This window comes from Lithobates pipiens, unplaced genomic scaffold (assembly GCF_037356315.1).
Source record: "Lithobates pipiens isolate NorthernLeopardFrog02 unplaced genomic scaffold, aLitPip1_a1.2 Scaffold_8, whole genome shotgun sequence".
NCBI lineage: Eukaryota > Metazoa > Chordata > Amphibia > Anura > Ranidae > Lithobates > Lithobates pipiens.
The window spans coordinates 476,675,593-476,747,681 of record NW_027507903.1 but is presented as its reverse complement, the minus strand read 5'-3'; positions in this window follow the sequence as shown (position 1 = coordinate 476,747,681).

Here is a 72,089-nt window from a genome sequence, read left to right as displayed (position 1 = left end):
TGTCCCCCATGCCACAGCTTGGAGACCCATGCTATAGACAGACAGGAAGCGAGGGGAAAGCCTCCGCTATTTTACTATTATCCCAGCACTCGCAATGTCTGTAGAGTGCCTCCTCCACTTCTCCTCTCGGCTAAATACAAATGGTCACATGAGGAAACGCTTCTTATTTTGGGAAATAAGTTACATAGTTAACAGGGTAAAAAATAAAAAAAGGTCCGATGTCCATTGCGCTCACCCTCACAAATTCTCACAGATGGTCTATAGAAAGGCAACTGTGTAAATGTTGCCAATTTTGCCTTGCAAAAGGGAAAAAAATCCTCCATGAGCCCCCAAGGTCATTTGGCTCAGTTCCTGGATCGGAATTTTTCTCTCTTAGTCCTTAGAAATTGTGACCCTGGATATTATTATATGCACAAAAATCATCCATTCTTTTTTTTTTTTATTCTAGTATTGCCTTTGCCATCACTCCCTCATTTGGTAAGGAATTCCATCCATGTTGAACTGGCATAATCTTTATTCTTCCATGTGCATCTGATGTCCCCTTGTCCTTTGTACCATATTTGGGATACGATTGAACATCTTCATTAACCACTTGAGCTCCGGAAGATTTTACCCCCTTCATGACCAGGCCATTTATTTCTATTTAGCACTGCGTACTTTAACTGGTGACTGCACAGTCATGCAACGCTGTACCCAAACAAAATGTATATCATTTTTTTTCACACTAATATTTTCTTTTGGTGGTATTTGATCACTGGAGGGTTTTTGTTTTTTTGTTTTTGTTTTTTGCAATATAAAAGAAAAATTACAGAAAATTTAGAAAAAAATATTTTTTTTACTTTTTACTACAAAACATATGCAGTAAAAAATGTTTTCATAACTTTTGCCAAAATTTATTCTGCTTAATGTCTTTGATAAAACAAAATTACAATAAGTTGGAATTGATTGGTTTGCATGAAAGTACAAACTGTGGGATATATACTGGAATTTTTGCTTTTTTTTTTTTAAACTACCAACGGCGGTGATCAGCGACTTATTATTATTATTATTATTATTATTATACAGGATTTATATAGCGCCAACAGTTTACACAGCGCTTTACAACGTGAGGGTAGACAGTTAAAATACAATACACTTTAATACAGTAGGAATCAGAGGGCCCTGCTTGTTAGAGGGACTGCGATAGTGCGGCGGACAATCTGACACTAACTGACGTTGGCGGGAACTGGCTGACTGCCACTGACATCCCCAATGACACTAATACAGTGATCAGTGATAATATTATACACTGTCATGGTACTAATAACACTGGCTGGGAAGGGGTTAACATCTAGGGTAATCAAGGGGTTAAATGTGTGCCTAATTATGTATAATATGTATAAAGTGTGCTTCTTTTACTAATAGATCTCTTTAGTTGCAAATCTTTGGTTTACAGGAATGAGAAGCAGAGAGATTGTTCTCTCTGTACAGAGCTCCGTGTTGATTGTCAACACAGAGCTCTGTGCTGTAATTGTGCAAAGTCGATCAGCAGGCTATGACTCATTGGCCGGGACTTACTGACAGGATCCCGTTGTGTTTAAAAAGCCAGAAGTAGGCAGCAATATACAGGTACGTTGCTTTGCCTGTACGAGCCACCTGTCCACTGTACTTTGTGGCTTAAAGCTGAAGCTTAAATAGAATCAATTTTAAAATAATATAAAAGAATAGATTAGAATAGAATAGAAAATAATAGAATAGTATAGAAAAGAACAACAGACTAGAATAGAATGAATAGAATCATCTTCCGAAGTTCAAATTTTGAATAGAAAAAGAAAATAATAGAATAGAATAGAAAGGAATAGGATATCATAAACAAATAGAAAAAGAATAGATTAAAAAAAAAAAACAACAATAGAATAGAAAGAATATAAGAATTTCCCAAAATTCAAATAGAATCAATTTAAATTCAAATAGAACAGAATAGAATAGAATAGGAAGATGGTTATATATTTTATTCTATTGTTTTTTTCTATACTATTCTGTTTTTTTCTATTCTATTATTTTCTATTGTATTTAAATTTGAATTGCTTCTATTTGAATTTTGTGAAATCGTTTTATTCATTCTATTCTTTTTTTAAATTCTATTCTTTAGTATTCTATTCTTTTCTATTTGAATTTCAGAAGATGGTTATATTCTATTTTAGTCTATTCTTTTTTATTCTATTCTATTCGTTTCTATTCTGTTTTTATGTTCTATTCTATTTTGTTCTGTTTTACTCAATTATATTCTATTCTTTTATTTTCTGTAATACTTTTTTCGATTCAATTATTTTTTTCGATTCTACTCCTTTATCTTCTTTTCTATTTTATTCTCTTTGGAAATGGAAAACAAATTAAAAACTATTCCAATTTGAAAACTTTTCATGTTTGAAAACTATTCGAATTTGGAGAATTCAAATACGAATATACTAAACAAATTCAGAAAACAAATTAAACAGATTAAACAAATTTAACAAAAAAATGTATGTAAATAATGAATCGAAACAAAAAACTATATTTTTTTCGTTCTACAGATGTCTACTAAGAACTGATAAGCTGCATTATGTTTGCGTTTTGGTTTAACACTGCTTTAATTTATTTCCTGCATTACGGTAAAAAAACAAAACACCCCACTAATTCTTCTACCCATCCCCCTCACTAAATACCCGACTCCTCTCACCTTTCCAGTGCTGTCTGGGATGCCTCTCGTGTTCTGTCCTCACAGAAGACACTGAGGGCATAGGCTCCTGCTTCCAATAGGAAAACATTATGATTGAGCTATATCATAAACTCTTCAGGTTTTTTCGATCAAGGGTCTATTTCTTCACGAGATAATAGGAGGATAATATTCAAGAATTACATATATATTCCATTAGTAGAAATCCATATTATAATTGTCAACAAAACAATTGACAAATGCATTATACATGTGATGTGTAGATTGATTTATATCAAGTACCTTTACATTTGCTATAAACATATTTGGAGTGTTGTCAAAGAGTAGAAAGTCTTATTGATCATGGTCCATATACTTTATTGCTTTTTGCTATATGTAATTAAATGTATTATTTAACTACCAAAATTATTTAGCAAGAAGCCTTTTATCCAACCACTAAATCAGGGGTTGGCAAGCCACCGTTCGGTCAACCGCAGGGGGCCTTCAGGTGAATGGTGACCATGGCTCTGCCTCCCCCTAGTCTCCGCTGCTCTCATGTTCTCTGGAGAGAGAGAGAGAGAGAGAGAGAGAGAATAGTGCTGGATGGCAGATGGGAGCTGCCTCAGTGATTGGTTTCTAGGCGGTCCTAGCAACCAATCACCAACTTGATATTATGAAATGTTAACTCCGGCAGATCCCGCTTCCGCCTTCCTCCCATCACTATGCTGTCTCATGATCTCCGCTCTGCTGTACACATACTGGCTGGTGGGGGGGGGGGGGGATTGATGAGAAATGGACAGAGGGCACTGCTTTGTGGGATAGGGAGGCAGAGGACACTGCTTTCAGGGGGCAGAGGAGCAACAGAAGGCAGAGGACACCATACATCAGAGTGTCGCCATCAGCAGCCCCTTGCATCAGAGTGTCCCCATCAGCAGCCCCTTACATCAGAGTGCCCCCATCAGCAGCCCCTTACATCAGAGTGTCCTCAGCAGCAGCCCCTTACATCAGAGTGTCCCCAGCAGCGTCCCCCGTACATCAGAGTGCCCCCATCAGCAGCCCCTTACATCAGAGTGTCCCCATCAGCACCCCCTTACATCAGAGTGTCCCCATCAGCACCCTCTTACTTCAGAGTGTCCCCATCAGCACCACCGTACATCAGAGTGTCGCCATCAGCAGCCCCTTACATCAGAGTGTCCCCATCAGCAGCCCCTAACACCAGAGTGCCCCCATCAGCACCACCTGACATCAGAGTGTCCCCAGCAGCGTCCCCCGTACATCAGAGTGTCCCCAGCAGCACCCCCTTACATCAGAGTGCCCCCATCAGCAGCCCCTTACATCAGAGTGTCCCCATCAGCACCCCCTTACATCAGAGTGTCCCCATCAGCACCCCCTTACATCAGAGTGTCCCCATCAGCACCCTCTTACATCAGAGTGTCCCCATCAGCACCACCTGACATCAGAGTGTCCACATCAGCACCACCTGACATCAGAGTGTCCCCATCAGCACCACTTGACATCAGAGTGTCCCCATCAGCACCCCCTTACATCAGAGTGTCCCCATCAGCACCCCCTTACATCAGAGTGTCCCTCCTCTCCCTCCCACAAGTGATAAGGGGAGAGAGGAAGGAAAGTCTGCTGGCTGTCTATCTGTCTCTGCAGGCTGGAGCGAGCAGAAAGCCTAATCCTCTCTCCAGCAAGTGTCGGCAGCTGGTCCTTGGTGAAATCACGATCACTCACTGTCAGTGAGGAGCAGCTCCAGGACTGTGCCTGACCAGTCTACTGAGCCATCGGCCCACCAGGAAACTCCAGGTAGTCCTGATGGCCAGAACATGTCTGGTAAAGGACATTATAGTGGGGGTGATGTGAAGGGGGCAGAGGACACAGTTTTGAGGGGTACAGGACACTACTGGTAGGGGGAAGGGGGCAGAGGACACTACAGTAAGGACAGGGGGTTGATGTGAAGTGGGCAGAGGACAGTGCAATGGGGAGGTACAGAACACTACTGAGGGGGGAGGAGGACAGAGGACACTGCTATGGGGCCAGAGGAAACTACGATGGGGGGGTGATGTGAAAGGGGCAGAGGACACCGCATTGGAGGGTACAGGACACCGCTGTGGGGGGAGGGGGCAGAACACACTGCTATGGGAGGGCCATGAGGACACTACGTGGGGGGGGGGTGATGTGAAAGGGGCAGAGGACACTGCTGTGGGGGGGGGGCAGAGGATACTACATTGTGGGGGAGGGATATAACGGCGGCAGAGAACATTGCGTTGGGAGGGTACAGAACACTACTGTGGGGGGAGGGGGCAGAGGACACTGCTATGGGGGGCAGAGGACACTACAGTGGGAGGGTGGTGTGAAGGGGGCTGAGGACACAGCTATGGGGGGGCAGAGAGGATGAGGACACTACAGTTGGAGGGTGATGTGAAGGGGGCAGAGGACACAACTGTGGGGGGTGATGTAAAGAGGGGCAGAGGACACTACTGTGGGGGGTGATGTGAAGAGGGGGTGATGTGAAGGGGGGCACAGGACACTACTGTGGGGGGAGATGTGAAGAGGGGCAGAGGACACTACTGTGGGGGGTATAGTGAAGGGGGGCAGAGGACACTATTCAGGGGGGTGATGTGAAGGGGGCAGGGGACACTACTGTGATACACTATGTATTCTTCATGAAGTGAGAGGAAATCCCTCCAAACTGAGGGAAATCCCTGATTGTAATCAGGGTCACCAAAGCTAGTGTCCCTATTGGAACATTAACCCTCTATTCCTGTTCTGGCGATAACCCCAACCTAAAAGGTGTTCTAATGCCTCTCCACTCTATCCAAAACTTTAATAGCTGTGCCTTTAGTTATAGTCTGAAGACTTTTTTGTTAAAAGATGATCCTCTTTCTCATACCAGAAAGTTGGGAGGTGTGTATCCTCAGATGAATTGCCCTTGAGATGAAGATTAGAGAAAATGGATAGGAAATTTTGAAGAGCTGAGCTGTAAAGGATTATTTTAAGAATTTTAATTTAAATGACTCTATTCTAGCACCCCCAAAGTCTTAAAGTGGTTGTAAACCACTGTTTCAGAGACAACTTTCAAAATCTGAACTTCCTTTTCTAAATGCGCTGCTACTGTCGAAAAGGGACAGTGAATCTCCCCAAGACACAGGCAGCAATTAAAACCTAATTGGAGAAAATTGTCAGTATGCCAGAAGTCCAGCATTTATACTTTATTAAGGTTCAGTTCAGTGAAGACCATGCTTTATCACATGTTTGGGATCTATTTATAAAAGCAATTATGACTTTTACCAAGTAGTGAACTATTCCACAAAAAAACAAATACCACAAATCAGTTGCTATGTTCTAGAGCCCTTCCATATTTTGTCAAAGAGCCATGTATGTACACATCCCTGATACACCAACTACCAGGAATAAGATCACATTGTTTATAGATACAAAATTTAAAAATTCTAAAATAAAAAAAATCTTGAATCAAAAAGTAACATGAGCCACAGCTATTCTGTATAATCCAAGCAGATAGTCCTTATGGGTAGCTTTACAAATATCTCTTTAGTAGTGTATTATAGCTCTCAGTTACCCATCTCCTAAGCAGCAAACCTGAACCTTGACTTCTGGTGTGTCGGCTATTCTCTACCAGTGGCAGCTCAAGCTCTATTTTTTTTGGGGGGGGAGGGGCTGCAAACAAACCACTGACCCCCCCCCCCAGTTGGTCAGTCAAACCCCCCGTCACTCAGTCAGCCGCTCAGTTGATCGGTCAAAGCCCCCACCCCTTCCCCCTATTGCTCACCCGTCCATCCATCAGCCATGCACTTACCCCATCCAGGTCCATCCAGCTTTGGCAGCTTCCCCTGTGCCTCCTTCTCGGTATCAACATGGTCCGTGCACACATCCCGATGAGCTACAGGTGTTAGACAAATTATTTACGTAGAACAGTAAAAACCTCAAAACGCATCCAAAACTAAAACAAAAAGTTGAGTAGCCATTCTCAACCAGGGTTCCATGTAACACTAGTGTTCCTCCAGTGATAAGTAAAAGGTTGGGCTGTGGTTGATTGACCCCTCATATAATGGTGCCCGCATGGTTCTGAAGCCAGCACAGCCAGCTGCATGACACAATTATTTTTTTTAGTTGTCTCACCATCACTGTGAAGAGGGGCATTCCTACCACTGGCCACCAATGGAAGGGACATTTTTCCTATTGAGGCCTAATTAATTGACTTAAACAGAGGTTCCCCGAGACCTGAAAACTTTTTTATGGATTCCTCTGAGGTAAAAAGTTTGAGAAAGTCAGGTCTGAAGCATTAAACATAACTTGGAGATCATGAGGATTTCATGATATAGGGATTGAAAAAAAAAACAGAATGGGTCCCTGCCCTGAAAATTTCCAGGAACAAGATTTTGAGTCCTGGGATTGTGAAGACAGCTAGCACCATGATGGTGTGTTTGGAGGCATGTTTACAACTGAGGTCAGAGATGAAGCCAGAGAGAAACTCCTGGATGGACTTTTAAACAAAGCGTATTAATTTTAATTTGTATCCGTCAATGTCTTCTCCTCTTTCTTTCTTGCAGGTAATTCATTCTGTAAATTGAAGGCAGCATTGAGGCATCAATATCTGCCAGAGAGATTCTGAGTAATCTCCATTAATCTCATCAATAACTGACACAAGCACTGCCATAAAATGACCTGCTGACTGGTTTAAGAGCCGGGAGTGGTAGCGGCAGGTCGGAGCGCGGGGGTTAATCTATACTCAGGGAAGACAACAGCAAAATACTGCTATTTTTTTTTTTCTTGGCTGGTGCTAACAAAGAGACATTGGGCCTGTTTTTTCTCCCAGTTATAGAGTTTCACTGCCAGAGAAAAATCGCACGCAGCCAAAATGCAGCCGTCGCTGGCACCACCACTTACGTTGACTTTCGACACCGTCAATATGCTGGGGCTAGGAAGAGGTGAGCAGCGGACTATCCAAAAGAAGAAGAAATATGACGATGAGGGAGAATAAAAGTAATTAACTCAATGCCATATGGAAGCAAAATGTTTTGATTACGATCGAGCCAAACGCAGTGCCAGGCTAAGCTTTTTGTCCAAAACCATATGTATAATTATCTGCGCTCACATGCATTTTAATTAGCATTTGATGAAGTAAAAAAAATAAAAAAGGTTTTTTTTAAAGGTTGGTACTTTCTATCATAATTTCCATTTGGAGGTGGGAAATTCTGCCTGGCGTAGGTTGCCAAGCACATGGTGATGGGATCCAAGATTTGCTTATTACAACAATACTGCGACGATATAGACGAGGAACAAAGTGTATCTGGGTGTCAGTTGGATCATATCCATCCCATATGCTGCATCTGAATATTCCTGGGCAAGTAAAAGACTCCACATACAGGTCAGTCTTCATTATGGGAGAGCAAAGATTTTTTTTTTTTCCCTTTAAAGCTGCTGCTTCCAAAGCTCTCAAGTCGTGAAGGGAACTTGAAGCCGTCATCCATATTCAGACTACTGCTTTGAAAATCATGACCTGATGGTGTCATTGATATCTATGCAGTTTTCAGACTCAGGAATTAGCTACCAAGATGCCACAGCAAATGCAGGGTCACAGCAGAGGCAAATGATTACTGTTCAGATCTCTGACCTGTCATAAATTGCATCGTGGAAAATTCACCCTTCATTGTTGAAATCGCATCATATGCACAAAGATCATGTTTTTTTATAGCATTTAATACAAAGTACAGCCAGCAGACCAGGGGCATTGCTGGAATTGTGAAAGGAACCAGGGACATCCAGGTGGGTACTCCACAGACAAGAATATTGCATATAGCTCTGTAGCGAACAGTGTGCCCCACTGCTCTGACAGTTAAAATGGCATAATAAAATAGAACTTGGACTACTCACTGTATGCACAACACAGACATATGCATGGGCGGACTGACCATTCGGGCACTCGGTCACTGCCCAAGGGCCCCATGCCACTAGGGGGCCCCATCAGGGTTGCCAGCCTCAATAAAACCAGGGACAGTATGTAAAAATCAGTGTTTTTAAAAAAAAATCCCAAGATTATAGCTGCCCAGCCTCTCTAGTACCTTTTCAGTGTGTGTATGTGTATTCTGTGTGTGTATACTGTGGGTGTATATTGTGTGTCTGTTTGTGTATACTGTATGTGTGTGTGTATATACTGTGTGGCCCCATAATCTCCTATTGCCTGGGGGGCCCATAATCTCCTATTGCCGGGGGGCCCATAATCTCCTATTGCCCGGGGCCCCATAATCTCCTATTGCCCGGGGGCCCCATGAGTTGTCAGTCTGCCCCTGGACATATGTCACAGTTCTTATACCTACAAAATATACTTTAATTACCCACCTTAAGTCCACATACTTTCACCCCTTCATGTCCAGGCCATTTTTCAGCACTGTCATACTTTGAATGACAATTACTCATGTAATGCAGCACTGTACACAAATTAAATGTTTTAACTTTTTTGAGACAGATTAAGCTTTCTTTTGGTGGCATTTAATCACCATTGGTTATTTTACTTTGTTGTTATATAAAAGAAAAAAGACCAAAAGTTTTGAAAAAACGAATTTCTGTTTAAACATTTTGCAAATACCTACTCTTTCTTCATAAAATAAATTAGGCAAAAATATTTTTTGCTACATTTCTTTGGTTAAAATAACCCAAATCAGGGTAAATAGTTTAGTCTGTGTGAAAGTTATGATTTACTAAAGGCAAATAGACTGTGCAGTTTTGCAAATGCAGTTGCACTCTGAAAGGGCAGTTGCTCCAGAGCTTATTATTAGTATTTAGTAAGAGGCAAGTGAGTTTTTTGAAGTTGTAATTTTTTTGTCCAAATCTTTTGGGAAATTAAGAAATTAAATAAATGAAATAAAACTTGTAATTTGAATTTCATTTTAAGTTATCTCACACACATCATTGGCATACTTACACCCAAAAACACTTTCTGCTATGCCTACCGAATATGGAGATACCATATGTGTGAAACTTTTCTTTAACCTAGATCAGTCCTCAAATTTTCCACTCACCCCCGAGTGGAAAATGATTGATGAGCGTCGAGCGTGGTCTGCCTCAGAGAGGGGGGGGGTGTGGCGACCACAGCCGGAGTAGGAGCGGGGTTGAATGGGAGCCGGTTTCCCAATTTTTTGCACCGGGGTAAGAGAGATCACAGAGCGGGGATTGCTCGCTCTAACAGCTTACATTAGGATTGCCTCCGCTTGCCGTCACACACAGCCCCGCCCAGGCATGTACTGGCCATTGGGACTACAGGGAGTTTCCCGGTGGGCCGATGGCTTAGTGGGCCACTCTGATGTAAGGGGGCTGCTGATGGGACACTCTGATGTAAAGGGGCTGCTGATGGGACACTCTGATGTAAGGGGGCTGCTGATGGGACACTCTGATGTAAGGGGGCTGGTGATGGGACACTCTGATGTAAGGGGGCTGCTGATGGGACACTCTGATGTAAGGGGGCTGCTGATGGGACACTCTGATGTAAGGGGGCTGCTGATGGGACACTCTGATGTAAGGGGGCTGCTGATGGGACACTCTGATGTAAGGGGGCTGCTGATGGGACACTCTGATGTAAGGAGGCTGGTGATGGGACACTCTGATGTAAGGAGGCTGGTGATGGGACACTCTGATGTAAGGGGGCTGCTGATGGGACACTCTGATGTAAGGGGGCTGCTGATGGGACACTCTGATGTAAGTGGGCCAGTCTGGATGAATTCCAGGGCCAAATTTCTGTCCCAGTCCAGCTCTGGCCCCGCCTCCTGACCCTGCGTCTGTGATAGACAGAACACATCCTAGCATTGGACCGGCGTTCTGTCTGTCACAGGCGCCAGGTCAGGAGGCGGGGCTGTGTGTGACCACGAGGCTGCAATAATGGGCACAGGTTACACTGCAATGATGGGCACAGTTCACACTGCAATTATAGACATAGGTGAGGCTGAAATTATAGGCACAGGTCACACTGCAATGGTGGGCACAGGTCACGCTGCAATGGTGTGAGAATGGGGAGGGGAAATACTGCGCTAAACCTAAAATAAAACAGATGTGTATACAAAAAGCAGCTGATATTCAAACAAACAAAGTTCAAAGTAATGTGCAAAGATAATGTACCAAAGTTTTAGTGCTTGTGAAAATATACATGTGAAAAAGACAAACAAGTTTAAAAAGTCTCCGTTCTGGGAGATGTCACGCTGGATGCAATGAAGGATGTACAGCTCCAAATCGTATAAGCGACAGGCAATAGACATCCTGCAGCCAATCCAGGAAGTAGAGGTGGGTAAGTAATCAACACAATCCAAAAATGGATGGAAAAATGGAAGAGGGCTCCATATGGTGCAGGTCAACCAGGGATTGTATAGTCAAATATAAAAAATCTTACAGTGATATGCAAGATACAGAATCAAAAAAAACATCTAAAAGCAATGTGGAAGACATAGGGGGAGGAAAATCCACTTTGCACTGCAGGTGCACTTGGAAGTAAAGTCGCTGTACATCCGAGGAGGACATGCAAGGAAAATAAAAAACAGCATTTTAGCTTTCACATGATTGGATGATAAAATCAGCAGAGTTTCCCCTCATTTCAGATCTACCCCTTAGATTTAGAGCGACTGCACTTCCAAGTGCACTTGCAGTGCAAAGTGGATTTGCCTTTCGTAAACATCCCAGCCCATTTAGGAATGGAGGACTAACATCTCTCTCCACTTCTTATAGACTTGGCTTCTTTGGACTGTGATCCAACACACCATTGTGTTGTACCCAGTACATTATGAATCACTTTCACAGATTTATTTTATTTTATTACTGTGTATTGATATTTTTCACAAGCACTAAAACTTTGGTATCCCCCTTAGTTTTTGATATTTATATTATTACATGCATATATGTTTCCTTCATTAGGTCACAACATTTAGCGCTACACATTATCCTTGCACATGCTGCAATGGTGGGCACAAGTGTGGATGAAGTGGTGGGCACAAGCCACGCTGCAATGATGTGTACAGGTAAGGCTGTATTGGTGGGCACAGGTCATGCTACAATGATCAATGATGGCCACTGATGAGGCTGCATTGATGGGCACAGGTGAGCCTGCATTGATGGGCACTGATATGTCTGTGCTGATGAGCACTGGTGAGGCTTAACTGATAAAGTTGTTGTTAATATTTATTTTTGTAACTTAATTCTGCATAAAACATTTAAGTGTAATTTCATGAGATAATTTATGAGGGCGTGTTGAGTGGCGGTGCAGGGTAGGGATTTGGTGGGGCATCTGGTGGCGAGTAACCCTTAAGTCTAGTAGCTCAGGACTTGAAATTTTGAGCCCTGAGCTAGATGTATAGAGGGACCCAAAATCCAAGGGCTTTAATTTATGCCTTCCATGGGCATAAATTATGCATCTAATTTCCTGACTACCTATCACACATTTTTGTTGCACAAAATTGTCAGTTAATAAGATTATTACTAACACACACATCATATGCATACTTAAAATTACAGCATAAAGAAAATAAAAATATATTTTTTACACAAAGTTGGCAATTTAATAAGATATTTCTCACACACAGCATGGGCATACTTAGAATTACACCCCAAAACACATTCTGCTACTCCTACTTTTTGGGATTTTATTTGGTGATAAATGTTAATGGATATTTCCTGATTTTGTTTTATTATAAAAAGAAAACTGCCTCAAAATAGTATAACATTTTTTTTTTAAACATTAGCTGTATTTTTATGAGATTAGCATGACACTCCACCAAAAAGCCGGCAAAATAAATGCCCCTACTCCTGACGATTGCGGCGATACCACAAGGGTATGTGTTATTTGTTCGTTGTACCCATAATTGGGCCAAAACACAATTGTATGCATTTTCTTTTTGAAAAAGTATTCATACCCCTTGATAGATAGACCAACAAAAGTGGCACATAATTGTGAAGTGGAAGGAAAATTATAAATGGTTTTCAACATTTATTTACAAATAAATATGTGAAAAGTGTGGGGTGGATTTGTATTCAGCCCCCCTGAGTCAATACTTTGTAGAACTACCTTTCCCTGCAATTATAGCTGTAAGTCTTTTTGGGTAAGTCTCTACCAGCTTTGCACATCTAGAGAGTGACATTTTTGCCCATTCTTCTTTTCCAAAAAGCTCAAGCTCCGTCAGAATGGATGGAGAGTGTCCGTGAACAACAATTTTCAAGCCTTGCGACAGATTCTCAATTGGATTTAGGTCTGGATTTTGACTGGGCCATTCTAACACATGAATATGCTTTGATCTAAACCATTCCATTGTAGCTCTGGCTGTATGTTTAGGGTAGTTGCCCTGCTTGAAGGTGAACCTCAACTCCCATCTCAAGTCTTTTGCAGACTCTTAGCCCTTGTACACACGGTCGGAGATTCCAACGGAATGTGTCCGATCGGACCGTTTTGTCGGATATTCCGACTGTGTGTGGTCTAAATCGGACTGTTTCCGACGGACCAAGTTTTCCAACTTGTTGGTAAAATTTTCAGACAAAATGCTCCGATTGGACATACTCCGATCATGTGTAGAGAATTCCGATCGGACAAAGTGCCACGCATGCTCAGATCAAATTCCTACACCAAAGCTATTGGCTACTAGCGTGAACGTAGTCCCATCGTAACGAAATAACCTCATCACGTTGGATTTTCCGACAACTTGTCCGACCGTGTGTATGCAACAGTTTCGGACAAAATCCGTTGGACAAAATCCGACGGATTTGGTTGTCGGAATCTCCGACCGTGTGTACAAGGGCTAACAGGTTTTATTCTAATATTGCCCTGTATTTGGCTCCATTCATCTTCCCATAAATTCTGACCAGCTTCCCTGTCCATGCTGAAGAAAAACATCCCCACAACATGATGCTGCCACCACCATGTTTCACGGTGGGAATGATGTGTTCAGGGTGATGTGCAGTGTTAGTTTTCTGCCACACATATTTTGCTTTTAGGACAAAAAAGTTAAATTTTTGTCTCATCTGACCAGAGCACCTTCTTCCACATGTTTGCTGTGTCCCCCACATTGCATCTTGCAAACGGCAAACGGAACTTCTTATGGATTTCTTTCAACAATGGCTTTCTTCTTGCCACTCATCCATAAAAGTCAGATTTGTGGAGTGCACAAACGAATAGTTGTCCTGTGGACAGATTGTCCCACCTGAGATGTGGATCTCTGCAGCTCCTCCAGAGTTACCATGGGCTTCTTGGCAGCTTCTCTGATTAATGCTCTCCTTGCCCAGCCTGTTAGTTTAGGTGGACAGCCATGTCTTCGTAGGCTTGCAGTTGTGCCATACACTTTCCATTTTTAGTGCCATTGCTCTCCATCCAATCTCACAGTGTTCGAGTCATTTTGCAAAGAAAAATTGGTCAAAAATGTAACTCTCTAGATGGGCAAAGCTGGTAGAGACTTACCTAAAAAGACTTACAGCTGTAATTACAGCAAAAGGTGGTTCTACAAAGTATTGACTCAGGGGGGTTGAATTCAAATGCACGCCATACTTTTTACATATTTACTTGATTTATTTGTAAAAAAAACTTGAAAACCGTTTATCATTTTCCTTCTACTTCACAATTATGTGCCACTTTGTGTTGGTCTATCACATAAAATCCCAATAAAATACATTTACGTTTTTGGTTGTAACATGACAAAAATGTGGAAAAATTCAAACGGGTATGAATACTTTTTCAAGGCACTGTAACCGACACTAATACTGCCAATAACTAACACTGACACCAGCTGCCACTAACATAGACACTAACTGACACTAATAATGTCACCAACACGCTGATATTAACACTCACTAAACTAGAGCAAGCACTGATCCAGTTAATCTTTATTTTTTATTTTTTTTCAACAGACAGACTTCTTGTATAGACTTCTGCTCTAGCAAAGAGGAGAAGAGAAGCCTGTAGTTTCTCCTCTTCACAAAGGAGAAACACAGGGACACAGGCTATCACAGCGATCATGTGATTGGGGTCTGGTTCCCCCAGGTCCAGATCGTTAGTACGAGACCTGGGGCTTTCACGAAGTGTGCAATCAAGCACGCTACCAGCACAAACACAGGGACGCATATACAGTATGCCGTTCCTAGGATTAAATCCCAATTCCTAGAAGCCATATATATGTGTCACATGGTCATAAAGGGCTTAAAGAAAAACCCCATTAAAATAGTCAAAGACTTATATTTAGCAAATGGAAATTGTTGAGAAAATAGTTTAGTCACCAGTATGTAATAATATGTACTATATGCAGTGCAGGGGTTTGCTCATGGGGTGTGCTGGGTGTCCCCCTGTGCGGCGCCAATTCCCCCTGCTGCCCAGCCTCCCGTGTCATCTCCCCGCAGCGCTGCCAGATTGCCTCCTACCCCCCCCCCCCTCCCCCAGCTGCTGCAGTCACACAAGGAGATGATGTTTCAGGATGGAGAGCAGGGGAAGGGGATGGTAATTATAGAATTTACTGGCACCTTTCATTTCTGAATGAAGACAGTGAGTGATTGGTACCGATCACCTATGTGTCAATTCATAACTGAAGCATAGTAAACTGGGTTTCAGTTTGTGAATGAACAATAAGCCACTCAGCAGTACTTCCCATTCATTCACTTTCCAGTGCAGCTGAGGCGGCAGCGAAAGGGACTTGGCAATCTCTGTCCTAAGTTCCTTTCTCAACTCAAAAGTGAGACATCAAGGGTCTGTTTAGACCTCTGATATTTCAACGATGCCTCCGTCCGAATGGGGCATATATATATATATATATATATATATATATATATATATATAAATATAATATTGTAAAAATAAAAAAAATTCAATTGTAAAAAGATTATTAAAAAAAAAAAAAAATACAGACAACGTCAACTGCCCTACTGTCACCAATATCTGCCCTACTGACACTGTCCTCTGCCCTGCTTAAAATGTCCACTGCTCTATTGACACAGTCCATGTTTTAATATGGTTTAAAATGTTTGTTTACATTTATTTATGAGTGTATATATATATATATATATATATATATATATATATATATATATATATATGAATTGTGGGGAGTGAGCTCAATGGGAATCCCCTTTCCTGACAAAAAAGGGTAGTCCAAACATCAGGTTTTCCTAAAATCTGATTTATAGCCAGTTTTATTTTTAAAAGTTTGCATGAAAATCAAATAAACAAAGCAGAAAATAAATCCTTGCCATGCAGGCACTAACCAAACAGTTCAGGATCCTAACTCGACAAGACAAAGATAACGCAAACACTTTCTGTCTCTCACAAAGTTTTCGGAGTCCCAGGCAAGAGCATTTTTTTGCTCCAGTCCTGCTTTATTTATATCACCTGTTGGTGGACACAAGTGGACCACAAAATCTGGTCCAGAACCAACCCTGCCAAGGTGGCTGGTAAAACTCTGACTGGATTTCACCTTAGTTCTCTGCAAATGAACGCATGCAAGGGCAAACATATAGTCCATCAATCACCTCACCTTTCCCATATCCGCTATCCGTCAATATTGATTGGACCCTGGGCAAAAATTTTCTTGGCCCCCCTCGCCCACTCTCCACCTGCTCTGAGACATACAATAAATAGCAGCTAGACTTAAAATCAGTTTACTATATCGGATCAGGCAGCAGTTGCGATTGGTTGCCAGCGATTAAAGCATATAATTACTGCTTACTGACTGGTTGCTAGAGGTTACAGCACACATTTCGTCTCATTGGTTAGTTTCTAGAGGTTACAGCAAATTATTTCTGCTTGTTAATTGGTTGCTAGAGATTACTGTACAATATCACTGCTCACTGATTGGTTGCTAGAGGTTACAGCACATCATGTCCTCAATGCAGGGGTGCATGATATATATATATGCCACCTTTATTTACATATCAATGCCGCCAGCTACAGCTATTTACTTATGAATGCCACCGCTATTTACATATGAATGTCTGTTATTTACATGTAAACACAGGGTCTGCTGGTGAGTCATCTGTACACAACAATAAGGCAGAGCTGGGCAGTATTAGTACCAGCACTTCACACTGAGATATTAGGACACAGCACAGGACTAAACCTTCAAAGGACAAGGGAATTTAAACTGGGATAGTTGGCAAGTATGAGGCAGCTGCTTTGGACCCCACAGCAATGACAGGGCCCAGGGAAGCTGCCCCTTTTGCCCTGCCTTAAAATCAGCCCTGAGGGCCCCCACCAGGGGCGTTGCTAACTCTACAAAAGATCTCAGGCTATAGCCTATCGCAGTGAAGTAAAGAAAGTCATATGCTTGGGCGGGCATACAAATGTGTATATATATATATATATATATATATATATATACACATTTTTACATATCTGAGTGTGGATCCCCCTTTACAACAGGGTCCCCAGAGATCCCCCAATTACATCAGGGTCCCCAGAGCACCCTCATTGCAGCATGGTCCCCAGAAAGCCTCCTCTTACATCAGGGTCCCCAGAGAGCATCCCCTTACATCAGGTTCCCCAGAGAGCATCCCCTTACATCAGGGTCTCTAGAGAGCCTTCCCTTACATCAGGGTCCGCAGAGAGCCTCCCCTTACATCAGGGTCCCCATAGAGCCCCCCATTACATCAGGGTCCCCAGAGAGCCCCCTACTTACATCAGAGTCCCCAAAGAGCTTCCCTCTTACATCAGGGTCCCTAGAGCCCCCTCATTACTTCAGGGTTCCCAGAGAGCCCCTTCCTTACATTAGGGTCCCCAGAGAGCTTCTTCCTTACACCAGGGTCCCCAGAGAGTCCCTTCCTTACATCAGGGTCCCCAGAAAGCGCCCCTTACATCAGGGTCCTCAGAGAGCCTCCCCTTTACATCAGGGTCCCCAGAGAGCCCCCTTACCTCAGGGTCCCCAGAGAGCCCCCCATACATCAGGGTCCCCAGAGAGCCCCCTTACATCAGGGTCCCCAGAGAGCCCCTCCTTACATCAGGGTCCCCAGAGAGCCCCTTCCTTACATCAGGGTCCCCAGAGGGTATCTCCTTACACCAGGGTCCCCAGAGAGCCTCCCCTTACATAAGGGTCCCCAGAGAGCCTCCCCTTACATCAGGGTCCCCAGAGAGCCTCCCCTTACCTCAGGGTCCGTAGAGAGCCCTCCCCATACATCAGGGTCTCCAGAGAGCCCCCCTTACCTCAGGGTCCCCAGAGAGCCCTCCATACATCAGGGTCCCCAGAGAGCCCCCCTTACATCAGGGTCCCCTGAGAGCCCCTCCTTTCATCAGGGTCCCCAGAGAGCTACCCCTTACATCAGGGTCCCCAGAGCCCCCTCATTAGTTTAATGCTTACTGCCCTCTGAAATGTGATCTCTGGTGTATTGCTTTTCAACGAGTGGTATAGCAGCAGCTGACAGGCGTTCATGAGGTGCTACTGCCGCCTCCTTTTTTTTTCCATTGCTGAATGGCAGTTTTACATTGTTGGACTATGCTGCTACTGTGAGTGAGTTTGACAGGCGGTGTTGCCTGTCAAACTCTGCAGGCTCCAAGCTGTCCATTGAGCTCAGTGCCTCTGACATGAAGTGAGGAGAGGAACTGTGAGCTCATCCTCTCAGTCTGCTGCAAACAGAGTGTGCCAGCTTGTATTTAAACTGGCCGTTCCGTATGTAGCTTCTGACAAGCTGCGCAAGGAGCCCCGTATGTCCAGAATCATAGAAGATAGGAGCCCCAAATTTTCACCAGTAGACCTTCAGCTACCTACCTACTTAAATTTGGGCTTTATGTGACCTCTGGTCACCGAGCCATGACCCTCAAAGTCAATGTTTATAAATGGGCCTATCTTAAGGTAAGGGGCCATGAGCTGCAGCTCCAATAGCCCCTATGTTAATCCAGCCCTGGGCTGGGGAGTTGAGGGGACCCATCAATAGACAGAAAACTTCTAGGAATCCTAGGACAGTGACTCTTGAGATCAGTGGCAACGCTGGGGGAGGAGGGGGGGGGGGGTTAATGGCAATGCTGGGGGAGTTGATGGGATCAGTGGAAGCGGTGGGAGAATGGAATTAGTTAGGAGGCAGTACACTGTGAAAAATTCAGAATCATGCAGAGCAAAGCTGGAAATCTTTGGCAAGTATATAATGGGGGGGGGGCGTGGCCGGATGTAGACCTAGGAGGACGTGTGGTGCTGGAGCTCCTGCCATCCTGACATTAATCCTCTGCCATCCTTCGCCTGTCTGACCTTGGGGACGGCCAAGCTATCTCCCCTGTGCCTCTGACATCCCGCTGGGCTGCGGGGAGGCGTTATCGGCGCGGAGAGCGGTATCTTTGGCGGCCCCGTGGCTTGCGGCCTAGCTGACTCGCGGTGTCCGGCCGCCATCTTGCGGCCTGTAGAGCTTCCGGACCGGCCGCGGTGGAGTATCGAGTGCGGGAATCGGCCGCACCAGGGCGCGGAACGGAAGGGACGCGGGAAGGAGAAGCATCCTCGGGCCATACCGCTGAAAACGGATGCCGTGACGGCCACGATCCGTCGCAAACGGCCGCGCAGAGGTGCATATACCGTGGGGAGGACTGTCTGCTCTGTGGAGGCCCTGTACCATCTTTGCTGGGGCGGTGAGTCCTTAACTAGGGGGCATTAATAACTGCACAGGAGACGTGGAGAGAGGAGAGGGGGCAAGGGTAGCAGCCCTGGTGCCATTCCCTGATGCTTTCCATGCTGGACAGATGAATTGCATGCACTGAATATCTTAAAGGGCCATACTCCAACTTCCTAGTACATAGCAAGACTGTATGCATACTATATTGTTTTGTTTCTGGATGTGAGAGGCTCTTGGGGGCTACCAGAATTGTGCTTTTTGCCATCCTAATCATTCTCTGCTGCATCCCTGCGGTTGAATATCCTTAAAGGGCCGCACCACTCTCTCTAATCACAAGTATACTTAAAGCCAGCTTGCCCGTCATCTTTTCCTCATGCCCTCCAAAGGCAAGTCTGCAGCTAAGAAAGCACCGTTACAGCCTGCGCAGACTCCTAGTGACTTTCTAAATCAATTCAAGGCTCTAATGGCGGATATGGAGCAGGCGGCCCGAAAGGAGGCTAATCCATCTGCACCCACGGTACCTCCAACCAATGATACCACTGTTATTCTTGCAGCGATTGAGCAAAGCAGAACTTCTTTGTTGGTGCGTATAGATCACCTGGCGGAGGAATGCAACCTCATAAAAGCAGATTTTGATAAATTCCGGGGCAGACTCTCGGAGACTGAATCGCGCATCTCTGCGACGGAGGACACTACTTACCGTCATGATGAGGCCATCCAAGCGCTGCAGCGTACGGTCCAGACTCTGGTGGCCAAGTCCGATGACGCTGAAAACCGTTTGCGCAGAAACAATGTCAGGGTCTTGGGCCTGCCGGAGGAAGCAGAAGGGGACCGTCCGGCTGAATTTGCAGAAGATTTCTTTAAATCGTTGCTTCACTTGACCGATGTCCCTCCAACGTATGTGGTCGAGAGAGCTCACAGGGTCCCGACCAGTCGGGGTCCCCCGGGGGCCCCCCCCAGACCATTCTTGGTATGCTTTCTCAATTTTCGGGACCATGATCGGATCCTACGTGAGGCTCGCAAACATCAGAATCTGCCTTTTGAGAACACGGTGGTGCACCTGTATCCTGATTTCTCTGCGGATCTTAAGAGACGACGCAAGACATTTACAGACGTCAGAAGGAGGCTTCGTGAGCGTGAGCTGAAATATTCTATGCTTTATCCCAGCCGACTGCAGGTGCAACATGGAGGATCGGTGAAATTCTTTGAGTCTCCCGCGGAAGCAGATCAATGGCTGCAATCGCTGTAACTGGCATGCTAGGACACTCCTGATTACCAAGCGGCGGATTGATTTGCAGCTACCTGTTCCTTTTTCTTCTTTGTTGTTGCCATGTGTGGTCGATGCCCCACTTCGGGGGGGCCTGACTCCTCTGCAAATGTGTCCCCGGCTGGAATTCACTTGATATCCACCAAGAAGCCTGACGTACTTTGGCTGGGGTGGGGGGCGGGTGGTGGCAGTTGATGGCAGCTTCTCCTGTACATTCTCCTGCAGGTTCCCTGCCTCGGGTGGGGCAGCCTGTCATGGTTGCCTATATCATTTTTTTTTTTCTTTTGTTCTTACCCCCACCTGGATAAACGAGCTGGTGGCAGGTACGTAGAAGCACAGGCTTTCCGAATATCCATACCGAAGGACTGACGGGCTGTGAATAGAGTGGGAGCTCCAGGCACGTGAACACTATGTCCATGTTACTTTGGACTCCTGACCTTTTTTGGTTCTAGGGGTTTTTTACTTTTTGTCTAGTGGTCCTTTTTTGACCCATCAAGGCTATGCCTTCCGGGACTGTTTTTGGACTCAGTTTGGGGATAAGCTGCGTGTACATGTTTTTTTGTGTTGTTACACAGCAGCAGGGTGTTTTTGGGGTTCACAGGGTAATGGGTGTGATAGGCGCAGCCCTCCAAGGTAAATTGTTTATCTATATGCTTAATGTTATCTCTGAATTCAGTCTGCCGGTGTATGTATCACTGCTGTCGTTTGTACTTTATTTACCGTCTAACGAGTCATGTGGGGAATGATGGCGGGATCGGGGTTTAATGTAGTTTCATGGAATGTTAGAGGTCTTAATGATAAATTCCGTAGAGCTTTAATGTTTCAATATTTAAAAACGTTAAATCCTCATGTGGTGTTCTTGCAGGAGACGCATCTGGATGGGAGCAGGGTGCTGGCCTTACGCAGAGCCTGGGTACAGAGAGCGTTACATGCTACATACTCTACCTACTCCAGGGGACTATCAATTTTAATCAGCAAGGCGGTACCGTGCACCATCCACCATGTGATCTCAGAACTGGGTGGTAGGTTTTTGGTGATTGTGGCGGATATTGGTGGTGCAAAATGGTATTGGTGAACGTTTATATCCCACTCCCATTCCAGATTCAGATCCTGTATGACCTTTTGGGTAAATTGGCGCCTTACATGCATCTCCCTCTCCTTATAGCCGGGGACTTTAATGCTATCCTATCTACTGCTTTGGACTCGTCCAATGCATCTAGGGTGGCGTCTGCTGATCTCTCTGCTTGGGCGGCGGTTGCTTCCCTGACAGAGCTTTGGCGTTGGAAAAACCCTGTCACCAGAGGTTACTCACATTTGTCAAAACCTCATAAATCCTCTTCGAGAATAGATCTAGCATTTGCAAATACTTCTATGCTGCAATTAGTGGGGGGGGGCAAAATATTTAGCGGGTGGTATTTCAGACCATTCGCCCTTGTCAATTCACATTGGATCCACCGTAGGTCCTACGGGGAGGGGGTGGAAATTGAACCCGGGGTGGTTGGAGGTGGAAGAGGTGTCCTCTCAAGTAGCGCCACACTTTGCACATTATTGGGAGGATAACGAGGGGTCTGCTGACGCCGCCATCGTTTGGGATGCCTTTAAGGCCTGCATGTGGGGGCACTATATTTCAGCCATCAAACAGGCCCGCAGCTCCCATAATCAGATAGATCAAGAATTGCAGGACAGGGAGAGGGTGTGTGCTATGGAGCACGCGAACAATCAGTCTGATGCCACTTATGGCGCACTGTTGGAGGCAAGGCGTGCTTTAGCACTCCATTACTCTGATCTAACACACACATCTAGGACAAAAATGGCTGAATCCATCTTTGAACAAGGGGACAAGAACGGTAAACTGTTGGCCATGCTGGTGGCTGAGCAACGGGTGCAGACTAATATTCCTTGTATCAAGAACACTCAGGGTGACCTGTTGACAACCCCGACGGACATACTGGACACATTTGTGGAATACTACAAGACTCTGTATGCACCCATTCCGACCTATGACATAGCGGAGTTAGACGGGTTGTTAGCATCATTGCAGATCCCGAGGCTGTCTGAGGTGGATAGGGACTTTTTGGAGGCTGACATAACGACGGAAGAAATTGAAAAAGCTATTAGGTCCTTCCCTCCCCGTAAATCCCCAGGGCCTGACGGCTTCTGCATCGAGTGGTATAGACAGCATTTGGAAGAATTGGTTCCCAGACTTAAAAACCTATATGATTACTGCTTGGAACACAGGTGCCTCCCGGCTTCTTTGCTGGAGGCACAGGTGACCTTGCTGCCGAAGCCCGGCAAGGACCCCCTATCATGTTCGTCATATCGACCGATCGCACTGCTGAACCAGGATTTAAAAATTCTAACGAAGGTGCTGGCTACCAGACTCTCTCAGGTTATCACGACTCTGGTGGATATAGATCAGACGGGTTTCATTCCGCAGAAATCTACTGACACTAATTTACGCAGATTGTTTACCCACCTACAGATTGAACACACAGAAAAAGGATCTAGAGGGGTAGTTTCCCTGGATATGGCCAAGGCCTTTGATTCAGTAGACTGGCAATACATGTTAACAGTTCTGCGGAGAATGGGCTTTGGGGAGATCTATGTGACCTGGATTTCTTTGCTTTACAGTTCTCCACAGGCGGGTATCAAGATAGCCAATTCAGTCTCACCCCAATTTGGCGTTAACAGGGGCACGCGTCAGGGGTGTCCTCTATCCCCATTCTTATTTGCATTGGCAATAGAACCGCTGGCTATAGCCCTGAGACTATCACCTGGGGTAGGAGCACTGGAGGTGGGGGGTATTAGGGAGTGTATAGCGCTCTATGCAGATGACATGCTCCTCTTCTTGAAGGATGCAGGGCCATCTTTGGAGGCGGTGTTTGGGGTGCTCGACAAATTTGCTGAGTTCTCCGGGCTCCGGGTCAATTGTGAGAAATCCAACGTGCTGGCTATTGACGGGGAGGCGCGGGAGTTGGCGACCACTAGGGTCCCCATTGCCTGGGTGCAAGAATTTAAATACTTGGGAGTGAGAGTTTCACCAAGAGTGGGCGACTTTATGTCTCTGAATCTCCTCCCCTTGCTGGCCAGGGTTAAGGGGCAGCTGGAAGCTTGGAAGCATCTGCCGCTGTCCCTCATTGGTAGGGTTAACCTGCTCAAAATGAAGGTTCTGCCTGTATTCATTTACCTTTTACGTAATTCTCCTATTTGGATTCCCTGCTAATTTTTTCGGAGGGTTAAGTCTCAGGGTTTTGCAGGAGCCATGGGGTCAAGGTGGCTTGGAATTTGCCGGATCTTTTTAAATATTATCTAGCTGGGCAAATGGTGGTCGCCGGACGGTGGCTAACACGGGAGGACGAGGATTCGGCAAATGTACTGGAGGCGGCCCTTTTGGGCTCATATGAGAGCCTGTCCTATCTGGTGTATAGAGGTTCAGGGGCTTCACCAGCTCTGACGGCCTCTATGCGGGCAACGATACGGGCCTGGGAAAAAGCGCAGACCTTGATTAAACAGCCGGAGGGGAGTTGGTCTCCTGACACTCCTCTATGGTTCAATCCTAAATTGCCACATTTTGGGGGCATACCGGATCCGGTGATATGGGCCAGGGTAGGCATTAAGCAACTGAAGCATGTGGTGGGAGGGGGGAAGCTCTTGACGTTTGATCAGCTTAAGGTAAACCATGATCTTCCAAATTGGTATTTTTTTCGATACCTACAGTTGCGGCACGCTTTTCTCTCTCAGTTCGGTCCTGGGGCTCTGCAGTTGGGAGTTTCGCCTCTGGAAAATGTGCTGCGGACAGAGGACCTGAAAAAGCCTCTCTCCGTTGTGTACAGAATGTTGTTCCCGGACAGGCCGAAGCCTGTCCAAAAATGTAGAGATGTTTGGAGTGCTTTAGTACCAGACTTTGGAGGGGAGGATTGGGACGACATGTGCGGACACCCGTTTCAGATCCTAGTATCGGCTAGAGACAGACTTATCCAGTTTAAAATCCTGCATAGATTATACTACACCCCAGCCAGACTGGCTAGAATTTACGGTACGGGTGCGGGGGGATGCTGGCGCTGCACAGCTGACCGAGCTGACTTTGACCATGTGTTTTGGCAGTGCCCGCGGATTGAGGAGTTCTGGAAGGGAGTGACACAAGTTATGCAATCTGTCCTTTCGGTGCCGATTCCAGTCACAGTTGCAGTATGTTTGCTCGGACTGGTGGAGGAGTTGGCACCTCGAAAGGCGCAGAGGACTCTGATCTCTCTGGCGCTGTTTTATGCACGCAAAGCTATCCTGCTGTGTTGGAAGAAACCCGAACCTCCTACGGTTTCTTATTGGAAAGGTTTAATTAATAAAGCTTTACCATTATACAAAGCCACCTATCTTAGCAGAGGGTGCCCTAACAAATTTGAGAGAGTGCGGCAGTGCTGGCTTGATGCCGCAGATACTGTGAATTAATCGCTAGGCGGGGCAGGGAGGTGCTATCCTTTGGGTTGGCTTACATCCCCATTTCAGGTAGTTAAATACTCAGCTATGGTACAAGCTATGTGTTTCTTATATGTGTGGTACTGTTGGTGATCATAGACTGAGCTTAAGAGGAAGAATGGAGGGCTGCACAGGAGGGAGTTTTGTTGGGTGGGGGGAGGGAGAGGGTGGGAAGGGCGGGGGCGGGGGGGTCTGGGAGTTTTTGAGACCGTTTGGTATGTTTGTATGTTATTAATGTGTTGAAAACTTTCAATAAAAATAAATTTCTAAAAAAAAGTATATAGTGGGGGATTCTACTACTGTAATGGACAATTTACAATGACCACCAATGTGAGGGGGAATTTGCACTGACCACCATGTAACTGGGAATTTTATGCCACACACCAATAGAAAAGAGGGATTTCTACACGGACACCAATGTAATAAGAGCATTTACACCAACCATCAGTGTAAGGGGGAATTTACACTGACAAACATTGTCAAGGAGATTTGTACTGACCACCAATGTAAGGTGACACTTCTACAGTGACCACCAATGTTAGGAGGGATTTACACTGACCACCAGTGTAAGGGGGGATTTACACTGAGCACCAGTGTAAGGGCAATTTTGCACTTACCACCAATGTAAAGTGAAATGTACACTGATCACCAATGTTATGAAGAATTTACACTGACAACCAATGTAATGGGGGATTTTACATCAATAACCAATAAAGGGGGATTTCTACACTTGCCACCAATTTAAAGGAGGCTTCTACATGGACCACCAATGTAAGGTAGGATTCGAAACTGACCACAAATGCAAGTTTGGATTTTTTTAACGATTAACAATATAAAGAATAGTTTCTACACTGGCCATTGATGTAATGAGGATTTACACTGACCACTAATGTAATAGGAGCATTCACTAGTGTGAATGAAAGGATTGTACACCAAGCCCCAATGTAATGAGAAGATTTATACTGACCACCAATGTAACTAATTTGTTTAAATTTGAGTATCGGGAGTACATGCAAAATTGCTTTCCTGACACCACAGAAATGTGCTGCCATTTAGCAGAAAAAAAGAAGTGCCATTAAGTGTTAATGACACCCTCATGCATCAGCTGAGATGTGCGTATTCACATGCACCAAAATTCAGGATGCTGTGGCACCATGTTATTTTGAACAAGGGTTCCACCTTCAATTTGCTTACCTTAGCACAACAGGCTGATGTTCGGCTTACTGACCACAGTTATAGGCAGGACTTTCAAGCATGCTCCTTTACCTCTCCAGTGGGTAACATTAAGCAGAAGTGATGGTGAATATGACCTTTGGGGGGGGGGGGGGCATTATATACACATGAATGCCGCCATATTTACATGTCAATGCAGCAGTCAATGACTTTTTATATATTAATTCCGCTGCTGTTTACATATCAATGCAGCTTATTTAAATGTAAACACAGGGTCTGCAGGTGAGTCATCTGTACATGGCAATATGGCAGAGCTGGGCAGCAGCAACAGACTTCACACTGAGATATTGGGACTTCAAGGGATAAGGGAATTTAAACTGGGATAGTTGGCAAGTATGAGGCAGCTGCTTTGGGCCCCACAGCAATGATGGGGCCCAAAGCTGCCCCTTTTTCCCTACCTTAAAAACGGTCCTGCATACACACACAATGCAATAGGCTGTGCATACTTATGAACTGCACGCTCTCAACGTGCATTAGAAGCTGAAGCAAGTCATATATTGACTATTTAGCAAGTATGATATTCACTGTTAGAAACTTCGAAAATTTTTGATTCTGCTGCTTTGAATATTCTCGTCACTGCAGTAAAAAAAAATTACCATAGATTCCACCCTACTAACTATTAGCCCTTGTACACACGGTCGGACATTCTGACAACAAAATCCGTCGGATTTTGTTCGACGGATTTTGTCGTAAACTTGTGTTGCATACACACGGTCGGACAAAGTTGTCAGAAAATCCGATTGTTCAGAACGTGGTGACGTTATTTCGTTACGACGGGACTACGTTCAGGCTAGTAGCCAATAGCTTTGGTCTAGGAATTTGATCTGAGCATGCATGGCACTTTGTCCGATCAGAATTCTCTACAAACGATAGGACAAAGTCCCATCGGACCATGTTGTCGGAAAATTTTATAGCCCAGCTCTAAAACTTTGTCGGTCGGATATTCCGATGGAAACAATCCGATGGAGCCCACACATGGTCGGATTATCCGACAACATGGTCCGATCGGACATTTTCCTTCGGAATGCCCGACCGTGTGTACAAGGGCTTAGAGAATCAAAGGAACGTTGTGAAACCTAAAATTTCCATTAGTGTATGACCAAATTTAACTTCTTAGGCTTTTTTGGTGTCTGTGTCCCAGCTGGGGAAAGTCAACCTCTGTAATTTTACTGCAAAATGTTGCATGAACAAGTAATAACGAGAAATCTTTTGAATAGGAACACTTTTTTTGGTGATGTCTAAAAGGTGAGTTTTTCTCACTTCTTATCGTGTCTCTGGGACAAAAAGTAAACTTGATTTACAGGAAGGTTTTGCACTGCACACAGAGTTCAGGAGACCACAACTCAAAACTCAAATATCTGCAGAAACCTCGGTGCTGGCGTTCAGGGTGACAGTAAGGAATTGCTGCACATGGAACGATGATTTTACATTGTCCATTGTGACTATTTGATAAACTGACTTCTTTAACTGAGATTGTTCTTTAATCTCACCAAGTGACAGTAACTGCATTTTATGGGTCTGTTCCATTCTAAGAATATGAAAAAAAAAGACATCTAATGTGATAATAAATACCAGAGGTGTCACGGATATCTATAAATACAGATGTCAGCTCCTGTGACTGTGTAACTCAATCAAGCGGCCTTGTCACTGGACGGACTTAAAATAATAATAAAAAAAATGATAATGGACATCTCGCCCTTCGCAGCTTGTGAAACGCGTCAATTTCATGCAGAAATTCCTGCTAATAATACTTGTGCGCCACAGTCCTGACAGTCTCTCTCAGCGTGACGCCGGTGGTTTGTGTGTCTGTCACATCAACAAAACTATCATTTAAATCATTCTTCTGCCGCGACTTAAGAAAGACGCAGGCACCGGCATGAGCCACTTTCACTTCTCGGATTATCATATTTACCCTTTTCTAAGTGACACGGAAAAAGAAACAAGCGAGTGCTTAGATGCCGCTAAGTAATGAGGCCGTTCTCCAAGACACTAAAAGCCTTGTCCGCTAATTGAGTGAATCATCTCTGTCCGAGCTTTCTCCTATCTCATTATAAAGCTGCATTACCAGCACCGCCTGCCTTCCTCGATTTAAGTGTACTGTTCCTACAAATTAACAATAATTCATTGTGACATAGCGTGTCTTCCCACTAAAGAGACCTGTGTGTGTGTCCTGCCTTCTCTGCTCTGTCCCCTCTCAGCTCACTCCTAGCTCTCGTACCATCAGTGTGACCTTTTCACTCTATCCAACCTGCTGATGTCAGGCAGTTTGTGGCATGGTGGATGGAGATAAGTAAACCAAATTCTGTGAACCTGGGCTCAGCTCTGACTGTACAATTTACTCATTGTGAATTAGGTTTTGGTGGTTTACACCAGAGCCTATTGCCCAGTGGATGTGCCTATGGCCGAGTGGACTCGGCTACAACCATCATACTTTTGCAGTAAACCAAAACCAGGGTGAAATCTGTGTACCTGGTTGCCTTTCTACAAGAGAGCATGTCATGTATTGTAGTCAGTTGGTGATTGATGGGGCCATGTCAGTGCAGGCAATGCAGATGGGACAGATTTTCTATACTTATTGCAGTCATAATCAATAGAAGTGATGGGGCGGCAAAGCTGCTACCTTGGCTAGGACCCTTTTCTGCCTTATTTTGCTTTTGAGCTGGACTAAATAGTAACATTTTCAATTCCAAACTACTTTTTGTCGGGGTATTATAGTTAATATTATATTCTCCTCTTAGGACTTCTACTAGAAATCAATCAATCTGCCTAAATTTATTTTGGACTCTGATAGCTCCATGATATGCTAGATCCACCAAAAATCTATTTACTTTCAGCTATCCCATTACACAAACTGATAAATGGGTCTTTTGGTGCTCTAAAAGCTCCTCACCTATTCACTTTTTGATTTTCTTAGCGAGTGAGATTGGCAGCCTTCACTCTTTGACTTCTTTGACAGCAAGACTGGTGTTATTCAATCTTTGATCTCCTTAGGAGCACAGCAGACCTCATTTAGTCTTTGACCTCTTATGCCACGTACACACAATCGGACTATCCAGTGGACTTAGTTCGGCAGACCAGAGTCCGCCGGACAATTCGACCGTGTGTGGGCTCCAGCAGACTTTTTCTTCCCAAAAGTCCAGCGGACTTAGAAAAAAGACTTGCTTCAAAATTGTCCACCGGACTCGGATTTCTATCGGGCAATCCGCTCGTTTGTGTGCTAGACCGCCGGACTTTCTAAATGAATGGACTTGCCCACGTATGGACTAAAGTCCGTTCATTTTGAGCGTGACTTCAGGTACGACGGGACTAGAGAAGGAAGTCAATGTCACCACTTTCATCTGCGAAATTGACACCTCGCGAGCCCCGTTGCCTGGTATGGGTTTTAAGGGTAACCCCCTATGCCGAAAAAACAGCGTGGGGGTCCCCCCAAAGTCCATACCAGACCCTTATCTGAGCACGCTGCCCGGCTGGTCAGGAGAGAGGGTGGGGACGAGCAAGCGCCCCCCTCCTGAACCGTACCAGGCCGCATGCCCTCAACATGGGAGGGTGGGTGCTTTGGGGAAAGCACCTTGTCCCCATGTTGATGAGGACAAGGGCCTCTTCCCGACAACCCTGGCTGTTGGTTGTCGGGGTCTGCGGGCAGGGGGGCTTATCGGAATCCGGGAGCCCCCTTTAATAAGGCCCTCCCGGCCCCCCCACCCTATGTGAATGAGTATTTGGTACATCGCACCCCTACCCATTCACCTGAGAGAAAAATTGTCAATAAAAAAACACACTACACAGGTTTTTAAAGTAGTTTATTAGGCAGCTCCGGGGTCTTCTCCCGACTTCAGGGGTCTTCTACCAACTTCGGGGGTCTTCTTCTGACTTCTCCGTGCTGTCTGGTTCTTCTCGACGGGCTCGTCCGCTATCTTCTGCTCTTTTGCCGCTCTTTTGCTAGCAGAGGAGCCTGGCTTTCTCCTTCGTTGTCGTCACCGTCTTCTTCTTCTTGCTTCTTCTGTCCTTCCAATGTTGACATGACACTCTCTCCCGCTGTAATGCTGTGGACACGGTGCACGGCGACTTATATAGGCATAAGGGGCGGGGTCACCGTGTAATGTCACCCCAGGGACGGTGATGACAACGAAGGAGAAAGCCGGGCTCCTCCGCTAGCAAAAGAGCGACAAATGAGCAGAAGATAGCAGAGGAGCCCGGCGAGAAGAACCGGAAAGAGAGGATAAGTTGGAAGAAGACCTCTGAATTCGCAAGAAGACCCCCGAAGTTGGAAGAAGACCCCTGGAGCTGCCTAATAAACTACTTTAAAAACCTGTGTAGTGTGTTTTTTTATTGACACTTTTTCCCTCAGGTGAATGGGTAGGGGTACAAAACCCCATACACATTCACATAGGGTGGGGGGCTGGGATCTGGGGATCCCCTTAGTAAAGGGGGCTCCCGGATTACGATAAGCCCCCTGCCCACAGACCCCAACACCCAACGACCAGGGTTGTCGGGAAGAGGCCCTTGTCCTCATCAACATGGGGACAAGGTGCTTTGGGGTGGGGGGCCGCAGGGCGCCCCCCCTTCCCCAAAGCACCCACCCCCCCATGTGGAGGGCATGCGGCCTGGTACGGTTCAGGAGGGGGAGGGTGCTTTCTCATCTCCACCCCCTTTCCTGACTGACTAGGCTGCGTGCTCGGATAAGGGACTGGTATGGACTTTGGGGGAACAGTCACGCCGTTTTTTCAGCGTAGGGGGTTACCCTTAAAACCCATACCGGGCGACGGGGCTCACAAGGTGTCAATCTCGCCGAGGAAAGCGGCGACACTGACTTCCTTCTCTAGTCCCGTCGTACCTGAAGTCACGTTCGAAATGAACAGACTTTAATCCGTGTGTAGGCAAGTCCGTTCATTTGGAAAGTCCGGCGGACCTCCGCCAAAAGTCCGGCAGATTTTCCGTCAGAAAGTCAGTTTGGGGGTGGTCGTGTGTGTGCAAGTCCACTCGTTCGGAAAGTCTAGCGGACCTCCACTGCATAGTCCGGCGGATTTTCCGCCGGATAGTCCGATCATGTATACGGGGCATTAGAGAGCAAAATTGTGTTTTTCACTCTTTAGACTTTATAGATTGCAAGACATATCTTCAATCTTTGACCTCTTAAAGAGCCTCTTAAAGACTGTTCCTTTACTCTTTCAACTCTTATGCCTTGTACACACGGTCGGACACTCCGTCTACAAAATCTGTCTGATTTTTTCTGACAGATTTTGGCCCAAACTTGTCTTGCATACACACAGTCCCACAAAGTTGTCCAAAAATCCGATTGTTCAGAACGAGGTGGCGTAAACTACCTACGACGGGACTATAAAGAGGGCAGTAGCCAATAGATTTCGTCTCGTAATTTATTCTGAGCATGCATGGCACTTTGTCCGTCGGAAATTGTCTACACACGATTGGAATTTAAACTGTGGGATTTTGTTGTTGGAAAATTTTAGATCCAGCTCTCAAACTTTGTGTGTCGGAAATTCCACCGGAAAAAGTCAGATGGAGCCCACATACGATCGGATTTTCCGACAACACCATCCGAGTGCACATTTTCCATCGGAAAGTCCAACCATGTGTACAGGGCATTAGAGAGCAAGACTAACCTCTTTTTTACTTTGATCTCTTGGAGACCGAGGCTGATCTTCACTCTCTGACCTCTTGAAAAGAAAGACTGACCTCCTTCACACTTTGACCTTGGAGAGTAAGACTTGCCTTCTTCACTCTTTCACCTCGTAGCGAGTAATATTGAGTTCCTTTAATATTTGACCTTCTTGGAGAGCAATCTGACCTCCTTTACTGTTTGACCATTTTAGAGAGCAGACGTGACCTTCTTCGTTCTTTGACCCCTTTAGAGTGTAAAACTTGCTGGAAATGCAAGCAATACTTCTGATTTTCCACATTGCTTGTGATAGTTGAGCTATTTCTGATCTCTTAGGAGACACTTGTAACCAGACAGAGAGATTTTGCAACTTGAAGCAAATTGTCCCATGTAGAAGAATGAAAAAGCAAGTGCTCAAACAATGAGATATTGTCAGGTACCATAAACCAGACGGAGACAGAAAGTGCAGTTAAAATCACACCTTTAATGAAATTACAAAAATAACACAGTTCAGGAATGTAGTTAAAAAACAGAAACCGGGGTTTGGATGCCAGAATGGGTAATCAGACGAGCCGGGGTCAAGAAACCAGAAGTCAGCATAGTCAGGAGCAAAGATCAGGAACAGGAATCGGAAGGGAAGTCAGCCAGGCCAAGTCATAAACAGGAGATCATAGACCACGCAAGGGCAAAAAGAAAATTAAAAAAGAATTGTTGCTCTACATAATGATGGCCTATGTTATAAGAAGATTGCCAAGACCTTGAAACTGAGCTGCAGCATGGTGGTCAAGACCATACAGCGGTTTAACAGGACAGGTTCCACTCAGAACAGGTCTTGCCATGGTCGACCAAAGAAGTTGAGTCCACGTGCTCAGCATCATATCCAGAGGTTGTCTTTGGGAAATAGACATATAAGTGATGCCAGCATTGCTGCAGAGGTTGAAGGGGTGAGGGGCAGCCTGCCAGTGCTCAGACCATACGCCACACACTGCATCAAATTGGTCTGCATGGCTGCTGTCCCACAAGGAAGCCTCTTCTTCAGCAAACTATTTGTGGGCCTTCTTGTGCATCATCTGATGCACTAGAAGGCTGACAAATAGTTTGCTGAAGACAAGCAGACTAGGGACATGGATTACTGTAATCATGTCCTGTGGTTTGATGAGACCAAGATAAACGTATTTGGTTCAGATGGTGTCAAGCATGTGTGACGGCAACCAGGTGAGGAGTACAAAGACAAGTGTGCCTACAGTCAAACATAGTGGTGGGAGTGTCATGATCTGGGGCTACATGAGTGCTGCCGGCAATGGGGAGCTACAGTTCACTGAGGGAATCATGAATGCCAACATGTACTGTGACATACTGAAGCAGAGCATGATTCCCTCCCTTCAGAGACTGAGCCGTAGGGCAGTATTCCAACATGATAATGACCTCAAACACACCTCCAAGACGACCACTGCCTTACTAAAGAAGCTGAGGGTAAAGGTGATGGACTGGCCAAGCATGTCTCTAGACCTAAACCTTATTGAGCATCTGTGGGGCATCCTCAAACGGAAGGTTGAGGAGCGCAAGATCTCTAACATCTACCAGTTCTGTGATGTTGTTATGGAGGAGTGGAAGAGGACTCCAGTGGCAGCCTGTGAAGCTCTGGTGAACTCCATGCCCAAGAGGGTTAAGAGAGCGCTGGAAAATAATGGTGGCCACACAAAATATTGACACTTTGGGCCCAATTTAGACATTTTCACTTAGGGGTGTACTCACTTTTGTAGCCAGAGGTTTAGACATTAATGGCTGTGTGTTGAGTTATTTTGAGGGGACAGCAAATATACACTGTTAAACAAGCTGTACACTCACGACTTTACATTGTAGCAAAGTGTCATTTCTTCAGTGTTGTCACATGAAAAGATATAATAAAATATTTACAAAAATGTGAGGGATGTACTCACTTTGTGAGATACTGTATACAACTTGCTTTTGGACAAAGGGAGATGTCTGTAGACCATGGTCACTCAAAGGGTTCCACTTCAGATTTCCTGTATGTAAGATTGTAAGATCTCAATTTTGTAACTATGTTGACTTGCCATGGTATTGACCCAATAAGTGCTTTACTATATTTCCTAGTACATTGGGATAATTACATTATGGTTGTCATTAGGTCAAGCACGCACCCCCTATCAAAGAAATAGAAAAACCTCATTGGGTCAATTTTTTCGAACTGGAGGTCAGAGAGTGGGGGTGTGGAGGTATTTATTATGCCCCATAGTACTACATTGTAGCACAGCTAGAGATTAGTGAATTACTAAATTAACTTGTTTTAACAGTTTATCTGCTCAACTCCACTCAGCTTTGCACATATTTTTTCTTTCATTCTCCCTTCTTGCTTTCGATATATATTTAATTTAGGAATTTTAGTGAATCAATGTTCAATTATCATGTTACAATTAAAACCTAAATTGATGTTGTTTTTGATACATGGAAGTCGTAGAGCCATATACATCTCACCATTTGGAAGAATATTTGAGAAGATATCTATACCGGTTCTCTGTATAGAGGTGATGTGATTGACAGTGCGGCTGCGATCATGGAGCTGTGCGGCTCAGCAGGAGAGAAAGTTGCAAAACAAACAGCAAAGTTACAGATCAAAGTGTCCCATTGTTTACTCCAATCACCAATCCTGGCTGGCTCTGGTAACGACTCCATTCTGTGTGACAGATCGCCCAGACATCCGAGAGATGATATAATATCTTCCCTTTTGCTTTGTATCCCATGTCTTTGCGGTGTTTAAGAAGTAAATGTTTTTGTTCTTCTTTCTCTCTGAAATAAACTTTGAACTGGCTTTTGGTGTAAACAAGCGATTTAAAACCTTTTATAGAAATCATTCCGCGCTGACAAATGCTTGCGCCGTTAAAGCTGCCGTGGCTGCGGTATCTCATCGCCGCCTGGATGTCATTTATAAGTGAATAATTACAATTAGCCACAGATGTTTTAAAGGCACGCTTCATTTATTTATACAAAGCATCACATTTCATAGCTGTCACATTTTCACATCTAATAAATGGGCCTTTTTCGGTTGCCGTCAATTCACCTGTTCTGCCGAGGCATTATGGGACCTCCGCGCCGATTTTATGAGAGGAGGAATTATTGTGCGCACAATGCATATTATACTCTGCGGCTTACTTTATTCCATTTACTGACACGTTTTAACAGCTTGCCATTGTTGTGCAGAAGAGTGAGTGAGTGATTTAAAAAACGGACTCTTCAGAGAGAAATATAGATATTAAATTAGCTGGCAGGTGGCAGTCCCTCATATGTCCAGTGTGTTTGTGAAATTCTCTGCTTCCTCTAATTCTCCTCACCTGAAATACTCTGCTCTGCTGGAGGACTCTGCTGATATTTTATTAAAAAAAGAATCAAATTTTGTACAAATATAAAAAACAAAACCATAGTACAATACTTCAACTGAAATCAAAGGAATACACATCCATGTTCAGAATATATACAATATATACATAGTCCACTACCAAAACATGTTTAGAAAACGATTTACATAAAGCAGCAGAGAGGGCCTAAGCCCTTGTACACGCGGTCGAACATTCCGACAACAAAATCCGTCGGATTTTGTCCGAAACTGGTGTTGCATACACACGGTCAGACAAAGTTGTTGGAAAACCCGATCGTTCGGAACATGACTACGTTCAGGCTAGTAGCCAATAGCTTTGGTCTAGGAATTTGATCTGAGCATGCGTGGCACTTTGTCCGATCGGAATTCTCTACACATGATCGGACAAAGTCCAATCGGATCATGTTGTCGGAAAGTTTTATAGCCAAGCTCTCAAACTTGGTACATTGGATGTTCCGACGGAAACAGTCCGATGGAGCCCACACACGGTCGGATTATCCGACAACGCAGTCCGATCGGACATTTTCCATCGGAATGTCCGACCGTGTGTACAAGGGCTAAGAGGAACAAACCATCACTTATGTACGCAGCCATTTATCAAAAATTAATCATAAATTTAAAAATCCAGGGTGATAAGAGGCAGACAGCCACACCTGAGAAAGAATCCTGTCAGTTAAGGAGGCTTGAATCCAAGCCCCCTGACCCCACTTGTCTCTCTCAAGCACACAAAGCTTCCCTAGTCCCTACCTCTTGTACAATGTTACACACCACCACCTGAACAGGAAAGATTTTATGGCGAGTGGTGACCTGACAACGTGCGTTCAAGGTGAAATAACGGACTACTAGGCTGACTAAAAAAAGTGTATTCAAACAAAAAAAAAACACCAGCATTGAATGCTCCTTACACCCACCCAGCCTGGAGAGGAAAGGAACACAGAGGACCCACCCTACCTGTTTGTACACCTCTATGTTAAAAGGGCCACAAAGCAAAAAATGGTCCATAGTCTCCTCCTCATCTGCACACTCCTCCCGAAGACAACACATATCCATCACACTGTGGTTTTCCAAATTGCCCCTAAAATAGAGCCTCCCATGGAAGCACAACAAGGCCAGATCCCTAAATTTAAGGAGGACTCTATCCAAATGAATCATTCTTAACCCTACCCTCAAAATTGGGCCTGGGCAATCCCTTAAGGCCAGTGGGTAACACAGTGAATATTTGAACAGTATAAACATGATTTAGAAACACTGACAATACCTATAACAAGATAATTTACTTGATTTACACTTAAAAAGTCAACACAGCATGAAATTATCAGCCTTACTGCCTTACAGCCTTATCATACTTACTGGCAGTGATAACAAAATCACAGGTTTTTTCAAACTGTCAGTAAATTTATTGGAGGTTGGCAACCCTGGTCATGAAAGACTTTGCTTAAGACTCGACTCATAAGAACTTTCCTCAGAACCGATCTGAGATTTTCAGCCAACAATCGCCACTGCTGCAGTGACTTCAGGCACGGAGTGACATAGACTGGAAGCTGACCACAGTGACCCCTGAGATTCTTCACTTGGCCACCTTCTTCCCAAAGTCATAGAAAAAGCCTAAGCCAAGATCTAAACATGCCTGCCCATCCAGGAGGTTTCACTGCAAGCATATTACCAATGTTAAACTTGAGAAATAGCAGTGAAAATAAAAGAACAGGGTTGACCATACCTAAGCCACCCTCCCTCCTGGATAGGTAGGTGACATTCCTCTTGATGAGGTTCAGTTCCCATCCAGAAAACATCATTCTTTCCTGATTGATCTTAGAGTCTGATGCGTCAGAGAATCGTGATGTCAGAGAGACCACCTCCTCTGCTTCATCTGTCCCAGTGACAATCACCGACATATCATCCGCATGGGCAACAACCCTCAAAGGTGACTCACCCCCATGGAAGGAGGAAGCACCCCCTCAGCAAGGCAACTATTAAAAACCTCTACCAAATGTGGGGCCAAAATAGACTTAAAGTGGTTGTAAACCCTGTTAAAAAAATTAAATATAAAAAACCCAGCAAGCATACTAGCTTATTATAAATTACTTAACCGAGAACGAAACCCCCACAGTCATCCTCGTCTACCCCTCTCTCCCAGGGGTTACTTCCGGGTATCGCGGCTTTGGTGCTGCGATTGAGCAGAGCTGCAATGACGCCACTACTGTGCATGCGTGCGGGAGCCGCTGGTAACGGCACACAGACTGAAGCCATGGCACATACACGCCATTGCTTCAGTTTGCCCCAGTGTGCATGTGCCAAAGTCATCGGCACCTGCAGGGGACAGGGGATATCCCCTAAACTGTGCAGGTTTAAGAGATATTCTAGGTAGCTACAGATAAGCCTTTTTATACGTGTAGCTGTAGCATAACGTTGTTGTAAAGGGTTTACAACCACTTTAAAGGCTTTGTAAAACTCAGCCGTCAAGCCATCTGGTCCAGGTGACTTTTTGATGGCAAGCTGTTCAATTGCCCTCATCACCTCTTCAACTGTGATCTCTGCCATCAAAATCATCAATAGGACATCTCCATCATTAAGACCTGGAGTAGAGTCCAAAAAGCTTTCAATCTTGTCTCGGTCAAGCTCCATCCTCCCAAGAAGATCAGCATAAAAGGACCCCACGACTTCCAGGATCCCTGACCTGGACTCTGTCAAGGAACCTGTACTATCCTTAAGGCCAATGACCGTCTTAACAGCTACACCTTGTTTGCAGTTCTGGTAAGGGTCAGGCAAATGGTACTTGCCATAGTCCCTCCCCAGAACCAAAGAGGCATGATGGTCATATTAACACTTCCTGAGGAGGACTTTCACTTTGAAGATTGCCCCAGGATCTCCTCCTCTTGAGACAAGAATATCCAGCTTCATGCACAAACGTTGGTAAGTCGTGTATCTATCAAACAAGGCCAAGGCCCCACATTTATGTAACATTAGTCTGTACATTAGTATTAATTGCTTGAACGGAGTTGGTAGGATTGTTCATCACACTTGTACTGGGACCATTGTCCATCACACTTGTACTGGGGTGATTGCTATCAGCCACACACACATTCAAATTCCCATCAGGTAGTCACATTTTCTGCTGCAATACCAGCTGTCTCCTGAAGCTGTGCTGTAGAGTCTTCAGAAGCTTTGGGGCAAACAGCTTTGGACTCAGGTAAAGGAGGGTTAATAGGTTGGGCTGACACTTGTAGTTCCTTTGCAGGAATGTCAATTTCTTATATTCAACTTTTGCTGCACTGCAGCATCAGCAGGTACATTGGTACACACAGGATTAACAGCCTGATTGTCATTGGGCACATTGTCAGCATCAGTCATGGTGCTAGATGGCACAAAACAGTTTTATCTACCACATGGAGCTTGACAGCCTTTACCTTGTCACGCACATCATTTGTTATGTCCTCATCATTAAATACCAGCTGATTCCCCTGCATAGCCTGGATTACTCTCAGCATGCCTCCAGAGTCCTGGGAAGGCATGGGGCTGCTTACGTCTCCCTGAGGGCGCAGGGGATCAGAACTGGGGGTCTCCTCCTCCTCCACCTCCATCTTTGTCATCCTTGTAAACCTTTGGTCATTGCAAAACTTTTCCTTGAAAGGTCCATCTCTTCCTTCCATCATTGACACAATGGTCTCCTGGTGTTCCACATGGACTTTGGCCAATTGGATGTCTGAATCCATGGATCCACGTTTCTTGCTGTGCAAGCCCTAATGCAGCTTCCGCAAACACTTCAGCTCCCCTCAGAGCTTGTAGAGCATGTCTCTCCTCCTATTCAGGACTTTAATCCCAACTACCACTCGCTCCCGAATGGCCTCTAAGTCTTCATCCACACCAGGGGCAGAGAGATCACCAGCCATGGCTTGTATAGGGGCAGGCAAGAGATGGCTGTGAGCTTTTAGCCGGTGATGCCACGCTGGCTTCCATTGCTTCACCAAGAAGGGGCCAGGAGAGCTGGGAGAGATTTCATCACACTCCCCTTTCACACAGATCGCCTGCAGCGGCATCACCACCTGAGAGCAAACAAAATGCCTCCCTCCTTACACACCTGTGCTGTGTCTCCTCCCCTGAAATACTCTGCTCCTTCTTTTATCTAACTCTCTTCCCCTGAAATACTCTGCTCTGCTGGAGGACACTGCTCATTCCTTTATCTAACTCTCCTTCCCTAAAATGCTCTGCTTTGCTGTTTGTAGGCAGGTGCAGTCTAATTTCTCCACTGCAGGTGGCACTCTACTTCAGAGGCAGGGCAGAGGGAGAGGGGGTCAAGAGGAACATAGTTCCTCTATGGTTTCCTGGCCACTGGTTTAGTGATCCGGTTGGATGCTGTCGACCCAATTGACTCTGGTGGCCATCTTGGATGGCCATCTTGACCCTGGATCCTGAGTTTGGCACACATTTAGGATGTGGGTAATGTAGGGACAGGTCACCCATTTGTTGGGGATGGTAGTAGCAGCAGGGAAAGGTTTCAGTTGAGTAGGGAAAGCCAAGGAGTCTGACACTCTTCCCGGAGACCTCCCTGCTTGGGCAGGGACCAGCCAGGATGTGTTCCGCCCCTGAAGACCCATGCTGTCAGTTCGGCTAAGACCTGCTTTGTCACCATCAGCTGTTCATCTGTGAGTGTTCCTGGTTGGTTGCCTTCCCGCTAAGCTTGTTGTGAACTGTTATACTCTGACTACAATACAAGTTCTTTCTATTGCATCTGGAATGTGTGTATGTTACTGCCCCCAAACCATGCTGCACCCACCCACATGCTTCTTCCTCTGTCTAAATCTCATCTCCTGAAATACTCTGCACTGTTGGAGGAATCTGCTCCTTCCTCTACATAACTCTCCTCTACTGAAATACTGTGCTCTGCTGGAGGGCTCTGCTCCTTCCTCTATCTAACTCTTATCTCCTGAAATACTCCGCACTGCTGGAGGAATCTGCTCCTTCCGCTATATAACTCTCCTCTACTGAAATACTGTGCTCTGCTGGAGAGCTCTACTCCTTCCTTTATATAACCCTCATCTCCTAAAATACTCTGCACTGCTGGAGGACTCTGTTTCTTCCAAAATACAACTCTCCTCTCCTGAAATACTCTGTGCTGCTGTGGGGCTGGCTACTTCCTTTACCTCCCAGATTTTGGCTTCCGGCATGGTATAGTGGAGGGAAAGATGATCCATACAGAATTTGTAGGGTTGTTAGGGTTCAGGAACATACTCATACTACTGTCGGGGCCAACAACTGGAGGGAGAGAGCTTACAGTCCTCATAATGTGAAGATATGTATTTAAAGCTCAATAAAACAGATAGGAGGCGGGGCAGTGACACGAAGAACAGTATTGTAAGCTCTGAAAATATTATCATCTTTCTCCCTACTATGAAGTCATATACCCCAAAAGAGGTGGGTGGGGAAGATATCAAGAGCAAGTTTATTCATTTACAAATATTTTGGTAAATAAAACATCACAAGTTTTTCATCAGTGAATTTAGCAATTTGTTTGAAGTTACCCTTTAAACCAGTAGACATGATTCATCCAAACTTCCCAGTAGAAACTTTCTTGTGTGACTTCTATGGAGTATTACAGAGCACAGATCCCGATGCCCCCCCCTTTCACACCCCCTCGCGGCTCCTTAATAAGTAAAGTCATTGGGCTCTTTCACTCCTTCCTTCCACGTCGTACATGACCCGCCGCTAACAGAAACCCTCCAGTCGTGTAAATATGACTTTTCTAATTTTACAAAGGCCATGGGCGAGGCCCTGCAAGACAATTGTTTATTACTTCCTGTCTTACAAGCTCGCTGATAGAGATATTGTTATTTGAAAACCACAAGAAGGGAAGAAAGATTCTTGTGGACTCGCAGTCTTATGGGTTGTGTGATTTACTCTTAAAGGGAAGTCACTGTCATTTTAAAATGTTATTAGATGGTGATTTAAATGTGATCAGCTCACAATGTGTGTTGGGGCTTATTCACATGGGTGGTGGTAAAAGCAGACAGCGGAGCCAAGGTTTTACTTCCCCCATACCTCCCACCTAAAGAAGGGCATGCAAAAGCTCTAGGCTGTACACATGGTGCTGCCCAATTCTTTGCTGTGCGACTGCTGCAAACCACATGATGCATTTAGCGGGCTGTACTGCTGCTGAATGTAACACATTTAAGTGTATGGGGCCACACTGCAACTGCCTACAAGGCACATAGCTGTAGGTCATAAGGAGGTGACATCATTTTTTTTTTTCATTATAGGTAGAGTAGGTAAGTTTTAGAACCTCTTTAAGATTTGAATTGATCAGTCATTTTTCAGGTGGTGGGAAGCGCATGAATCACTCAATGCAGGACTTATTTATTAAGGGTCCTTTCACACGGGATGGACTCCATCTGTGATTCAGTTGCTCAGCAGGCGATCTGTCCACTGATCTCTGCAGAGCGGGCAGATGACAGGTCCGTGTCTGCTCTCCTTATGCAGTGCGGACATGGACACAGCCTGCCATCCTCTATGGCGGTCGGATGGAAACGGACTGTCTGCCCTAGATGGAAGGCAAACGGATCCTCATTCATCTGTTTTTAGTGAATTAGATTGGTCCATGTCCATTTATACCAGCTGCTTCATGGAGGAGTTTGGGGGTTCCAGTCAGGTCTGCTTGAAAAACAGACAGACAGACCCAATGGGAATGTTTGTGTGGAATGGGCCTTAAAGTGGTTGACACAGAATCTGGTGCAGCTCTGCATACTAACCAATCAGCTTCCACGTTTTATTGTCAAAGCTTCATTGAACAAGCTGAAGTTAGAAGCTAACTGACTACCGTGTAGGGCTGCACCAGATTCTGAGTGCTCCAGTTTTAGTAAATCTCCCCCAATCAGTACTAAAAAGTAGACATGTGCAATTAGTTTCGTAACAAATCGAAAATTTGGGAGGATCATTTGGACATTTGGGAGGATGCGAAATACGAATTGCTACGCTTCTGAATTTTGTACGAAATATGAAATTTTGTTTATGAATTTCGGATCCAAATTCCGTTACAACGGAAACGTGACTGGTGTTTTGATCAGAGGTTTTCTTCTGCTACTGAGTGAGCAGGGCAGGACTTAGGGTGGTGGGGGCCCCTGGGCTTGAGTCACTTTCGGGTCCTACCTTCTATACATTACCGTATTTATCGGCGTATAACACGCAACCCAAGTTTAGGAGGGGATTTTAATGAAATTTTTTAAGGAGGGAAGTGTAAGGAAAAATCTTACATTTAAATGCTCATCAATGCAGCCTTATCAGTGTCCATCTGCAGCCTTGTCAGTGTCATTTGCAGCCTTGTCAGTGTAGCCTTGTCATTTGCAGCCTTGCCCCAGTGTCATTTGCAGCCTTGTCATTGCAGTCTTGAAGTTTAAAGATGGCGCCGCCAAGATACAGAGTCCTGTGTATCTCGGCAGCTCTCAGGTCCTCTCGGCGGCTCTCAGGTCCTCTTGCAGTCCCGAGCGGAGCCGAGAGTAGCCGAGTGTACTCGGCTTGGCTCTCAGTCACACACAGTCCCTGTGTTATGTCCATAATAGGGGGGGACTGGGTGTGACTGTGAGCAGAGCTGAGCGCACTCGGCTATGTATCTCACCGGGCCCACGGGCCCCCTATTGGGCGGGGCCCATGGGCTTGAGCCCAGTCAAGCCCAATGGTAAGTCCAGCCCTGTGAGTGAGGGTTGAGAAAATTACCTTTTTTAATATGGGAGTGGGAGACTGGTACTTGTAGTCGATGGGAGATTCTGAATAGGACAAAATAAGAATGTTCGTTAATTACGATTATTTGTTATGATGAAGATAAAAACCCAGGAAGTCAGCATAGGGATGGTGGGAGTCCCTCATAATGATAATTTCTTCATGACAACTGTTTGTAATTGTTACGAAAAGTTAACGAACCAAACGAAAATTCATATTTCGTACGAATCCAAATTGAATTTCGGACACAAATTACGAAATACGAATTAATACTAATACGAAACGGAACGGAACGAAACAAAATTCATTTATTGACGGCACACATGTCTATTAAAAAGCCACAGATTTTAATATTGGAGTTGAGTTTGTTTTGCCCTAGGACTTGTGTAGATGGTCCGGGATTATATTTTATTTTCAATCGCCAAGGAAAATTTAAATCGCCAAGGCAACTACAACTCGTTTCAGAGCTTGTAAAAGTCTCTCCTCTTTAGGGTTATGGAGCTGTGGAGGGGGTGGGAGTGGCCAGCTCAGGCTATCAGTGGCTCGCTGAGAGCCTGAGCTGGGTGCCAGTCCAAGCATGTGGGCGGATCCCGACTCCATTGTCACGATCTACCCTGAGCCTGGACCAGCTCTGTGACGAGAGCCGACAGCGGGCTTCAGCCCGCTGCCTGCAGAAAACAGGTCACAGAAGTGTAGATCGAACTGCACTCCTGTGATCCACAGGGGAAGTACAGCCAAACAAGCTTTGGCTGTACTTCTCCTTTATGCCTGAAAATCACTGTGCTCAGTAAATGCAGCCTAAGACAGCAATCCCAATATACCTTATGTGTTCAAAGATTCTTTTCTGTTTTCTCCTCACTCAACGCTGTCAATCAATTACAATTTTTAACCTTGATACCAAATTGCTACATTCTTATCCATACCGGTAAACAAACATTCTGTTCTATTGTAACAGTTTCATTTATAAAAGGGTTTTATTGAAAAGATGTTACAATACACAATGCAGTATTACACATTTAATAAATGGTACATAACAGTCTAGGGTACACTTGGCAAACGTTAGTGTAACAATGTTTTTATCTATATTACTTATCCTTCTGATACTGCATATTGTCAGATCCAAAGTTCATTCTATTCATCCCATTCAGGTAACCTCAATCACAATCAATGGTAATATTCATATTTTTTACATAAACAAAAATGTTCTATTTTTATTGCTGTATGCGGTTACTATAGTTCATCAACTAGTTTTATATAATCTGAAATTAACTACATGTGATTTGAGATACTATAGCTCAAGTAATATGCATTGATCAAATACCAATATTGCTGTATAATTTGTTGCTTAACCACATGCCAACCGGGCCATAGCCAAAAGACGGCTACAGCGCACCCGACTTATTCTGGGTGGACGTCCATGGGACTTCCTCACAGAATCGTGCTCCCGCGCACCCCCCGAGGCACGCACCCCGAGGCACACACCCAGGAATATCCGTGACCGGATCACAGAAAATGGCCGCTGTTAGCAGGCGTTTACCACGTAATCACTCAGTCAAATCCCTTGTAAACAAACCGGCGTCATGTCATGTCATTTCTCCCTCCCCTCTCTGTACCAATCGGTACAATGTGAGAGGAGAGAGGAAGAGATTGTTTGCAGCACTGTGGGCACTACAGATCAAGCCCAAAGTGCTGCTCAGTGCCCATATTCTGCCAGTACTATGCAATACTCTGCAATACTATGCATTACTCTGCAATACTATGTAATACTATGCAATACTATGCAATACTCCGCAAATACTATGCAATACTCTGCAATACTCTGCCAATACTATGCAATGCTCTAAAATACTCTGCAATACTCTGCCAATATTCGCCAATACTCTGCAATAAATTTTAACAGAAACAAAGAATTTATTTATTTTTTTACCAAATTTTCTGTCTTTTTTTATTTATAGCACAAACAATTAAAAACCCAGAGGTGATTAAATACCACCAAATGAAAGCTCTATTTGTGTTAAAAAAAGGACAACCATTTCATATGGGTACAGTGTTGCATGACTGAGTAATTGTCATTCAAAGTGTGAGAGCACCGAAAGCTGAAAATTAGTCTGCTTAGGAAGGGGGTTTAAGTGCCCAGTGGTCAAGTGGTTAATTATATAAGACTGTACCTACCACCACTAATTAATTTCATGTGATTCTTACCATAATATGCATAGATGATATTATAACTTTTAGGCCCCTTTCACACGTGGCGGATCAGTAATGATCCGCCCCGTGATGATCCTCTCGCTCAGTGGGGATCGCTCCGTTGTCCCCGCTGAGCCGGCGGCGGACAGGGCGGTCCGTGTTCATCCGATCTGCTCTGCAGACGGATAGAAAAATAGGATTTTCCTCCGTCTGCAGAATCGGACAATTGCGGAGGCGGACGATTGCGGGTGTCTGCGGATGTTCATCCGCAGACACCCGCTATCCCATAGGGATGCATGTGTGTCCGTATTTCATCTGCAAACGGATGGATGAAATACAGACATACTGTCCGCATGTGTGAAAGGGGCCTAACCGTATAGACCAAATAGATTGTTTATTTAACTTAAAGCAGTATTAAGTGCAAAGCCAAAAATGTAATACAGGTACATCTCATAAAATTAAAATATCATAAAAAAAGTTTATTTGTTTCAGTAATTCAATTCAAAAAGTGAAATGCATGTATTTTATATAGCTGTGTTACATGCAGAGTGATACATTTCAAGCATGTCTCTCTTTTCATTTTGATGATTATGGTTTACAGCTAGTGAAAACTCAAATTCAGTATCTTAGAAAATTAGAATATTACATATGACCAATTAAAAAAAAAAAGGATTTTTAACCACCTCAGTACAGGGCATTTACACCCCCTTCCTGCCCAGGCCATGTTTCAGCTTTCAGTGCTATCACACTTTGAATGACAATTGTGCGGTCATCCTACACTGTAACCATGTGAATTTTTTTGCATTTTCATCACACAAATAGAGCTTTCTTTTTGTGGTATTTACTCACTCCTGGGTTTTTTATTTTTTCCTAAAAAAAAAGAAAAAACTATTTTGAAAAAAAAAGTTTTTCCTAGTTTCTGTCTGTAAATTTTGTAAATAAGTAATTTTTCTCCTTCACTGATGGGTGCTGATGAGGCAACACTGACAGGCACTGATAGGCTGCACTGATGGGCACTGATGAGGTGGTACTTATGGGCACTGATAAGGCTGCACTTATGGGCACTGATTAGGTGGCACTGATATGTGGTACTGATAGGCGGTACTGATGGGCACAGATAGGTGGCACTGGTGGGTATCGATAACCAGCACTGGTGGGCACAATTAAGCAGCACTGATGGGCAGCACTGATAGGCACTGATGGGAATTGATGGGTGGCATTGATGGGCAGCAGTGATGAGCATTGATGGGCAGCGGTGATGGGCATTGATGGGCAGCACTGATAGCCAGCACTGACTAGCATCACTAATGGGCACTGATTGCTGACACTTGTGGGCACTGATTGCTGGCACTTGTGGGCTCTGATTGCTGGCACTTGTGGGCAGAGATTGGTAGCAATTGTGGGTACTGGTTGGCACTGATTGCTGGCAGTGGTGGGCAATCATTGCTGACACTGGTGGGCACTTAATTGTAATCCGGGCACTGGTGATCAGTGCCCTGATTACATACCTAGCTTCCCCCTGTGAGGAGATGCTGCTGATCATCTCTCCTCTCTCAGTGTGAGACGAGGAGCGCTGATTACCGGCATCTCCATGTTTACATGTGACGCCTGTGATTGGACACATGGTTAAAGAGCCATGGATGCATCTCTTTACACAGATCGGGTCGTGCCACATCCTAGCACTTGGTCGGGGCTCCTTTTGCATGAATTGTGTAACAGAAGGTCCCACACCCTGCTTGAGTGCTTCCATCATATACGGCTTCCTCCAGTCTGAATATAGATTTTAGATATTGTAGCCACATATTACAACCAAGAACTAGCCAGGACTTGTTTGGCTGCAAAGCTGGAACTGTTTATTTGAACAAGAATACAGGATTTTATACACTTGAGACGGAGGTCACTCACCACCAGAGGCGGCTCTTGGCTTTGTGAGGCCTTAGGCAAATCTTAGACACGAGGTCCCCACTCACGCCCATAATGGGAAAGATAATTCAAGTGATAGAAATGAACTGCATAAATTGCATATATTAAGAGCCTTAAAGCCTATGAACTATGAATTCACAGTTTCTAGAATTTTCTCTAACCAATTACTCTTTAATCAAATATCGCTAAACATAGGAACATAGGGTATACCATATATATATATATATATATATATATATATATATATATATATATATATATATATTACACAATCACACAATATAGATACAATTTGTGTAGCTGCTGCTAGAAATGTGTTTAAGTTATAATAAAAATCAAAAAACGTATTTCTCCATTTACTTGAAGGTCATGATAATATAACCCAGCACAGTGTTCCTTCTTACATTAGAGTGTGCAGGATCCCCCCTTAAAGTGAAAAGGGAACTTGTAAAGGGGAATGCTGTGGATCATGATGTAAGGGGGAGTGCTGCAGACTTTGGTGTAAAGGGGAACTCTGATGTAAGGGGTGGGCTCTCGTGACCAGAAATGACCTAACTGTATTTACCCCCCTTACATCAGTGACCCCCCCCCAGACTGGCCTTACAGCACTATCATTGACTTCTTCTCAGGTGCACCGTGCAGGGCTCAGTTAGAAGGTCCTCTCTGGGTTCCAGCTTGGTGGCTCCCAGAGTCCACACACTTCTGACTTCTCCCATGACCTCCATCCTAGCAATGCTCCCACTCTTGATTCCTCTGTAGGCTCCCCCCAAAGACCGCAGACATGATACAGGAGATGGTCAGAGACTGTGTGGCCATATTACAAGAGATGGTCAGAAACTGTGCAGACATGATACAAGAGATGGTCAGAGACTGTGCGGACGTGATAAAAGAGATGGTCAGAGACTGTGCGGACGTGATAAAAGAGATGGTCAGAGACTGTGCAGACATGATACAAGACATGGTCTTATTATAGTAATGACAAGCAAACTCTCACCCAGCTAACACGGTAAAACCACATTGCTCCAGTAGCCACCAAACACTAGAGCCAGAACCATAGCCACAGATGATCCCACCACAGACAGGGTGCAGACAGATGATCCCTCTATACACTCCTCCATCCCCTGCTACACACAGGAGAAGCCGACACATTCTCTTTGAGTGACCAACAGTGCATTCTGGGAGATGTAGTGTCTGCAAAGCACAGGCACTGGCAGACCAAGTCTAGAGTGTGGTCTTGGCCCAAAAAAATAAATACACACATAGACTTATCTAAAAAAATCTTTAACAATATAAACATAAACATCTGGTTCACAATAACTGATTGCTTCAGGCTCACTGATTGTTTTCTAGGTTACTGCACATCATAACCGCTAACTGGTTGGTTGCTAGAGGTTACTGCACATCATTACCTTTCCCTGGGTGGCAGGGCAGTATTGTGATGTTTGATGCAACTGTTGGGGTACAGTTGGTTGGATGACAGGATACAGTTTGGCATGATGGTGGCAGAATTGGTTTGAGAGGCTGAGATTCTATCTCCTCTATAATGACAGGAGGCAGGGTAGTAGGATGCCAGAGGTAGGGTACAGGGGGATTATAGGGATGATGATGACAGGAGGTGGGGTGGTAGAAAGCTAGTAGAGGGGTACAGGGGGGATGAAGATAAGGATGATAATGGGGGTGTGGTGTTGTATTCTAGAGGTGGGGTACAGGGGGATGATGGGGATGTTGATGATAGGGGTCAGGGTAGTAGGAGGTGGGGTATGGGGATGATGATGATAGTGGGTGGGGTGGTAGGAAGCTGGCAATGGGGTACAGGAGGGTGAAGATGACAGAGGGCAGGGTGGTAGGAGCTGGCAGTAGGATACAGGGGGTGGGGGGTGAAGATTACAGGGGGTGGGTGGTAGGAAACTGGCAATACATTACAGGGGGATGAATATGAATTATTGCTACTAAATCAAAGACATAAACATCATCCTATCAACTAACATTCTGCCCCAATTTTCTACAGGGGGATGAAGATGACAGGGGGTGGTTGGTGATAGGAAGCTGGCAGTGGGGTACGGGGGATGAATATGACAGCGGTGGGTGGTAGGAAACAGGGGGATGAAGATGACAGGGGGTGGGGTGGAAAGAGCTGGCAGTGGTGTCACAAGATGCTGACTGTGTTGAGCAAGACCGTCATTCTGTACCTTGAGGCTCTGGAAGACAGGCTCCCCGATGATTGCCAGGCACCTGCTATGTGGCAGGTCCTCCATTACAGATCATCCATCCTGGAGAGTGGATCAGAGAGCTGCTCGGCCGCTGCCCATGGCAGGAGATCCGCAGTGCCTGGCAAAAGGGGAGGAGCCGTGTGAGGGTTGTACTTGGAGCCATCTACTGACCCTGGGACCTCGGGCAGTGCAGTGCTCAAGTGGTCAGTCTGCCCCTGGTTGGGGAAAAGTTGCCAGCATAAAGACGCCAACCCAGGGACACTGAATGGTGGAGCATTCCCTCCCACTTACAAGTTAGGCAAATTAGGCAGCCGCGAGGCCCCTGGGAGTGCGAAGCCTTAGGTGACCGCCTAATTCGAGAGCTGCCTCTGCTCACCAAAGACCCAATTATTTAACCAATGGTTTAGCTAACGAGGTACAGCTGACTCGTGGCTAATCCCATCACAGAAGATCTTTAATTAACCACCTGGATGACTCAGTGCCCACCCAGACTGGCAGAAACCATCATGGCCTTTTTAATAAAGTAATTTTGAATTACATAACAGTACATCTTCCTAAATGCTTGTAGCTCCCTCAAATGTCATTCATCATTCAGTCCCTCCATGTGAGTCTCTCACATTTCTCCCTCATCTTAAGTCGACTAACAAGGGCCCAGACCTTCACCTGTAGTGATGGACGAACGTTTCGCCCGGCGGTCGTTTCGCGGCGAATTTCCGACTTTCGCCGTCCGCGGGTTCGAACGCCTTTTTCCGTCGTTCGCCCCGGCGGACTTACGTGTTTAATGTATACAAGAACTTTAACCTTTCGTGACACGTTTATCATGTGTTACAGGACAACCAATTGAGACATGACAGCTCATGGACACTTGGACATTCCCCCTAACCTATAAATACACCCGATCCGGTGGCCATTTTACATTCTTTCTTCTGTCACTGTAGGGAAAGGATCCTGTGTGGAGTAGGGACAGAGAAAACGCTAGCTATTTGGTACACAAAAGTTCTTTTCAGGACTGGTATAGGTGTTAGGTCAGCAGCCTGAGTTTCTTTTGTCAGTTTAGATAAAGGGACAGAGCGCTGTATGCTGCTATTTTAGGGACAGCTCAGCCAGATTAGTCTTTCTTCATCATCATCATCATCATCATCATTAGCTGTTACTATCAGGTCCACAAAAGAGCTATTCCAGCTAATCGTTCCAGCCTACTCTTTTTTGCCAATTTGTATAGGGACAGGCAGGAAGCAGTGTGTCAGGCAGTGAGGATAATTTTAAAGACTTGCTGTTACTATTAGTTCCACAAAGGTTCTTTTCAGGACTGGTATCAGTGGTACGGTAATAGGCTTGTACACGTATAATATTCTTTCTTCCAAATATAGAAAGAATATTATACTTGACTGCTGCCCTTCTGCTGCAGTCTGCTAATCATTCACAACTCACTTGTTCCACAAAGCTCTTTATCAGGACTGGTAACTTGGTCTGTCTAGGGTGCTACGGTACATAGGCTTGGGTGCGGTACAGTCTGCTGTTCTGTAAGGACCGCTATCGGTCCACAATACATAGGGTTGCCGTGCACTACTGCTGACCGCTGCCCTATACTGCAGCAGTCCTTCATTGGTATAGGGACTGACGTACAGTCTGCTAATCACTAACACACAACCTGCTTGGTCCACAAAAGTTCTTATAAGGACTGGTAACTTGGTATAGGGTGCTACGGTACATAGGCCTGAGTGCGTTACAGTCTGCTGTTCTGTAAGGACCGCTATCGGTCCACAATACATAGGGTTGCCGTGCACTACTGCTGACCGCTGCCCTATACTGCAGCAGTCCTTCAGCGGTATAGGGACTGACGCACAGTCTGCTAAACACTAACACACAACCTGCTTGGTCCACAAAAGTTTTTATAAGGACTGGTAACTTGGTATAGGGTGCTACGGTACATAGGCCTGAGTGCAGTACAGTCTGCTGTTCTGTAAGGACCGCTATCGGTCCACAATACATAGGGTTGCCGTGCACTACTGCTGACCGCTGCCCTATACTGCAGCAGTCCTTCATTGGTATAGGGACTGACGTACAGTCTGCTAATCACTAACACACAACCTGCTTGGTCCACAAAAGTTCTTATAAGGACTGGTAACTTGGTATAGGGTGCTACGGTACATAGGCCTGAGTGCGTTACAGTCTGCTGTTCTGTAAGGACCGCTATCGGTCCACAATACATAGGGTTGCCGTGCACTACTGCTGACCGCTGCCCTATACTGCAGCAGTCCTTCAGCGGTATAGGGACTGACGCACAGTCTGCTAAACACTAACACACAACCTGCTTGGTCCACAAAAGTTTTTATAAGGACTGGTAACTTGGTATAGGGTGCTACGGTACATAGGCCTGAGTGCAGTACAGTCTGCTGTTCTGTAAGGACCGCTATCGGTCCACAATACATAGGGTTGACGTGCACTACTGCTGACCGCTGCCCTATACTGCAGCAGTCCTTCAGCGGTATAGGGACTAAGAGTTTTGTCACAGGGTGATTTAAAAAATGACAGGCAGAGGAAGAGGCAGGCCCTTCCGCAGGGGTGGTAGGGGTAGGGCAGGAGCAACAGCCTTGAGCCAAAGTGGGAAGTTGCAGAAGGTGCGTTCAATTACTTTAAAGGACGCACCAGACTTGGTTGAGTGGCTCACTCAGCCTTATTCTTCTGCACCCTCCTCATCCTCTCGATCTGCACCCTCTTCTTCACTCTCTGCTATGTGCACCCCCAAAGACACTACCACCAACAACACCACCACCACCACATACCTTCCGCTTGAGTGCAAATGGGGGCCTTCATGCTCCAGTGTTTTAATAGGGACCCCCGTATAAAAAGCATGAGGGTCAAGGACCAGTACTGGGTGGCAACGTACTTAGATCCCCGGTACAAACACAAAATGGCGGAAATGTTACCGCCGTCGCAGAGGGCTGTCAGAATGCAGCACTTCCAGGCCTTGCTTCGAGAAATGCTGCATTCTGCTTTTGCGTGCGCTGGCAGAGGAGCAATTCCCACTCCCAGAGAAGGATTTGCGGGTACCAATCCAACAGCGCCTGCAAGAAGAGGCCGGTTTGAAGATGTGTTGGTGACTTCGGATATGAGGTCATTCTTTCAGCCGACCCATCGACAGGTGTCATCCGGATCCAGCATCAGGGAACGCCTAGACCGTCAGGTGTCCGACTACATTGGGTTAACGGCCGATGTGGACGCTCTGAGGAGTGATGAACCCCTAGACTACTGGGTGGGCAGGCTTGACCTCTGGCCAGAGCTTGCCCAATTTGCAATCGAACTGTTGGCTTGCCCCTCATCCAGTGTCCTGTCCGAAAGGACGTTCAGCGCAGCAGGGGGGATTGTGACCGATAAGCGTACTCGCCTAGCTCACGACAGTGTTAACTACCTCACATTTCTAAAAATGAATGAGGCATGGATCTCGGAGGAATTCAACACATGTGATCAGTAGACCATGTATATGTCTATAAACAATTTTTGGAATCAAGCACACAGACCTTCTTAATTCATTTGGCTCACTTCCCTGACCCAAAAAAGCACACCGTACTATATGCCCCTACCCTCCTCTTTGAAGAGGTTGAGCGGTGTCATATTTCTACTGGGGCTGCTTATTATGAGGGGTTCCCACCATCCCTGTGCTGTGCTGACTTCCTCCTGGGTGTTCTTATTATGAGGGGCTCCCACCATCCCTGTGCTGTGCTGACTTCCTCCTGGGGGTTCTTATTATGAGGGGATCACACCATCCCTGTGCTGTGCTGACTTCCTCCTGGGGCTGCTTACGGTGCTGCTGTCAGCGCTGTATGTCACGGAGCTGCTGTCAGCGCTGTATGTCACGGAGCTGCTGTCAGCGCTGTATGTCACGGTGCTGCTGTCAGCGCTGTATGTCACGGAGCTGCTGTCAGCGCTGTATGTCACGGAGCTGCTGTCAGTGCTGTATGTCACGGAGCTGCTGTCAGCGCTGTATGTCACGGAGCTGCTGTCAGCGCTGTATGTCACGGAGCTGCTGTCAGCGCTGTATGTCACGGTGCTGCTGTCAGCGCTGTATGTCACGGAGCTGCTGTCAGCGCTGTATGTCACGGAGCTGCTGTCAGCGCTGTATGTCACGGAGCTGCTGTCAGCGCTGTATGTCACGGAGCTGCTGTCAGCGCTGTATGTCACGGAGCTGCTGTCAGCGCTGTATGTCACGGTGCTGATGTCAGTGCTCTGTATTACGGTGCTGCTGTCAGTGCTCTGTATCTCCTGCACCCTCTTGTTTGCCTACCCTGGTCCCTGACCTTCCCTCTCCTCCATTGCCTTCATTAGCTCCATAGTCCTGAATTGTCAGAACAATTTCCCAAATAAAAAAAAAATGCTTGTAGTTATCGATCCCAAATTCACCTCATACATGTATTATGCTATTGTCCAGGTGGTGGGACTACGTGCTACCCCCTAATAATTACCCCGTGGCCGCAAATTCGACCTAAAGGTTTGCGAAATTCGCCTCCCATTGAAGTCAATGGAGCCCGCGGCGAACGGTCGTTTTCGCGAACGTTTGTGTCCGTTCGCGTTTCGCGTTCGCGAAACGTCCCGTCGGAAGTTCGTCCATCACTATTCACCTGGTCTGAACATGCGTTAATCAGGCAGAGTGAACTCACATAGTCAGTCTGCATGATCTCCATTGTTGGCTTTAAGGAATAGTGCAGGAAAAGTTGTCGTCAGTAAGTGTGGGGCAGAGGTCGTTGACTTTCTGTCCAGCTGCCAGCGCTTCAGCTGGGTGGTTTGTAACATTCCAAGGTTTGGTCTGCTGCTGGGGAGAGGGGCCACCCGCACCAGCTTCCTGAAGCTGTGGAGACACTGTGGGTGCTAGGCAGAGGCCAGTGACACTCTGCCCTGGTGCCAACATTTAAGCTGGGAGTAGAAGCTCCACATCAGCTTGTTGCTGGAAAGAGGGGCTGACTGCCTTTGCTCCCTGGAACTCTACAGTTGTTGCTGGTGCTGGGCAGAGGTTGGTAGCACTCTGCCCTGTTTCCAGCGATTTAGCTAAGAGTAAAAGCATTACTACATCAGTCCGGGACTCGGCCTGCTAGGGAGAGGAGCTTATCTTCCCAGCACCCTCAAGCTGTGGAGGCACTGTAGGTGTTAGACAGAGGCCAGCAGCACTCTGCCCTGTTGCCAGCCCTTTTGCTGGGTTGCTGTTAGTGGAGACCGCAGACCCATCCACCGACACCAGCTCAAGCTGAATTTATGAGGTGCCGATTGTATTCTCTCCCTGGAGCTCCTGCAGAGTTGTTTGTGGTTTGCAGAAGACATTAGCATTCTGCCCTGTTAGAGCTTCAGCTCTCACATCATCCGCTCCGGCTAACTGTTGGGGAACGATTTTCCTTCACCCTGACTGACTGTTGGGGAGGGAGGACGACAACCTTCTCTCCCTTCTCCCCCTGGATCCTGATCTGCTGCTCTGGACTTGAGTAACCTCCGGATCTGCCGCGGGTGTGGGGGCAGAGGTATTGGACCTTCTGTCCAGCTGTCAGTGCTTCAGCTGGAGAATTTTCTTGTAACTCCACAGATGCTGCTGGCAGGAAATCCCATGTCCCTGTCACTGTAGTGGGAGAAAGGCTGGCTGCCTCATCTCTCAGGAAGCCTGAAGCTGCTGTTGGTGCTGGGCAGAGCTCAGTGATGCCAGCTCTTCTGCTGGAGGCTCACTTGGTTGTTCTTCCTCAGCAGAAAAGTCAATTAAATCACTAGACTCTGGAACTGCTGAAAACCCAGGACACAGGTTGGCGGTGCTTGGGCCCAGTGCCAACACTTTGACCAGTTTTAGTCATCCATAACATCTTCCAATGAAAAGTCAATTAAATCCATACATTTTATGATCTGTGGCTGGGGAATGAGAATGGCATCCTCTTCTCCCAAGCTCTGGGACTGCAAATAGGAAGATGAGCTGGGTTGCTCCATCTCCCGTACCTTTACCCGGCTGCTGGACAGACGCATTCCTCCATCCAAGCTTATACTGTGCAAAAACAGGATCGTCAAGGTCATGCAACACTTACTGCAACTGCCATAAGACCTCCACATCCATAGCTGTGGGCAGAGTTGGGCAAAGCATACTGTTACTCTGCCACATTACAGACTCATCAGCCATGATTTCAGGTCTGACAGCTGGTACTTCTGGATAGTCCCAGGCAATGGGAGCTCAGACCTGCTGCTGAGCAGAATATATCAACCGTCTGTAGGTAATCTCCAGCTCCCATTCCTGATTGGCTAGAAACTCTAAATCTTCCAGTGCCAAGGGAACTTATGAGACATTCAGCATCTGTTCTCTGTATTCCAAGATTTCTTCCAAATGCCACTCCAAATCGCTCCCAAAGTCAGGGTCGTCAGACATCCTCTCTAATAACAGCCCAAGGCTGCCATAGCCCAAGCCTTCTGTTGGGACATCGTTCGCTGTCCATGGGCACACTTGGGCTACATGCCAGCGGAGGGCTATGTAGCTCTCCTTCAACTGCATTTCCACCTGGACCAGCCTGAATAACTCAGCTTTCCATTCCTTGTGTGGCTGTCTTCCCAAAAACACCATTCACACTTCGTATTATGACCAGTACCTTTCATGGAAGGAGGAGAGAATTTTTCCCTGGTGTCGTTGCTCACAGGCTGGCGCCTCCTTCCAAAGTTCCCAGCGGACAGAATCATACCATCTCAGCAGGACCTGCTCTGACACTGGTCCCCTGTGCTGTAGCCGCATCTCTCGCAACCGCCTTCCGAATTCCTCTTCCATGGCGGCTGGTATCTGTACCTCTCCTCTCCCGCTATCCAGATCTTGGATCCAGATGGAGGTTTGGATGTCTGCTTGCCGCCAATGTAAGAGAATGTCCCACAATCCGCTTGAGTGCTTCCGTCAAATACGGCTTCCGCCAGTCTGAATATAGGTATTAGATATTATAGCCACATATTACAACCAAGAACTAGGCAGGAATTGTTTGGCTGCAAAGCTGGAACTGTTTATTTGAACAAGAATACAAGATTTTACACACTTGAGAAGGAGGTCATTCATCATATTAACAATGACCCAAATATTTACCCAAAACATTACACAATGGTATAGCTAATGAGGTATAGCTGACTCATGGCTAATCCCATCACAGAAGATCCTTAATTAACCACCTAGGTGACTCGGTGCCCACCCAGACTATTCAGGTCAGACTTGCCGTCAGCGAGCTCACACATTACAATATACATTATCATAAGTATAAACACAGGACACCTTTAGACAACAGCAGACCTACTTACAATAAACACATTATGGCAGGGGGCCCCAGACAGGTGGCTTGCTGATGACATCAGCATCTGCTATGAGTCCCACACCGCCAGAGACCATCATGGCCTTTTTAGAAATGTCCTTTTGCATTACACAACAGAACATCTACCTAAATGCTTGTAGCTCCCTCAAATCGCAGGGCTCATAGTCAGTAGCAAAGAGGCTAGCATTCAGTCCCCTCCAAAAGCCTCTGTCCCGGGTGAGTCTGTCACATACTGCATCAATGTGGCATGGCATGGAGGTGATCAGCCTGTGGCACTGCTGAGGTGTTATGAAAGCCCAGGTTGCTTTGATTGCCACCTTCAGCTCGTCTGCGTTGTTGGGTCTGGTGTCTCTCATCATTCCTCTTGACAGTACCCCACAGATTATCTATGGGAATTAGGTCATGCGAGTTTGCTGGCCAATAAAGCACAGTGATACCATGATTATTAAACCAGGTATTGGTACTTTTGGCAGTGTGGGCAGGTGCCAAGTCCTGCTGGAAAATGAAATCAGCATCTTCAATAAGCTGGTCAGCAGAGAGAAGCATGAAGTGCTCTAGAATTTCCTGTTAGAGGGCTGCACTGACTTTGGGTTGAATATATTTTTATTGATATTTTGATAAAGTAAAATAACATAACCTGAGTAAGAAACAGGGAAACAGTACAGAAAATATATATAATATCGAACATATAGTAAACATGTGGCAGTAGTCTTTTCCAATGAAGAAACAGATAGCCAACGTTCAAGTCAGACGTTGTAATCAAAATGTATCATCAGACTAAGCATTCGAACCCTGTGAAAATATATCCAGGAATAGTATAGAGAGAGATAGATGTAGGGTGGGGTAGAAAAGGAGAGAGGAAGAGGGTAGGAGATAAGAAGGAGAGAGGGGGAGAAACAAGAGAGGGAGTGCAGACTAGCCGCAGAGGAGGGGAGGGGGGAAGGGGGGGGTGCTGGGCAGACCTTGGTACAACAAACCCGCTTAGCGGGATTCAGGTAATAAGTCTGGGTGGGCTGTAAGGTGCCAACCTCGCTTTCAGAGAGCCAGAGGTCGAGTAAATATAAATTTATATTTATATTTATAAATTTATAAATTTATAAATTTATAAATAAATTTGTCAAAAGTATCATTGTCTAGGGCTATCATCTCCTCCAATGTGCATGATATCGTTGACCATGGAGACCCAGATTTCCAGGGGTGGGGTGGTAGTAGTTTTCCAGAACAACGGTATAAGTTGTTTGGCAGCTGACAGGAAAAATCATAACAAAGAGCGCTTCTGCGAGGCTATTGATCCTGGGAGCATGGACAATAAGGCTATTTCTGGGGCGGGCGATAATGTTCGGTCATATAGGCTGTTGTATATGGCAAAAACCTGTGACCATAGGGGTTGTATTGCAGCACATTCCCACCAGATGTGTAAGTAACTACCCTCTGCCACTCCACATCTCCAGCATAAGGGAGATACAGACGGGAATATTTTATGAAGAGTTTGAGGATCTCTGTTCCATCGGGAGAGGAGTTTAAAATTTTTTCCCTGAATATAGCAGGATATAGATGATTTTTGCGTAAAGTGGAATGATTTTTGCCAGTCCCCTAAAGGAAGATCCCTGCCCAGGTCTGTAGACCACTTCCTGGTGTAAGAAGGGGGATGTACATGTAGCAGTGCATGTTGCAGGGAGTATAAAGAGGAGAGTAGGTGTCTAGGTGTTTCTGAGAGAGAGCACAGCTGTTCGAATCCCGTTAAAGGTCTATGGATTTGGGAAGAGGAAAACAAGTCAGAACAAAACAAGGATATCCAAAGTGTCGTGAGCCAGTCCCCTTGGGCACCTGGTAAAACGGGGGTACCTAAAGAAGGATCTACAAATGATCTCGCCACAGGCCATGTTGATCTTGAGAATGGGCCTATTGTATTGGATCCCAATTCTTGAGGTAAAGAAAGGGGTGGTCAAATAATGAAGTGAGGGGCGAGGTGTCCATGGATAGAAGAGATGACATGCCCTTTTTGTACCAGAGATGTAAGGCAGCGATTGTTATGGCAGAGGCTGAGGAAAGTAAGTGTAGTTTCTGCCCATAACCCCAGAGTAGAGCCCGTAAGTCAAAGGGAGACAGGTCTTGTTCCACCGAAGTGGATGCTTTAGGGAAAAGGTGAGGGAACCATTCCAGGACCCTGGACAGCAGAGCCGCCCTATGGTATAGTTCAAAAATCGGGAGACCCAGTCCACCCCGAATTTTAGGATAAGTGAGCAAGGTATGTCGGATGAGGAATAGGCCCTGGTGCCAAATGAATCGGATGGACATGGAACGGAGGGAGTTAAAAAAGTGCTTAGGGACGGCAATAGGTATTGTTTGAAATAGATACAGTAATTTAGGTATGTAGTCCATTTTCAGGGAGTTAATGTGACCGAACCAAGGCAGCGAGGAGGAGCGCCAGGCATCCAGTTCCTTTCTGAGTCGGGTAAGTAAAGGAAGATAGTTAAGAGAGTATAGGTCCGACAGATTAGATGGTATTGTTATCCCCAAGTACGATATGCCTTTGGTGCTCCATAGAAACGGGAAGTTAGCCTTAACCCTGGCAAAGGTGGGGGGGCGATAAGGAAATATTAAGGGCCTCCGTCTTGGACACATTCAACTTGAAGTTACTAAACTCCCCAAATCTGTGGAATTCTTGCATTAGAGAAGGTAGGGATGTGTGTGGCTGCTGAATGTAGACTAGGAGGTCATCTGCATAGAGGGAGAGCTTGTGGTCAGTGGAGGGTGTCTTAATCCCTACAATGGAGGTATTCTGTCTGATGGCCCTAGCTAAGTGTTCTATCACCAATACAAAAAGTAGAGGTGACAGAAGGCAGCCCTGCCGGGTACCATTTGATATGTGTAAAGGTGTGGATGAAGATCCATTAATCAGGATGGAGGCTGAGGGTCGGGAATACAGCGCCATAACCTTGGACACAAAGGCGGGGCCAAGGCCTATCTGTTCAAAACTGCCAATTGACTCGTCAAACGCCTTCTCTGCTTTAAAGGAGAGAAGTCATGCCTTAAGGTGATGTCGTTGAATGTAAGAAACAAGATGGACGGTTTTAGTGGTGTTGTCCCTGGCTTCCCTTCCAGGGACAAACCCCACTTGATCTGTGTGGATAAGAGAAGGTAAAAGGGGTGAGAAGCGGTTGGCCAGAACTTTTGCAAAAAGTTTAACATATATGTTAAGTAGCGAGATCGGCCGGTAACTACTGCATTGAGAAGGGTCTTTACCTGGTTTGGGTATGACTGAAATGTTGGCTTGCACTGACTTTGGACTTGATAAAAAACAGTGGACCAACACCAGCAGATGGCATGGCTCCCCAAATCATCACTGACTGTGGAAACTTGACACTGAACCTCAACTTGGATTCTGTGCCTCTCCACTCTTCCTCCAGACTCTGGGACCTTGATTTCCAAATGAAATGCAACATTTTCCACAGTCCGTGGAAGGGGGTTCCTAAGAAAATTGTAAAAAAATATAAAAAATAAAATAATAAAAGTAAAAACTATTTACACCATCCAATGCCCTACTGGAACTAATCTCTGCTCTGCTAAAACTCTCCACTGCTCTACTGAATGACACCAACCGCTGTCCTACAGACACGTCTACTGCTCTACTGCTACTGTTCACTGCTCTACTGACATCATTCACTGCCCTGCTGACACTGTCCATGTTTTAATACATTTCAAAATGTTTTTTTACATACACACACACACACACACACACACGTATGTTTGTTTGAGCTTTGGGGTGCACACCCTAATGCAATAGGCTTCACACTCCAAGGGACTAAAGTCAGGTGTATGATTACTTAACCATACCAAGCAGGTGTTAATGATCATCAATTTCATATGTAGGTTGAAACAGTCATTTACTGAAACAAAAACAGCTGCATAGTAGGCTTAAAAATGGATGAGGAACAGCCAAACTCTGCTACTAAGGTGAGGTTTCATGTCACAGGTTATACACCATGGCAAGACTGAGCACAGCAATAAGTCACAAGGTAGTTATACTGCATCAGTAAGGCCTCTCCAATGCACAGATTTTAAAGCAGACTGGGGTTTCAAGATGCGTTGTTCAAGCTTTTTTAAAGAAGCACAAAGAAACAGCATTGTTGAGGACCGTAGATGCAGTGGTTGGCCAAGGAAACTTAATGAAGAAGATGAAAGACACATCATGCTTACCTCCCTTTGACATCAGAAGATGTCCAGCAGTTTCATTAGCATAGAATAGGCTGAGACCTGTGGGACCCAGGTACACCCATCTACTGTCCAGAGAAGTCTTGCCAGAAGTGGTCTTCATGAAAGCAGAAAAAAAGCCATACCTCTGATATGGAAACAAGCCTAAGCGTCTCAACTATGTATGAAAACATAGGAACTTGGGGTGCAAAAAAATGGCAGCAGGTGCTCTGGAATGATGAGCCTAATTTAAAATATTTGGCTGTAGCAGGAGGCAGTTTGTTTGCCAAAGGACTGGAGAGTGGTACAATAATGATAATCTGCAGGCAACAGTGAAGCATTGTGGAGGTTCCTTGCAAGTTTGGGGCTGCATTTCTGCAAGTGGAGATTTGGTCAGGGAGGCATGTGATTGGCCACAAATGTATTCTGTTGCAGCATAACAACCCCAAACACACAGCCAATATCAAGAACTACAGTATCTACAGCGTAAAGAAGAACAAGGAGTCCTGGAAGTGATAGTTTGGCCCTCACAGGGCCCTGATCTCAAGTTCTCAACACCATTAAATCTGGTGTCGCACCCAAGTGTGAATGACAAATCAGACAGCGCACATTTTAGATGCTTATCATTTAAATGGCACCCAAAAATGTGGTGCGGTTCTGCCACGATTGTCGTGTGATAAATCGCACTGCAACCGTAGCAAACCGCTTTGCCCAAAAAGTTTTGGAGCTTCTTTTGAGCAACACATGGTTTTCTGTGATTTCAGCACTATTTATCTCGTGAAAATCACAGCAAAACCGCATTTTTAGGTGCCATTTGAATTAATGACGTCTGCAATGTGCGTTGTGCATAATGCAAGTCCGTCACTATATTGGCGGTATATGTCCTGTTAAACTTTTCCCAACCACATAATGCATAAAAGTGGGCTCTAATGGCAGGTCACACATATGCGTGTAAGGAAGGATAGGGTGATGAGGTGGTCGTCACATTCTCCATGTTTCCCTCCTTGTTAGGCGCCAAGCAAGGGCCTACCCTGGGGTGGGTTCTTTTGGGCTACACTAGGCACCTTGGATGGGGTCGTTGCTTTGCACGTGGTGTACCTTTCTCTCTCAATGTAATATACACCACCATGGTCACTTGCACATTTAGGAGGGATACGCAGAGCTAATTACCTCTCCACCAGGGCCGATGTTACTACTAGGTGAACTAGGCACCTGCCTAGGGTACACTACTGTCTAGGGTGCGGCCACAGCCGCTGGTTTACAAAGAACTAGGGGGGAAAGTGCCTCTAAGTGCAGACTGTATTATTCTTTTATTTAAAAAAGGATACCAAATGGCAACTCACATAACAAGGTAGATAATAGCTCATCAGAAAGGTATAAGTCTGGGACACTGTGCAGGATTACCCGCTGAGGAGCCACCAGGGTCCACGCTGCCATGCTGCAGAATGCTTAAGAAATCCGTCAGATACTTCAAAGATCGAGCTGGAGTGCACCCATGGAAGCATCAGCGGGATTTGCCTGTGTATCCACTGGGGAGATTCACACTCTCTGTTCATCTTGCCCAACTATTGTTACAGAGACAGAAAGTTCTTGTAAAACTATCATTTTGGCCTGTCACCAGAACAGGAATAAAGAGGAATGTTAAATTGGGTAAACATGTAAAGATAATTGTCTTATTCTCACTTCCAGTTATGTCTCTGGGAGTCGAACAAGAAATGAAGGGAAATCTCTCCAATTAGACACAGACAGCAAAAAGAAATTTGATGGGTTCTAACCATTTCCTAGGCCAAAAAAAAGCAAATCTGCAGGCATTTGACTTCCCCACCCCCACCTGCAACCAGGGGTATTCTAATGCCGCATACATACGACCGGACTTTCCATCAGAATAAACTCTGACGGTCTTTCCGACGGAGTTCCGATGGAGTTCCGCTGAAACGGACTTGCCTACACACGAAAGTCAGTTCGTTTAGAACGTGATGACGTACGAAGGGACTAGAATAGGAAGTTCAATAGCCAGTAGCCAATAGCTGCCCTTGTGTCGTTTTTGGTCCATCGGAATAGCATACAGATAAATGGTTTTCCTGATAGGAATTAATTTAAAACATATTTTGTTTCTAGGTCCATCAGAATTTTTGAAAAAAAAAAATCTGCTGAAGCTCACACATGATCAGAATATCAGATGAAATTATTCCGTCGGACCTTTACTGCCAGAAAGTCCGGTCGTGTGTACGGGGCATGAGGGATAAGTGAGTGTGATTGATGTTGCCTCACTGAAATTAGCAGACCCTAACTTTGAGCTACCTGATTTTCAAGCTATAATCTGTTTATTCATGTGTGCTATTGCTTTAGTCTTTATTCTGTGCAACAAGGTAAAAGAATGTGTCCAACCCTTTCTTCCCCCCTTACCTCCCATTTACATTTTTTATTTATTGCTCATGTTGCACCTAGGAGATATTAGGGGTTTGGGATACTGTACTAAGTTTGCAGAAGACAATGGTGCACTATCATTTTGGAGGTCCCCGACATCTGGTGGGTTATATTGTGGACATCAGGGCAAACCCCTCCCCCCCCCCATGTGGTGTTCACATTATATGGCTGGCCCGCTGATTATTGTCCTGACTATTACTATGGTCAATAGGGCACCCCTTTTCCTGCTAGGTCAGCCTCTGACTAACACTGTTACTTGAGCTATTGCCGACTTGTGGTGCCTATTCTGGGCCAGGGTATGCGGCAGCTTTGAATTTGTTTCTTTTTCTTCTACCTCATACTTTCCTGTGCACCATCAAGGTGATTTACGATGTATGCTATATTACATGTTTAGATATATGACGAGCGGTGGATGTCCACCGCTTTCTGTTTTTGTATGTTATATACTGTACATGTTTGAAGCTAACATAAAGATATAAAAAAAAAATAAGTGAGTGTGATTGGTCCATGTATATTGGGGTGCCAATTAAAATAACTGGTAGCCCACCACAACGCACATACGCCAGGCAAGGTTGTATTGTGCAAGAATAAACTTATGCCACGTACACACGATCGGAATTCCGGCCAGAAAAAGACAGATGAGAGCTTTTCATCGGAAAATGCGACCGTGTGTATGCTCCATCGGAATTTAGCTGTCCGAATTTCCGTCAGCCAAAAATTTATAGCATGTTCTCAATTTTCCAGACGGAAAATCTTTCTATCGTAAATTCCGATCGTGTGTATGCAATTCCGACACTCCAAAAATCATGCATGCTCAGATTCAACTACGAGACGGAAGCTATTGGCTACTGGCTATTGAACTTCCTTTTTCCTCAATCCGTCATACGTGTTGTAAACGATCGGAATTTGGTGTTACTGTGTATAGGCAAGACAGCTTGAGCGGAATTCTGTCTGAATTCCGTCGGGAAAAACATCAGAGCTTTTTCCGGCGAGACTTCCAATCGTGTGTACGCAGTATTACAAGCTTATACAAGCTTGCAACAATATGCATGCAACTGTGTGAACACAACCATATCACAATTCAAATCTGTGAGAGATGCGTAATAGTGCAATGACAACACTAAGTGAATTTTAAACTGAATAAGAAGAGCAAATCAATGGGTTTCTTAGTGCTCTTCTTGCTCATATCTTCCTTTGGCTCTGCTCCATTCACTGTACCTGGTACTTCCAGGTCTGGGATCATGTGACTTCCTCCACTTCTTCTTACAATGCATTAGTCCATGTCCAGTGTACTGAAAGATTATCCATAACTTTGTAAAGTTTCTGAAAGGAAAATCATAGACACATACACAATCTAATAATTGCAATTGTGACATCTAATGCCCCGTACACACGATCGGACTTTCCGACAACAAAACCATGAAATTTTGTTCGAAGGTTGTTGGCTCCAACTTGTCTTGCATTCACATGGTTACACAAATCTTGGCCAACAATTACGACCGTGGGAACATGGTGACATACAAGATGTACAACGAGTCGAGAAAAAAGAAGTTCAATAGCCAGTGCGGCTTCTTCTGCTTGATTCCGAGCATGTGTAAACTTTTGTACGTTGGACTTGTGTACACACAATTGGAAACTTTGACAACAAAGTTTTCTTGGCTGAAAATTTGACAACCTGCTAGCCAACATTTGTTGGCGGAAAGTCCGACAACAAATGTTCGATGGAGCCTACACACGGTCCAACTTTCAGCCAACAAGCTCGCATCCAACATTTGTTGTCGGAAAATCCGATTGTGTGTATGGGGCATTACAATTAAATAGTTGTATCTAAAAACAGGTCTGAGAAATAATATCCCTGAAAGCATTCACTATTATGTACTAGTACAGTGACTGCATCAATGTACAAGTATTTGGTAAATCATCCCATGTATAAGTATTGTAGCGAAAGTAGCGTTCATTCTCATTGTCATGTATGGTGAATGCTTTCTGCCTTGGGTTGCGCAGAATGCCAGGTCATGTACAAGCATTAATGTATTCAGGAAGGGGTTACACAACTTTGGCCCAGTGGGGACAAGGACCACAGGGAAGTTTATGGCCTTGTCATGTTCACAGAAAATCTTGCATACCACTTTGCGGAGCAGTATATTGAGTGACCTTGTTCCGTTCTCTGGCATCCTTCACACACCAGGCCTCTTCCTCTGCTGCAGTGTCGCAGAAGTTCTAATCTAAGGGGAGTGCACAGTCGTCTGTAGTGTATGAAAGACATAAAGCCAGCAGTAATTGACACGGCCGCTATCTCCATAAATTTTACCTCTAAACCCTCTCATCAGATTGATCGCGGTCAATGTAAGGGCCGTTGTAATATTGTTATTAAGTAAAAAGCAGCAATTACGTCTGACGGAACAGATTATGGTTCTGGACCATCTCCCAAAATTGAAAAGTCTGTTCGCTATCAGGCATAGAGAAGACAAAGGTCTGGCTGTGGCCCAGGAACGTCTGAGAGACTGAGGACTTATTATTAAAGAGCCACAAGACCTAAAAAGGAAAACTTAAGGTGAAGTGTGGACCTGGACAACCGAATCCCGGCCCCCGATATAATGGTGGCACATCGCTTTGGTAAGTGTTAGGTTAATTAAAACTACCCTGAGGGACCCCATTTGTTGAAACAATACTGTGTGACCGGACCACAATATGGGAAAGAAGGAAGTACTGCACAATCTTCTCCTTCTAGGGAAATTTGTTTTTAATTTTAGCAAAATGTGACTTTTGCTAAAAATTTCACCATTGCTGTGAAAACTTTGGACTAAAAATTGAGGTGCTTTGTGAGGGTATTTAAGGGTGTAATGGTGTAATCTCCCCCGTCATCCCTGCCCCCTGTATTCCCTTAGATAAAGGTTGGGTGTCGCTATTGGACCATTTTGTAAGTTATTTTTATTTTTTTTGAGAGATGGTTCTCTTTTTAAAGGGTATCCTATATTTATAGATATGTTATTGATTTAATTTAAGAGCATTTTACTCCTGATGAGTGGCGTGAGCCATGAAACATGCGTCGAGTACACTTTGAACTGACGCCCAGACAGGTTTGGCTCTTTAAGAGTAATTGCTTATGTTTATTGTTAATGGATGAATGATCTATGAAACTGTATTGCTAATCATTTTGTATTTTACTTTGTATAATAATTGTATGTGTATACAAGTGAACAGTATATTATGTCTTTTACCAAAGATTACTGATACTTTTTAACCAGTTGCCGACCGCCGCACGCCGATGTACGTCGGTAGAATGGCACGGGCAGGCATAAGGACTTACATGTACGTCCCTTGCCTCCCGCGGGTCGGGGGCCCGATCGGGCCCCCGCCCGGTGCCTGCGGCGGTCGGTTTTCGTCCGGGAGCGATCCGGGACGAGGGGGCGGCCATTCATTCATGGCCACCCCCTCGCGATCGCTCCCGACGAATAGAAATCCCCGGTGACATCACTTCCTCTCCTGTAATGTAAACACAGGAGAGGAAGTGATGTATTCTCTCCTCCGTGTCGGTATTTTTCGTTCCGACACGGAGGAGAGCGGATCGGTGAGTTGCACCAACACTCTACACACACAGTAGAACATGCCAGGCACACTCACACCCCCCCTTTACCCCCCGATCACCCCCCCAATTACCCCTGCCCCCCAGTCACAGTGACACCAATGTCATTTTTTTTTTTTTTTTTTGCATTGGTGTCATTTGTGACTGTAATAACTGTTAGGGCAGTTAGAGTTAGCCCCCTTTAGTTCTAATGTACCCCCCTAACCCCCCCAATAAAGGTTTAACTCCGTGATCACCCCCCGTCGCCAGTGTCACTAAGGCTGGGTTCACATTGCAGCGGTTTATGAGAACGAATGTGATTCGCACCGCACTGCAGTGCAAATCACATCCGATCTCTGTGCGATTCGAGTTCAGCCATTCGCCGCACTGCCGCACCCGCCACACCCGCCGCACCCGCCGCAAATTCGCACGGGACCCTTTTTTTGGCCCGCAGCAGAATCGGATCGCATGGGTGTTCACACCATGCGATCCGAGTTTGCAGATCGCACAGCGATATGCGAACTGATCTGGGGGTGTCAGTAACATTTCACTGACACTCCCAGCAGTTCGCATAGGGCAGTGTGAACTGCCGCCGGGAGGCATGCGATGCGGGAACCCGCCGCGGATTCGCGGCGTTTCCGCATCGCTCCAGTGTGAACCCAGCCTAATAAGCGATCATTTTTCTGATCGCCGTATTAGTGTCACAGGTGACGCTAGTTAGGCAGGTAGGTATTTAGGTTCGCCGCAGCTTTTTATAGCGCCAGGGACCCCCATATACTACCGCATAAAGCCCCCTGATTGCCCCCTAGTTAACCCTTTCACCAGTGATCACCATATAACTGTTACAGGTGACGCTGGTTGGTTAGTTATTTTTTTATAGTTTCAGGGCACCCGCCATTTATTACCTAATAAAGGTTTAACCCCCTGATCACCCGGCGGGTGTCATTTGTGACTAATAACTGTTAGGGCAGTTAGGGTTAGCCCCCTTTAGTTCTAAGGTACCCCCCTAACCCCCCCAATAAAGGTTTAACCCCGTGATCACCCCCCGTCGCCAGTGTCACTAAGGCTGGGTTCACATTGCAGCGGTTTATGAGAACGGATGTGATTCGCACCGCACTGCAGTGCAAATCACATCCGATCTCTGTGTGATTCGAGTTCAGCCATTCGCCGCACCCGCCGCACCCGCCGCAAATTCGCACGGGACCCTTTCTTTGGCCCGCAGCAGAATCGGATCGCATGGGTGTTCACACCATGCGATCCGAGTTTGCAGATCGCACTGCGATATGCGAACTGATCTGGGGGTGTCAGTAACATTTCACTGACACTCCCAGCAGTTCGCATAGGGCAGTGTGAACTGCCGCCGGGAGGCATGCGATGCGGGAACCCGCCGCGCATTCGTGGCGTTCCCGCATCGCTCCAGTGTGAACCCAGCCTAATAAGCGATCGTTTTTCTGATCGCTGTATTAGTGTCACAGGTGACGCTAGTTAGGCAGGTAGGTATTTAGGTTCGCTGCAGCTTTTTATAGCGCCAGGGACCCCCATATACTACCGCATAAAGCCCCCTAATTGCCCCCTAGTTAACCCTTTCACCAGTGATCACCATATAACTGTTACAGGTGACGCTGGTTGGTTAGTTATTTTTTTATAGTTTCAGGGCACCCGCCATTTATTACCTAGTCTCACTAGTGTACCCCTAAATTTAGGGGTGTCTACTTTCCAAAATGGGGTCATTTGGGGGGGGTTTGTGCCATCTTGGCATTTTATGGCCTTCAAAACTGTAACGCCCTTAGAAAGCCTGAAGGCGGTGCTTGGTTTTCGGGGCCCCGTACGCGGCTAGGCTCCCAAAAAGTCCCACATATGTGGTATCCCCGTACTCAGGAGAAGCAGCAGAATTTATTTTGGGGTGTCATTTCACATATGCCCATGGCATGCGTGAGCAATATATCATTTAGTGACAACTTTGTGAAAAAAAAAAAAAAAAAAAAAAGTTTGTAATTTTCCCGCAACTTGTGGCAAAATATAAAATATTCCATGGACTCAACATGCCTCTCAGCAAATAGCTTGGGGTGTCTACTTTCTAAAATGGGGTCATTTGTGGGGGTTTTGTGCCATCTTGGCATTTTATGGCCTTCAAAACTGTAATAGGTAGTGAGAAGTGAACTCAAAAATTTACGCCCTTAGAAAGCCTGAAGGCGGTGCTTGGTTTTCGGGGCCCCGTACGCGGCTAGGCTCCCAAAAAGTCCCACATATGTGGTATCCCCGTACTCAGGAGAAGCAGCAGAATTTATTTTGGGGTGTCATTTCACATATGCCCATGGCATGCATGAGCAATATATCATTTAGTGACAACTTTGTTAAAAAAAAAAAAAAAAAGTTTGTAATTTTCCCGCAACTTGTGGCAAAATATAAAATATTCCATGAACTCAACATGCCTCTCAGCAAATAGCTTGGGGTGTCTACTTTCTAAAATGGGGTCATTTGTGGGGGTTTTGTGCCATCTTGGCATTTTATGGCCTTCAAAACTGTAATAGGTAGTGAGAAGTGAACTCAAAAATTTACGCCCTTAGAAAGCCTGAAGGCGGTGCTTGGTTTTCGGGGCCCCGTACGCGGCTAGGCTCCCAAAAAGTCCCACATATGTGGTATCCCCGTACTCAGGAGAAGCAGCAGAATTTATTTTGGGGTGTCATTTCACATACGCCCATAGCATGTGTGAGCAATATATCATTTAGTGACAACTTTGTGTAAAAAAAAAAAAAAATTTTTTTTTTGTCATTATTCAATCGCTTGAGGCAAAAAAATAAAATATTCAATGGGCTCAACATGCCTCTTATCAATTTCCTTAGGGGGTCTACTTTCCAAAATGGGGTCATTTGGGGGGGTTTTGTACTGCCCTGCCATTTTAGCACCTCAAGAAATGAGATAGGCAGTCGTAAACTAAAAGCTGCGTAAATTCCAGAAAACGTACCTTAGTTTGTAGATGTGACAACTTTTGCGCAAACCAATAAATATACAATTATTGACTTTTTTTTTACCAAAGACATGTGGCTGAATACATTTTGGCCTAAATGTATGACTAAAATTGAGTTTATTGGATTTTTCTAATAACAAAAAGTAGAAAATATCATTTTTTTTCAAAATTTGCGGTCTTTTTACGTTTATATCGCAAAAAATAAAAATCGCAGAGGCAATCAAATACCATCAAAAGAAAGCTCTATTTGTGGGAAGAAAAGGACGCAAATTTTGTTTGGGTACAACATTGCATGACCGCGCAATTACCAGTTAAAGCAGCGCAGTGCCAAAGTGTAAAAAGACCTCTGGTCATTTACCAGCAAAATGGTCCGGTCTGAAAGTGGTTAACTTGATTTGGAATTAATAAACAATTTAATGATCAATATAAACTAGATTTTTATTCAGTGACATGCCTCATATAAAGTCCCATTCTTTCCTCTTCCTTTTTTGTTAAAATTTTTGTATAACCTAACTAGGGATGAGCTGAACACCCCCCGGTTCGGTTCGCACCAGAACTTTCGAACAGACCCCAAATTCGTACGAACTTAAGAACCCCATTGAAGTCTATGGGACTCGAACGTTCGAAATTAAAAGTGCTAATTTTAACGGCTAATATGCAAGATACTGTCCTAAAAAGGGTTTGGGGACCTGGCTCCTGCCCCAGGGGACATGGGTCAATGCCTAAAATGTTTTTAAAAATGGCCGTTTTGGCGAGAGCACTGATTTTAATGACGATTAAAGTGAAAAAAAGTGAAATATTCCTTTAAATATGGTGCCTGGGGGGTGTCTGTAGTATGCCTGTGAAGTGCCACGTGTTTCCCGTGTTTAGAACAGTCCCTGCACAAAATGACATTAAACGGAAATAACATCATTTAAAACTGCTTGCGGTTTTAATGTTATATCTGGTTCCTGCAATATGGTTGAAAATCATTGAGAAAAATGGCATGGGTAGCCCTCCCTGCCCATTACCAGCCCCTTTGGGTCTTGTACGCATATTAAGGGGAACACAGTACCCATATTAAAAAAAGGAAATGCGTGTGGCCCCCAGGCCCTATATACTCAGAACAGCAGTATACAGGCGGTGCAAACAAGACAGGGACTGTGTAGGTTTGTTGTGTTAAGTTGAATCTGTTTGTAATTTTCAACTGGTACATTTTTAAAGTGTAGCTCCAGTCAAAAAAACTATTTTTAAGCTTTTTGGAAAACATAGGGAAAGGTTATCACCCCTGTATAATTTGTTTTGTCGTACATCTTTTTTCATCTCACTTGCTGTTGTCTCCTTCCGTTTGCAAGTAGGAGATGTTTGTAAGTTGGATGTTTGAAAGTAGGGGCCTGCCCTATATGCTCTGCAGAAATGGCGGAACAAGGTGTTGGTTTTGCCACAACATTGTAAGCCCTCAAAGTGACCCTTGGTGGGCGCTGGAGCGCCCTGCTGTGAACGATTATATCAAGAATTGTAATTACACGCCATTGTTGAACAGTGGTAGAAAAATTGACCTTTGGTGGTTGTGGTGCTGGTGCCACAACACTATAAGTCCTCACAGTTACTCTGGGTGGGCACAGGAACGGGCCCTCCTGTGAAATATTATATCAAGAATTGTAATTACATGTCCCTGTTAAACAGGGGCAGAAAAATTGGGCCTTAGGCACTGGTGCTGGTGCCACGACACTGCAACCTCTCCCATATACTCTAGTTTTATTGCAGGAATTAGCCCTGCTGCAAAGCATTGCATCAAAAATTGTAATTAAACGCCCCTGTTAAACAGGGGCAGAAAAATTGGGCCTTAGGCACTGGTGCTGGTGCCACCACACTGCAACCTCTCCCATATACTCTAGTTTTATTGCAGGAATTAGCCCTGCTGCAAAGCATTGCATCAAAAATTGTACTTAAATGCCCCTGTTAAACAGGGGCAGAAAAATTGGGCCTTAGGCACTGGTGCTGGTGCCACCACACTGCAACCTCTCCCATATACTCTATTTTTATTGCAGGAATTAGCCCTGCTGCAAAGCATTGCATCAAAAATTGTACTCAAACGCCCCTGTTAAACAGGGGCAGAAAAATTGGGCCTTAGGCACTGGTGCTGGTGCCACCACACTGCAACCTCTCCCATATACTCTATTTTTATTGCAGGAATTAGCCCTGCTGAAAAGCATTGCATCAAAAATTGTAATTAAACGCCCCTGTTAAACAGGGGCAGAAAAATTGGGCCTTAGGCACTGGTGCTGGTGCCACCACACTGCAACCTCTCCCATATACTCTATTTTTATTGCAGGAATTAGCCCTGCTGCAAAGCATTGCATCAAAAATTGTAATTAAACGCCCCTGTTAAACAGGGGCAGAAAAATTGGGCTGATGG